The 72,089-nt window shown below is 40.0% G+C and overlaps 1 protein-coding gene across 1 annotated transcript; it reads right to left on the bottom strand.

Moving 5' to 3' along the window:
- Positions 1-32,771: 32,771 nt before the first annotated feature.
- Positions 32,772-67,075, bottom strand: LOC149205260 (bifunctional cytosolic FAD synthase/FAD diphosphatase-like). The gene is made up of 4 exons (XM_089397356.1): positions 67,003-67,075; positions 34,069-34,411; positions 33,431-34,018; positions 32,772-33,090 (listed from the first exon to the last, which is right to left on the bottom strand). Exons 1-4 carry the CDS (start codon positions 67,073-67,075, stop codon positions 32,772-32,774), a joined length of 1,323 nt encoding a protein of 440 aa, XP_089253482.1.
- Positions 67,076-72,089: the final 5,014 nt, after the last annotated feature.

Here is a 72,089-nt window from a genome sequence, read left to right as displayed (position 1 = left end):
CATAAAATACACATAATGATTAAATGATTAAGCGATCTGTGATCTTGCGATATTGCGATCAAGAAACCTTGCGATAGAAAAGCATGATGATATTGCGGTAATGCGATACAACGATATGCGATACTGCGATGCAAATCGCAGAAACATTCCATCGCAGATTTTCTTGGCTCAATATTCAAGAAAAAAATTTCCATAATACGTCACCTTACTTAGAACATTCTATTTTGTCCCAAGTCAAAAAAATTTCTCAAACTGATAGTTCAAAATGTATCAATTTTTTAGATAGTCCTGTAAATAAATCTTTGTTTTGGAAATTTTTTTTAGATAGTTCTAAATCTAACGAAGGAGCAGAAGCAGGATGCGTACTAATTAGTCCAGAAGGAGATAAAATTATGCTAACATGTAGACTCAAATTTGATTGCACCAACAATACAGTAGAATATGAGGCTTTGGTCCAAGGGTTGTACAAAGCAATCGGGTTAGACGTCAAGTACCTTCAAGTTTTCGGAGACTCTGAAATTGTATTCAGACAGGTAGGTAATACTATACATTGCTTATCAGGTCATTTAAAACATTATCAATCCTTAGTTCAAGATATGACTGAGAACTTTATAGCATTTAATATTTCTTCAATTCCCAGACTCCAGAATGCAAGTGCAGACCTTTTAACTAACGTAGCTTCTAAGCTTATTCCTTCAGAAGATTTTAGTCCAGACAGATTCTCAATAGAATTAATCTTTAGACCATCTATTCCTGATAACATCACAAATTGGAGAGTATTCAACGACGATCCTGATATCATAAATTTCCTCACATCTGAAGGATCCTACTCCAATCGAATAATTGACGAAGACCAACATGATCGACAATTGCAACAAGATAGCACTAACAATGCTATACCTAAATCGGTAGTCAAGTTAGAAGACCTGTACGATTTGAAAGATTGATTTAAAAGGTCTACCAATTCAAAACTCCAAACTTCAACTTTGAATTACGAATTAGTAAACCTAGGAACCGATGCCAAACCACAAAACATTAATCTAGGTCTCAGCCTAGCCCCTGAAGAAAAATTAGCGTATATTCATCTTTTGAGACAATATAAAAATGTTTTTGCTTGGAACTATGATGAAATCAAAACATACGACACTTCCATCATCCAACATACTATTCCAATGATCGATAATGAAAAACCTGTCCAACAAAAGTTGAGAAAGATCCATCCCAATTTAGAAAATCAGATAAAGACTGAACTCAATAAGTTATTGAAAGCCAGAATAATCTTTCCCATCAGACATTCTAAATGGGTCTCCAATATGGTACCTGTTAGAAAGAAAAACAGAGATATTAGGATTTGCATTGACTTTCGAAACCTTAACAAGGCCTGCCAAAAAGATAATTTTCCTTTACCACCTATGGAACAGATATTGCAGGCAGTGGCGGGCTCAGAATTAATGTCTTTCTTGGATGGATTTTCAGGATACAATCAAGTGTTGGTACATCCTTATGATCAATTAAAAACCACATTCAGAACTAAATGCGGCACATATGCATATCGAAAGATGCCATTTGGTTTGATTAATGCTGGTGCCACATTTCAGAGAGCCATGGACATCGCATTCAAAGGTTTAATCAATAAATCTGTAGTAATTTATTTGTATGATATAACAGTGTATTCCAAGAAACGAAGCGACCATCTTAGAGATTTAAAACAAATCTTCCAACGGTGTTTAAGGTATGGAATTTCACTTAACCTGAAAAAATCCTTTTTCGCATTAAGTGAAGGGAAACTTCTAGGATTCATAGTGTTAAAATCTGGAATTCACTTCGATTCCGACAGAATCAAAGAGATTTCTAAAATATCCTTACCTCACAACAAAAAAGCCATGCAATCTTTCCTTGGTCAGATCAACTTTGTAAAGAGATTTCTTCCAGATTTTTCACGAATCGTGTCTCCTTTGCAAGCCATGATAAAAAATAACTCAAATTTTAAATGGGGCCAAGATGAACAGGAAGCATTCAACCTGATCAAACAATCTATTATTAATGTTCCATCTTTAGCAACTCCGAATTTTTTAGAGCCTTTTATTTTATATACATTTGCCTCAGATAGGTCATATGCTGCGATACTCACTCAAGCAAATCAAGAAAAAGCGGAAGCCCCAATTGCCTTTTTCAGTGAAAATTTATAGGGCGCTGAATTAAATTATTTAGATGTGGAGAAACAGGCTTCTGTTGTTTTCAAAGTAGTCAAATACTTCAGACCTTTTTTACTCAAAACCCATACAAAAATTATAGTACCATTCCCAGCGGTAAGGAATCTTCTAGTACAGAAGGATGTGGGTGAGAAAAGGGCCAATTGGGTTACTGCCTTACAGGAATATGACATAGAAATTAAACTAGCAAACATCATAAAAGGTCAAGGCTTTTGCAAAATGTTGGCTAGAGTATCGCAAATTTCTGAAATTCCATCTGCAGAGGTACAAATGTGCAAGGTAAGCCTAAACGATGCAGAATCATTATACGTTGATATCATTTATTATCTTAAGAATGGGTATGCTACTTCACACCTCGATCATACTAAGAAAAGAGCTCTAAGGTTGAAAGCCAAACAATATCAGCTCATAAATGATATTCTTTTTAGAATAAATTATGATTCTATTCTCCTTAGATGTCTTGAGAAATCTGAAGCTGAAAAAGTTTTGCAGGAACTCCACGATGGGCCAGCAGGTGGACACTATGCTAGAGATGCTACTGCACATAAAATCTTGTGCGCGCAGGCTATTACTGGCCCACGTTATTTAAAGACTTACACAGTTACGTGAGGAAATGTCAACTCTGCCAAACTACTGCTGGGAGACAAAAGAAACCATCCTTGCCACTACAGCCAGTTAACATTGAGCAACCTTTCAGTCAGTGGGGATTGGACATAATAGGTGAGATCGTTCCTCACTCTTCTAAGCAGCATAGATATATCCTTACAGCAACAAATTATTTTACTAATTGGGTAGAAGCAGTTCCACTCAAGACGGCTAATGCTGAAAATATCATTGAGTTCATAGATCAATTTATAATCACTAGGTTTGGATTGCCTTCCGCTTTAATGTTTGATAATGCATCATACTTTTCTGGAAATGCAATGACTGAATTTGCACTTAAAAGAGGATTCAAACTTAAATATTCAGCCAATTATTACCCACAAGGTAATGGGTTAGCTGAGTCTTCAAATAAAAACCTAATCAGGATTATCAAAAGAACAGTTGACCAAAATCATAAAAATTGGCACAAGGATTTAATATATGCTTTATGGGCAGACCGAATAACGTAAAAAGCTTCTATCGGCACTTCTCCCTTTAATTTAGTTTATGGGAAAGAAGTGGTTCTTCTGACTCATTTAACAATTCCCTCTTTGTCTCTAGTTCAATACATTGATGAAGTACCAACTTCCTCCTTACAGCTAAGAGAAATGGAAATAATCAAATTTTAAGAACAACGAGAACAGGCTAAGAAAACCCATGCTCATCATCAAGCACTAGTAAAATCCTCTTTTGATTCAAACATAATGACCAGAAAAGATTTTCAAATGGGAGATTTAGTTTTAAAATGGGACAAGGCTCATGAAGAGAAAGGGAAACATACAAAATTTCAAAGAATGTGGCTTGGTCCTTTTCAAATTGTAGAAGTCATAGGTCCATCAACGTTTGTGTTACAGGATTTAGCAGGAAAGAGAGACTCTTTGCCTGTTAACGGACAAATTCTCAAGAAATATTTTCCATAGAAGATTATTCTTCTATTTTTGTAGAGTAATTATTTTTCTTTTCATAATAAAACCAGTTGTGAGTGGTTACATTAGGCATTTACGAATGAGATACCAATTCTCTTTCATATTTTGATTTTTCAATTGTAGAAATAGCAAATCTTTTGGAAAATTGATCTTTATTATTGAAAGATACAGTTAAAGTCTCTAGCCTAGGTATGATACTAGTTTCAACTTCATAAAGTTTGATGAAAACAACCTTTAGTGAAGAAATTGTTTTATGTCAGTACAATGAAAGGTATCAATAACAAAATAAAGATTCTCTATAGAACAGTTATTTCCAAAAACTCTACTATTTTCGTCCAGAGCTATCTTAAGGAAACAATGACTTCCTCCTTGCTAAGGAAATCACAACTTTCAAAGGAACAACCCAAGGATACAGTTCATCTTGAAGAATAAGAGGTCTCATCACGAGCCAGCTTATCATAATCACATATATTATAACTTGCTAACTTTGCCAAATATTGTACACCACAGCAGGGCAATGACTCAAGATTGTTGAAATCAAAAGACAAGGGGTCTCATCACGAACCAGCTTGTTTAGCAAAGTTATAAATCAAGTGAATGACTGTGTCATAAATTGGCTATCAAACCAAGACATTGTTCTTTAAGGGTAAAAAGAAAATCAAAGCAATAGGTGTGGATGTGGATTCTTCTTTGAGAGTTGTAGGTTGCTTTAAGTAGGATACAAGATCATTGTTGGGTAACGGGTAACCCTGTCGAGGCTATAAATGTCTGCTGGCAGCAGAGGCTCTACCTACGACAAATGAGCATATTTAAAACTGGGTTACAGAGAAACCTTTGTTTTATCCTTACAGACCAAGTAATGACTGGTGTAAATACAAGGACTAGCCTGAGGGAGAAAATAATCAAAGTTGAAAATAGTTGAAACAAAACGTCATTGACAGGTTAGAGCTTAATGTACTTTATCTTTCCATAATAAAGTTTAACTTTCTGAAAAAAATCTGTTTTGGAAGTTTAGAAAATTCAATAGAAAAACAGAGATAATTGGTTCTTCCAAATGAATCGCCAATTGTTGTGGCCACCAACAACCCCCCTCCTTATTTAGTATTAGCAATAACACTATATAAGAGGGGACCCTTAGTCAAAAAATTAAAAAAAAAATCAATTAGAGCTTATATTTCCTTTTGGATAAAACTTACCATGATGGAATTAGGAAAATACTTTTGAAAAATCTAAAAAGCTTAAGTTTCATGATGAAGAAAGTAAAGTCACTCCTTAAGGAATATCGCATCACATGCATTAATGATCACTCACATTGGAAAACCTTAAAATCGTCGATATGTGATATCGCATATCGCATATCGCAAAATCGCATAAAATTCACATAATGATTAAACGATTAAGCGATCTGCGATCTGTGATCTTGCGATATTGCGATATTGTGATCAAGCAACCTTGCAATAGAACAGCACGATGGTATTGCGGTAATGCGATACAGCGATATGCGATACTGCGATGCAAATCGCAGAAACATTCCATCGCATATTTTCCTGGCTCAATATTCAAGAAAAAGTTTTTCCATAAACCAAGAACCGGTTACGCGCTTTAATGATAATTAATGAGTTACATGCCAGTTAATAAAATGTGGTTTTGTGTTTTCCGAAGAGCCAGTTCATGTAAGGTGGCGTGTTTTTTCATATCCGTGGCATTTAAAGCTTTCCTGTCATTATTTATTATCATTACTCTCACCTCACTTGTGAACTGCAGGAACGAAGAACAAAAGTTACGCAAAGCAATGTGCAGGAAACTATGGGGAAAAGGGTAAGGCTCCAATGTCCAAAGACAGAGAAATGGCGCCCTTATAAACAGACACCACATGCAACAAAGCCGCAGATTCACAGAATTCTGCTAAGCCATCCATTACAGATCTCTCATATACATCCATGATTAAATGGGTACTGAGCGATGCTAATATTAGAAACAGATAGTTTAATGCTCAGGGTCAAGAGCTCACGAAATCATTATTTTTACAAATTTTGAGCTTTATACCCGATAAGAGAAAGAGGCGCAAAAGGAGAAAAACGCATCAGAGAAGCTCGGATCAAAGAACGGAGGCAGTTTCCGATGCAATTGCTCGAGAAGGAAAGCTTATAATTGCTCAGTCACCTGCAAGCCCGAAAATTGCAAGAAAGCATTGATAAAAAAAAACTGGAAACAGAAAGCTAAAGAAAAGGCAGAAGCAATCCAAAGGGTTAACCAAGTTGAACTAGGATTATTACTGGGCATACACGGTAAAGCCACATAGTCAGTGGATGACTCTCAAGTATATCATCGATTTTGCTGAGAAGATGGTGCCAGCTCTTGCCAATTCTGTTTGCTTAGCTCAACTAAAAGCGGAAGATAGTCAGCCGACTCTACTCAAGCAAATACTGAATGCTTGCAATGTTAAGGAGCAAATGCAGAAATAGTTAGATATTATATTTAATTTTAGAAATAGTTTTGCTTTATTTTTGCTTAGAAAAAGGACGGTCATTTAAACCGCATCCTGAATTTTTGTAAATATGTTATTTTTAGATTTAGTTAGTAGTATTTAAACCCTTCTCATGCATTTAGAGAAGGGTCCAGAAATTTGTCAAAAACTTGTCCTCAAAACATGCACTTTTGCACCCTCCGAGGAGGTTTTGATGAATGAATGGAACAGGATTTGTTGATGTTTGCATTTAATATCTGCTACTGATGTTGCACTTTTGTACTCTTAGTGGATGTTAGATCAAGGAGAGATAAATCATTGTCACTTGAAGCTCATGAGTAGGACTAGTTATAAATGGTACTTTTATCTCTTAACCATTTCTGCTTATGTGTTAAAGTGATATACAGTTTTTAGTTGTTTATGTATTATTGCATGAATGCCTGAGTTATCATTTAGCACTTTTGTACAGTGATAGCTATATATTTATTCTTAATGTATGAATAGCTCATTATGCGATATGTTTTTCACAACTATTTCGTCTAACTTTTTATACGAAGTGGTTCATCCTTATTGATTTCTTTTCTCATAATAGCTTAATGATCTTTATTACCAGTTGCTATTTGAAATCTTTTTAGATCGCATAATAGAAGAATTACATCCCGGGTTAGTATAGACTTAGATGTTGTTGCTTATTAGAATACAATAGCATAGCATTAGATTAAAGTTAAAATTAGAATATCTTAATTAGGAATTGTTAGATCAGGAACATCAAATTATACACACACACACTCGTAAATTGGGAAACTGGTCCCATATCCCCAGTCGGACCCGCTATACCAAACGGATAAGGACTTGCCAACCAAGGTCCAGACTGGGCGGGTATCCCCCTTGTTGTAGACCCGATTTACGGGGCTTCAACACCTTCTTCATCAACAAAGAAGGTACAAGTGCAGCAACTACACAAAGGGAAAGGAAAGGTCCAAGAGGAGGATCCTGATGATGAGATTGAGAGAGGGTTTGAGCTTGCCCAGCATGAGGAGCCAGAGCATCATCATACCCATCATGGAGTAGAGATCATTGATTTAGAAATCCAAGATGAAACTACAGCTCAAAACATGCTTATGATGGAAAAGGATGCACACATTCAAATGTTGATGGACACTATAGCAAGGGGTAGATATATCATCACATACTTAGAGTAGGAGAACAAACAGTTGAATGATAACTAGGTCCTCATGGAACTTGAAATTCTGAAGATGAAGAGGCAAATTGACAAAAAGGCTCATTTCACTTTGACTTCCATTGAGCAAGAGATTGAAAATTATAGGGAAACATGGCTTGAGAGGGTCAACATACATCTTGAAGGACTAATTGAGAAGGCCAACAGGGATAAGAAAATGCTTCGACACATGACCTACCATTACATGACTCGCAACAAAATCTGCAATATGAGGATTAGGAAGCTAAAAGCTAGTTTGAGGAGAGCCTTAGAGGGAAATAAAGAGAAAGATAGGTTGGAAATATTAGCTGAAGCCTCACTAGACCATCAAGGTAGCTGATGGTGGTGTCCCATGCCAAATTTGGGCAAGTTTTGGAGATTTTTTGCATTTTTCAAATTTTGAAATTTTCAACACAAAAAACTGGCCCAGAGGTGGCACTGCACTTTTTCCTGGAGCATCATATGGAGAAAAGGTTTGTATTTTTAGATTCATCATGATGAGAACATACACCCTAGAAAGTTTTAGAAGTTTTGGAGCAAATTTGGGTCACCAAAAGGTCCAAAAACTATCGAACAATGACCTCTCTGCCTCTTTTTGGACACACAAAAGCAGTCTTGGGAGATTCAAGTTTTGAGGGGGAAATGACCTCCAAATTCAAAAATTCCAGTTGTTCCAAAAACTAGACTTGAAGACCTATCCATTGAGCTTTTTGGGCTCAATTTGGTTAAGGGTAAGGCCTCCAAAAGTAGGTGGAAAGTGGCGCTATGCTTTTGACCAGTTTGCTCAGAAAATCAAAAGTTCGCCTGTTTTGACTGTGGATTTGTCTTCTCTCTCCTCATGGATGTTTTCACTCATGTAATTAATGAAATGGCATGTAATTGTGATGGTAACTGGTTTTAGAAGGTATATTCATTAGTTATATGTGGTTTTGAGGCTAATGAATCAGTTTCCCTACTTATAGAGGCAAGTTGTTTAACTGCCTATATTCCAGTTCTTAGTTGGGAAATGGTTGAAATTGCCCCTCTTCTCATGGATTCGACCCCTGAAGGTCTGGATGAGTAGTTTAGATGTCTATATTATGTGTTTTATTAGTAATTTTATGGGTTTGGATACACTTGTATGCTCTGAAAAATATTGTACATCATTGTAAGCAGTTTGGCAAGGAAATTAATAGGAGTTGCAGCTATTTTTATGGGATTCTTGTGGTATGGTTCTTTTGCATAGTTTCTTCTTCTGTTATCAGTTTTTCACATGTTTTATGTATGCCACAATCTAATTCATTGCTTCTAGCTGAATGATATCAAGATAGATAGGTAGAATTCATTGTTTACAGTGCTCTGCCTTGGGAAGCCATTCAGTATTCTATGTTTTCTATTGTTTGAGAAGGATACATGATCTTTACCTGCCCTCCTCAGCTCCTCACCAGTCTTAGATCTCTCAACTCACTCAATTTCAAGTGTAAAATCCTATACCTACCTTGCCCCATAGAACACCCTGTAATCTGACCTAATTTCCCAGACCCAAATTGCCTAGCTCCATCTGATCCAGCACAAAAACCAACAAATTCAATCAAAACCCTAGAGCTACTATACCTAGCATAAAATATTGTTCTTGATCCAATCATTTTGACTGAGATCTATAAGGAGAGATCCCTCTCCCAACCTGGTAGGGCTAGCTACCAGGTTAAGTGTGGTTTGTGGTTATCCAAGGATTGCCTTCCTTCAGCCTGAGGTCAATCTAGGCTCTAACATAGTGGCGACCATACTGGGGAATGTAGTTTTATGTTCCTCAGTAAAATGTATCAAGTTTAGATCTGATTGTTGATGGTGGACAACGATCAGACACCAGAAGGCTGAAATCATTCACCTGGCGACTCTAAATCAGTTTCAAGATCAGATCCAAGGACTCCACTGAAGGATGAACTTGACCAGCAAAAACATGAAAGGACAACATGGAAACATCAGGTATTCAAGTTGGAATTTCATCCAAGACATTATGTTCTTTGTTATAAATTATTTCTTCTCTTTTCCCGAGAATTTCAAGAAGGCTTTACAAAGTATATTGTATTTGAGAAAAGATCCTAGACCTGCATTTGATTCTTTCCCTTTAAAGATTGTGAATACCAAATATTCGCATGCCTTTGATCTTGATCAAGACCGTTATTTTGAATCTTATGACGGTTGTCTTCAAACTGATGAGCCTAAAGAGACCAAGACTGATTCTACACCTTCTGTACATATTCCTATACCTTGTAAAATTCCAAATAGATACAAGCCTCTGATTTTACCTCCTATATCCCATGCTTTCCCTAAAAATCATTACCTATATCTACCAAGATTTGATGGTGAATGTGACAACATCACTGCTGAGAGACATTTATTGAATTTTGAGTCTTTTCTTGACCTTTTTGAAGTTGATGAAGAGGATGTTGGTTCAAAACCATACTTGATGCGAGCATCTCAGATTTCCAGTAGTTCGTCAAAGTTTTCCTCGACAAGTGGGTGGTCAGACAGAACCCTTTCTTGATTCTAGAAGAGTATAACTAGTTAAAAATACTCTCAGGGGAGATAGTGCAATAGTTTTCTACCAGGTTTAACCAAGTCTATTTTTCGATGCTGGTTAATATAAGACCTCCTCCTGGATCCACTCTCTTGCACTACCCAGATGCCTTTGATCTAAAAATGGAGTTTCAGTTGAGAGAAAGGAACCTTTCAACACTTGAAGAGATGCAAAACAGTGCAGTAGATGTAGAGGCTAATTTGTTGATCAGAAGGGCAAAGTTTAAGGAAAAAGAGATGAAGAACATAGATCCATAGGAATCGACATATTTAGAGGTAAAGCTTGACATTTTGGTAAGTGCAGTGGAAGAGATGATGCAAAATATCACCACAAAGAATGAGTATGGTGTTCAAGACCATGGCTCGTTGATTGAAGAAGAACAATTGGTGATCCAAAACATTTTCTTTCTTATCCCAGTTGTCATAGATCTAATAATGATTGTTTTATAGATCATCTTGGAGAAGAGAGATTGGTTGATATGACATGTATGCTTGATGATTTGTTTTATACTGATGATTTCCCTAAGTTTGATCAGTATGATGATGATTATGTTCTTCAAATAGAAGCTAGTCTTGCAGACAAATCAGCAGCTAGTTTGTGGAAGGAGGAAGTTCACTTTCAGCAGCTTGAATACAGTGATCAATCAATGCATATCAGCCATGGAAGTGAGGAGGAAAGTGTAGCAAATGTTGAAGTAAGTGAAGGATCTTTGCCTTTTTATTTTTCTTCGTTCTAGTTCATCAGAGACAACTTTCATGCAATCAAAAATCAACCGCCGATAAGTTTTGATATGGAGCATCTTGAGGGCAAAGAAATCCTTGTTCAAGACTTATCATATCTAGATTTGTAGCCTCTGAATGCCATTGAATGTTAGGTTGCAGATGAATACTTGGAAGCTAGAACATATGATCAAATGATGCAAGTTGATTCTGTACCATTATGTTTTGAATCATTTCCGTTTTTGAAGGGAATTTCGTATAGTATATTTTCGGATGAGCAACCTATAGAAAATCATGCAATCTCATTAGAACCAATAGAAAATGGGTTGCAACAGCATTTTCAAGTTTTTCACGATCTAATAGCTGATGTGTTGGATGTTGTCTACAATCAAAGTCCTTCTCCATTAGCTACCTATGAGCTTGAAACAAGTATTGATACAAATTTGATTAGGCAGTTGGTTTCTTTGTCAATTTCAATAGGAGCCTCGTCACAATGCTTAGATGAAAGTTTGCATTCATGGTATGAGGAGAAGAAAAGTAATCCATTGGATGAGCTAAGCCCCAGTGCACATGAATTTCAAGATCCTTATGTAGTATTTTTGGAGACGGATAGGGAATCCATATTGTTCAAAGGATCTGTTTACAAGTTTTCATGGGAGTTGCCTTTCAGTAGTTTTCTCTTGTTCTTCATAAGAAAGCACTTATGGAGAATTCAAATAGCAGCCAGAATACTTACTTGGTTGCATTGGTTACTTCATTTCACTTGATCAGGTGATGAATGGAACAACTAGAGTAGGTTTTATTGAATAAGCTCCATTTTGAGCATCTTTTCCAGTTTGTTAGTTGTGTTTTATTATTGAGTCAGTTTCAAGTCAGTTGGTGTCTTTGAGTCATCATTATTCAGTCACACATGCCCAATGGATAAGGCTACTAGGTCTACGGTGTTCTTGGCACCTCCAAGGAGCTACCATGCCCATTGGAGCCAATGTTAGTGTCAGTGTCTTCACACTGCCATCAGTGATCAAAATCTACTTTTTTGAATTTCATAGTAGGATTACCATACTGATGAGTTTGCATTCCATTAGGTCATGGATTCACTGATGGTAGGGTTTTCTTCAAATTTTCCCTCAAAACTGTAATTGTTGGTCCTCTTTCATATATTTTATTCATGGCCCATGTTCACTTTGCAATTCATTTCATTAGGTCTTAGGGTTTGGTCTCATTAGGTTTTAGGGTCCCACCATGGTCAAATCCAATAATTACATGTCAATAATGATCAACAAGGACATGAGGAGGCCAATAATGAATGGTAAAGCCATAATTTATCATATTGAAGGCCAAAAACAGGGTATTTTGTTTTTATCTCCATTAATGATGTAATTTTATGTTTTCATATGTAATATTGTTTCCCATCTGCTCCTAAGCATCTAATGATGTTGCCAAGCACCTACCACTGCAAAAATCAAGTCATCATGAGCACTAATTCACCTATAAAAGCAAAAGAGAAACAAGCACTAAAACCCTAAATTCCTCTCCCACTGAGCTAGGGTTGGCTATGGGATCAGAGATATATTAGCAGAGGAGGAATAAGAGAGGCCATTTCATATCATCAAACATCAAGTATCCATCATTTTTCAAGAATTCATTCCAAGGAACAAGCCATCCACCACACATAAGGGACGATTTTTCTTCAAACTGTGTTTTTGAGCAAGAAAAGATGACTTCAACAAAAGTGAGAGAGGTTTTTGTCCAAAATAGGCCAAGGAAGAAAAACCTTGTTCACTTTTTACACAGGTGTTATGGTTTTAGAGGAATGTCAAAAACACAGTCGCTACAAGAGAGTTGATGCACCTCTGGAGTGACCTTGGTAAAATCAATTTTTCTCCTATATGGAATTACCAAATGACTTGCTTGATGAGTCAACTGATAAGTAGACACAAATATATTTCCAATGATATATCATGAGCTCAATTTGGAGTTGAGGAAGACCTGAAAAAGTTGACTACAACAACACTATGCATTTTGGCATCCTCATTCTACACATTTTGACCAGTCTTAGGAGATTGGACTTTTGACGAGGACAATGAACTCCAAATCAAACAATTCAAGATGTTCTGGAAAGTCGACTCGACAAGATTTCCAACGAGATATCACAGGCCCAATTTGGACATTGGGAAGACTATCAAAAGTGATTTTGAAGTGGCGTTGTGATTTTGAGGAAGGCGCTGTGTTTTTGAGTTGGCGTTGTGCACCTGGCAGCATTTCTTTGTGCAATTTTACACAAGTGCTGCGCTTTCACAGTGGCGTTGCGCACCTGTGTGAGAAGCTGCACTTCTACCCAAAAAGGCTCAAAATTTCTCCAAATCTCTAAAACCTACCAAATCACCTCCAAATTTCCTCTTGAGAGGTAAGTACTGTCATATTTATTGATGTTTAGGGTGCCCATATGAAAGTTTTCTTGGTCTTTCCTCTTTGAAATTAAAACCCTAATTTCTATGGTAAACCCTAGTTTTCCTATTTCTATCACTCACTATTGATATCAAACCCTCATTCCCTCTATTATATTACATTTCATCACTCCCCTATCACTCCCCAAAACCCCCCTCCTCCATCATTTACCTATCATTTCACCTATTGCTATTTTTGACATTTGCATTCATTTCCCCAAGTCATTGCCCATACCACCATCTATAAACCATCACATTGTGCAAATTAAGGGAAACAATGGATAGAGACAGTGACTATGAGTATGAGGAGGAGACATTAAGTGACAACACTATGGAGAGGCACTAGGAGACTTTTTGTAGCTTCCAAGCAAGTGTTTGCTCCACGGGAGGTAGAAGGGACCTTGCCTTCTTCATCAACAAAGCAGGTACAAGTGCAACAGCTAGAAAAAGGGAAAGGAAAGGTCCAAGAGGAGGATCATGATGATGAGATTGAGAGAGGGTTTGGGCTTGCCCCAGCATGAGGAGCCAGAGCATCATCATATCCATCATGGAGTAGAGATCAATGATTTAGAAAGCCAAGATGAAACTACAGCTCAAAACATGCTTATGATGGAAAAGGATGCACACATTCGAATGTTGATGGAAATTATAGCAAGGGGTAGATATATCATCACATATTTAGAGCAAGAGAACAAATAGTTGACTAATAAGTAGGTCCTCATGGAACTTGAAATTCTGAAGATGAAGAGGCAAATTGACAAAAAGGTTCATGTCACTTTGACTTCCATTGAGCAAGAGATTGAAAATGATAGGGAAACATGGCTTGAGAGGGTAAACATACATCTTGAAGGACTAATTGAGAAGGCCAACAAGGATAAGTAAATGCTTTGACACATGGCCTACCATTACATGACCCGCAATAAAATCTGCAATATGAGGATTAGGAAGCTAAAAGCTAGGTTGAGGAGAGCCTTAGAGGGAAAGCAAGAGCAAGATAGGTTGGAAATATTATTTGAAGCCTCGCTAGCCCATCAAAGCAGCTGATGGTGGTGTCCCATGCTAAATTTGGGCAAGTTTTGGAGATTTTTTGCATTTTTCAAGTTTTGAAATTTCTAACATAGAAAACTGGCCCAAAAGTGCAGCACCCCTGGCGCTGCGCTTTTTCCTGGAGCATCAGATGGAGAAAAAGTTTGTATTTTTGGATTCATCATGATGAGAGCATACACCCTGGAAAGTTTCAGAAGTTTTGGAGAAAATCTAGGTCACCAAAAGGTCTAAAAACTACCAAAAAATGACCTCTCTGCCCCTTTTTGGACACACAGAAGCAATCTTGGGAGATTCAAGTTTTGAGGGGGACACTGACCTCCAAATTCAAAAATTATAGTTCTTTCGTAAGCTATACTTGAATTCCTTTCCAATGAGATATCTTGGGCTTAATTGGGTTAAGGGGAAGGCCTCCAAAACGTAGGTTGAAAGTTGCGTTGCGCCTTTGACCAGTGGCGCTGCACTTTTGACTAGTTTGCTCAAAAAATCAAAATTTCGCCTGTTTTGACTATGGATTTGTCTTCTCTCTCCTCATGGATGTTTTCACTCATGTAATTAATGACATGGCATGTAAATTTGATGTTAAATGGTGTTATAAGGTAGAGTCATTAGTTAGAGGTGGTTTTGAGGCTAATGAATCAGTTTCCCTACTTATAAAGGCAAGTTGTTTGACTGCCTATATTCCAGTTCTTAGTTGGGAAATGGTTGAAACTACCCCTCTTCTCATGGATTCAACCCCTGAAGGTCAGGATGAGTAGTTTAGATGTCTATATTATGTGTTTTCTTGGTCATTTGGTGGGGTTGGATACACTTGGATGCTCTGAACAATATTGTACATCATTGTAAGCAGTTTGGAAAGGAAATTAATAAGAGTTGCAGCTATTTTTATGGGATTCTTGTGGTATGGTTCTTTTGCATAGTTTCTTCTTCTGTTATCAATTTTTCACATGTTTTATGTATGCCACATTCTAATTCATTGCTTCTAGTTGAATGATATCAAGATAGACAGGTAGAATTCATTGTTTACAGTGCTCTTCCTTGGGAAGCCATTCAGTATTCTATGTTTTCTACTGTTTGAGAAGGATACATGATATTTTCATGCCCTCCTCAGCTCCTCACCAGTCTTAGACCTCTCACCTCACTCAATTTCAATTGTAAAATCCTATACCTACCTTGCCCCATAAAACACCTTGTATTCTGACCTAATTTCCCAAACCCAAATTTCCTAGCTCCATCTGATCCAGCACAAAAACCAACAAATTCAATCAAAACCCTAGAGCTACTATACCTAGCATAAAATACTATTCTTTATCCAGTCATTTTGACTGAGATCCATAAGGAGAGAGCCATCTCCCGACCTGGTAGGGCTAGCTACTAGGTTAAGTGTGGTTTGTGGTTATCCTAGGATTTCCTTCCTTTAGCCTAAGGTCAATCTAGGCTCTAACAAATAGTTATCCTTTAAAGATGATTTGTTCAGATTTCAAAAGTCTACACATAGCCTAATCCCACCATTTTTATTTCTGACAGGAACTAGATTGGCTACCCAATCAGAATACCTTAAAGGTACTATGATATGAGCATCAAGTAGCTTTTAAGTTCTTTCTCAATGGTTGGAAGTAGTATGGGATTGATTCTTCTTAGTTTTTGCTGAAAGGGTTTTGCTTCTGGTTTCAAATAAATCTTATGCTCAATCAAAGATGTATCATAATTTTTTAACTCATTATAAGACCAGGCAAAAACATCTTTGTAAATTTTAAGAAGATTCAAGTATTTGATTTTTACATCCAAAGGCAAGGTTGATGAAAATTTAACATTTCTCACATCATTCAAAGTCCCAATATTGCATTCTTTGATTTCTTCTTCAGGTGAGTTAAACAAGGGGTTTTTAGAGACATTATTATTATCAAATATTTTTTCCAATGGAACAAATCCATTAGGAATAAAATTATCACATAATTGGATGATATCATTATCAAGAATTTTAGGACTAAATAAAGTTTCTAGATTTTGGTGATTTGATTCTTGAACATCTTTTTGATCTTCTTCAATTTGCATATTTGAGAATTCATCAATGACTTGAAGGAAAGATTTTATTTGTTCATCATCTTCAAAAATGTGCCATTGTTTAAGGTTATCGGGAATTGATGGTCTATACTTGACTTGAATTTGGTACTCTAACAATACTGTCTCAGGGATTTTGAAAGAGCTTTATGAGACAACTAGTGAGTCAGCATGCATATTTTCATCTCTGGGAATATCAGTTATGTTAAATCCTTGGAAGAAATTTTCAATTATGTACCAAGCTTCATTTCTGTAGGACCTAAGCCTTGGGTGTTTCCCTTGACATAGATTTCTAACCTGCTTCACTATAAGCTCAGAAACGAAAAAAGACACTCAAGTTTCATACCTTTAAACTCTTAGCTAGCTCAAGACCAAGAAGAAAACCCTCATACTTAGCCACATTATTGGTGACCTCAAATTCAAGTTTACATGACTGAGTTATGTTTTCTTTATTTGGTGAAATTAAAACAATTCCTGCTCCTGCTCCTTATTTTGAGCAAGAGCCATAAAAATAAAGTTTCCAGATATCTGATTCTACAATTTTAGGTTTGGAAACTATATTTTCAATGGCAAGTTGAGTGTTTGATGAATTTTGTGAAGATAACTAAAAGCAACCAAAATCCTGATCTACTACATAGATAGGGTGGTTTTTTTCTTGATCAAACCTACAAACAGTATGAAGGAATCTAACTTTCCTATATAACCTTAAATGTTCACCTCCATAGACTGGAATAGTAGCCAAAGACATGTCCATTTGAAGTGATCCTTGATGTTTAGCACATCATGGTCTAGATAGGAGCATGCCAAACTTGGTAGGAATATCAATGAAAAATATGTCTAAAACTATACTCTTTACAAGTATTTGAGCTAAGGTCACAACTAGGTCTTTGATTAATCCTAGGCATGGTACTTTCTTTGAATCAAAGGTGTAAAAATCATGATAAGAACGAGTAACTTGTAACTGAAGCTGGTCCATAATTACCTTTGGCATATGGTTATGATAAGCTCCAGAATCTAGCATGTAGTTATACAAAAGAAAGTCATGAGAATTTAAAGTTACATAAAATGGTGGAACAATTTCATCAATCATTTTAGAACTAGGTCCAAACACTACCGAGGGATTTTCATCTTGAAAACTAATAACATCTCCCTCGGCGTCTACGCTAGAGGACTGTATCCATTTAGACACTTGATTTTTATAACCAGGGTTTTTGGAAAGTTCAGCTAAAGGTATAGGAATCTTGACCCTTTCCAATTCCTTTTCAATATTAAAAGTTGTCAAAATGTTCTTATCAGATGAAAAGGCTTCAATTGATGACTCTGTAGTTTGAGGTGTTGGAGTTTGTGTTTGAATGGATTTTATTGTAGGTTCAAGTATAGCGGTAGATTTTAAAGGTTTACCTGGAACTTATCTTGTTCTTAGATCATACCTCTTATTTAATTTTTCAATTAGAAATTCAAAGAATGTTTGGTATTTTGAAAGTTTATCATCTCCTTGTTCTTGTTCAAAAGAGTGAGGTGAAGATGAAGGAACTATTGCCATTTGTATTGTTGAAGAATCAATATTATTGATATCTTTAGTGATTAAATGGCCTATATCCTATGTTGTTGATCATCAATCAACAAATGTGGTTGAACGTTTTGACTAGAACCTGGTCTCTGAAGAATCTACATTTGAGGAGTTCTTCGGAATTGAGTTTGAGCTTGAGGTCTCGCAGCAGTTTGCTGAGCAGTTCTAGGTTGTGTTTCAATTTTAGAAATCCTATTAGAAAGGTTTCTAAGTAAATATGTAATTTCATCAATTTTTTGATCTTCAAGTTTAGATTTGGAAGAAGATGAGTAATCCACCCTAGCTTTTAGTTTTCTTTCTTCTTTATCTAATTTAGCTTTATGTTTTCCGAAAGCTGACCTATTAGCTTCTACCTCTATAGCATTTGTCTGTGTGTCTTCTAATGTATTAGAAACCATTTCCCTTAGCATGACTGCAAATTCATCTTCAAATGCTTTGGAAAATCTGACCTTTTCAACTGCTACTGGTGGTTTACAATCAGTAGGCATTTTATGATAGAGTTTGTTAAATCTTTTGTTGAATTCAGCAACTAGTTCACTAGAGTTTCTCTTCAATTCTTCAAATTCAGTGAGAAAGTAAATAGGATCTTTCTTTACCCCCCATTGGTTTTTAAAGATATTTAAGAGCTCATTCCATGTTCTAATATATTCAGCTCTAAGTTTCCTAAACCAGATCCTAACATTTCCTTCTAAAGATTATACAAATAATCTCATATAAACGTCTTCCTGTTCTATGTTCATATTGTCAGAAAAATCTAGGAAAGTTGATACATGATCCTCTGTTGAGGGACCTGTTTCTCCATTAAATCTTGGTATATGTTTTAGATATCCATCAGGAAAATTTTCCAAGTTTGCAAGGAGAACTAGAGCAGCATACCTTGCTTTCACAATGGGTTGAAAATCCATAATAGCAAGAGGAGTCTGGGGTGACTGAGTAGATGATGAGGAGGAAGAGGAAGATGATGAAGATGAAGGGGACGAAGATGAATCGGTAGGGGTATTAATATATGAAGGAGAGAAAGAGGGAGGAGACCTATTTGAGGATTTCAAATGGGTTTTAATAACCAACTTCTGAACTCCTAGTGGAAAGTATTCCTTATTATCAAACAAAGGATTTGAATAGACAGAAAATGTCTCTTCAAGATTAGTAGAGGTAGATGGAATACAATAAGGAGTTGGAGAAATGAAGTCTATGGGCTTGAATATAGGTAATATAAACCCAATTCTTCCTTGGATGAAGGTGATTTGATAGGAATGGATGGGACTTAATATGACTCAAGTGATTGTATTAAAAAGGCTGATGGAAGATCTACTCCTCTAGAATGGAGTTCAAAAACCCTAGGAGGTAATTCAGTCCAATCAGGATGGGATGGCACAAATGAAAATGGATCTACAGATGAGATGTCTTTAGGGTGTAAGGCTAAAGAATAAGAAGGGGTTCTAAGTCTTCTCCTTAAAGAGGCTCCCCTAATAAGTCTTTCTGGATCTAGTAGAGGGTTAACAATCTCAGAATCAGAACGTGATCTAGTATGCTTAAAAGGAGCCAGCTTGGACCAGTGGAATTGCCAAGTGAAAGATTTTGACCTATATCCTTATCCTTTATTCACCTTAAAGGAAAGGGAGAATCGTTGCCCCAGGGAAAATTTAGCTTTCAATCCTTCACTCCCTGGCAACGACGCCAATCTAATGTTGTCCTTTGAGATAACCTAAGGTCAATTAGTTATGCCAAAGCATCTATAATGTTTTTTTGTTTTGAGTTATTGGATGACCAGTGAACTATTTATAAGCAGGTGCTTTAAACTTGGATATATTTTTTTATCAAATGAAAGGTTATTCTTTAACTGCACATGGTTAGTTTGATTTTAATGTGATGGAGAAGTAGAGTATGGAGAGGTATAATTGATTTTATATCCAAAATGAATATTTAACCATTTACAAGAAGAAATAAAGAACAAAATCCTTTCTTAATCAACAAAATATCATTAAACTATTACAGAGATCTAATGTGATTTTTGTTCAAAGAGGAATTTACAATAACAAATAGTTTTGTAAATTAATCTCTTATTTAAATTACAACCTCACAGAGGATTCAAAATGAAACTGATATTGATTTAAATTTTAAATCGGATGACTGCAAAAGAATTAATTTATATGAAGAAAACATAATGAATAGACAAGATGGAATACAATTCACTGAGTGATAGACCATATGAGGCAAATCAAGAATCTTTTATTATCTCCAAAATGCTCCAGCTTAGTACAAATTTTCTTGATAACTTGTTCAATGGTTCAACCCTCAATACTTCCACAAAATGAAGTATTTTAAAAAAATTTACAAAAACATTACAATTAATGCCTCAGTGACATAACATTCTATTATTGACTTTGAACTACCAGAAAAGAAATAATGTGATCAAAAGGAATGAATCTAGTGAAGTGATATGGACATCTGGCCCTACTTTGGAGGAGAACAATTGTTGAGTGGCCACTATTCGGGTGCTACGCTGGTGAAGCTGACCTGTCTTTTTAATCCAGGAATTCACACAACTTATCCCACCACTCTTCATCTGGAATAGCAATCTTTGTTACCTTGTGGTAGATCTCATCTACCTCAATAAGAGCAAAAGTGGGTTTTATTGCAAAAATTTGTTTTATCTCTTGTTGGATAAAACTTATGTTATTGATAGCTTCATGAAAATATATCCCTGTCATAGGACCTTTGATGCGATGTTGGACACCTAATCCTCTACGGGTTGGTGTGGAATCCGAATAGACTAAGGAAGTCCAAGAGACCTTGGAATATGAAACCAAAGGTCATATGAATGTACTATAAATGTATATCATTGTCAAATAATAGATGTACTCTCATGTTTATCTTTAATATTCTGTTCCTGCCATGTGTGCGCTTAACATGGTATTAGAGCGGGCGTTCTCCTGCCCTGCTCAAATTTGAGCCATTGTTTTGTGGACTTTGTAGATCTGAGCACTTCTCCTTATCGGTTTTGTGCCTTTCGAAACTTCTTCACTGTCACTTCGGTTCTTCTCTGCTCTGGATGCTCCTTTACCTGAAAATCTGGTTGTTCTCTCTCCAGAGCTACCCAACGGCATAACTGTGCAGCAGTTTTCATCTTCCATAACCACTCCTACATGAAATAATTTGCCATCCAAGTCGTTTCCTCAGGCTACGCCTACTTTAACTCTCTGAAATCTATGCCTACTCCCTGGCTCCAATGGATTCCAAAAACGTTCTCTGCCATTGCAAAAGTGTAGCTCTACTATTTTGGATGCTCTCTGACACATTGCTTTGTTGTTGGCATTAGTCGTGAGGAATCGAAGCATGAATTGAAATCTTCTTCCAGAGCATTCATGGCATGAGAGATTATTATATCCGGGTGAGTGCAACAATCATCATCTACAGAGGAGCAAACGGCATTGCAAAAACCTTGTGGACAGCACATTCCTTCACCTGTATCCGAAACCTACTAGAAGTGACAGGCGAATTGAGTATTGACCTCATAATCGCTCTCAGACGCCGAAAGGAAGTGCTCCTATAGGGCTAAGTTGTTCATTTGAGAACATGGGAACCTCTTCGCTCAACAAAGCCAGCCATTCTTCGTCTGGTCATCAGTAAATTAATTTGAAGGATCTAGTCACACTGCCATTGGTTCCTTTGTTTGTAAACACTGCACATTCCATGAAGAAGAGAAACAATTAAAATTATTTGGGTGTCCCTGTAAAGTCATTTGGGTCGTGCCACATTTATAATATACATCCTAATCTCTATCAATGGACTCGAGAGGTAAATACACGTGTTTTTGTTTTTTTTTTAGGTATCTGGGCGTGGTGTTTTTCATGGAGTTTGGATGTTTTGAATATGTTGGGTGTTAAAAGGCGCCCTCCATCTACATGCCCAGATTATCCTTAATCCAAATTGACCAAGGAAGATGCTCTCTCTACTTATGCTTGATTTTTTAGTTGAAGCTGTGAACAGTGTTGTGTGTTTAATAGAGAAATTTGTTGTTGGTATTTCTATTGTGACAGCTCTTTCTCTAGCAACCAATTATCCCACAATTGCAGCCATTCACATTCCGGTCCCTCTGTTGGTTGGAGAGTGTAAGTTATATTATTTGATCATTGATTGGAGAGCATGAGTTATATGGTTTGTTCGCTGGTATATAGTTGGTTTATATGCATAAAGTTCTGCCTTACTAAAGCTCCAGGGTTGATGCGTTGATTCATTATGTGTTGACTAATCTCCAACAACCTTTGCGCATTGAAACTCCTAGTTAACGTCGTTCACTGGACCCATGAAACGTGCAGTACTATAAACTTCTAGCGAAGCAATATATGGTGGCACATTTTCAAAGTACAACATACTGATCTTGGGATCAGCAGAAATAGTTATCCCATCAGCAGCTCCAAAAAATATGGTGTATCATCATACCAGGTTCTGCTGAGATCTGAATCTTCAACTGGTGAAAGAGATTGTCCTCCATTAATATATGTGATTGTTAGGATGAAGGTATTATCTACTAATCCTGTTGAATTCAGTGAAGCCTATCACTTAAACCTGTTAGGAATGCCACAGAAAAGTATAAAGAGCACAGAAATCACAAATGCCACTTTGCCCATTTCCATTGCATCGATGGAGTTTTAAATCCATAGTTCGAAGCATTGTTCCCTTTCTCTTTTTATCAAGCTTTATATATTAAGATATTTGTCTCTTAAAATCTTATGGCTGTTGCTCATTCTTCATCAACATAATTTTGAAAAATTGGGCTAGACTGGGAAAGGACTGGTGTAGCCAATATCTTGTGTGGTGAAATTCTTATTTATGGACATCATGTTTAGTTTAGCAAAAGAGTTATAGCATGTGGGGTTTTCAATATCTGAATTAATTTGGAGATTGGAGACTATTGAGAGCTTCTTTGTCTTAGCATTGTATTAGAGTTTGGAGTGTGCTGAGATCCTCATTGTTTCACTATTTTTTTGAGATTGACTTGCTAAAAAAAATGGCTCCATTTAGTACAATCTTAAAGTTATTGGACAATCTAATACTCTCTACTATGGATAATACAATCAAAATCAGCAAGTATTTTCTCACCGATATTCACAGTTGTTTACAAGATTTACATGACAAAATTGAATTTTTGCAGCTTGAATCTCAGCTACAGCAAGCATAATTACAACAATGGAGTCGTCATTCTGAACCTATTTATGTTCAGAACAATGACATAGACTCCCATAAACAGTAAGTCGATATTGTTGAAGTTCATTCAGATTTAGTACCCAATGAAGCAGCAGTTGTACATTTAGATGCAGAAGTTCAGTTTTCACTTCCCAAGCCCATCATCAGACCTTGGGAAGAGCTTGTCCACAACAAGCACAAAAATGGTCTTGGATATGACAAGGATGTGTCCTTTCATATTCCAGATTACTCAAAGCCCATCAAGTTTCAGAGTGCTAGATTACTTCATGACAATTCACCTTCAATTGTTCCAGATTCTGCCCCTCCTCCATAGCAACAGCAACAACAATAGATTGTTAAATGCCAACACTGTGACCAAGTTGGCCATATGAAAGATCATTGTTTTGATCTTCATCCATGTAAGCATTGTCATAAAACCAGTCATTCTTCAAACAGATGCTTCAAAAAAAACCTCCTGCAAGAAAAAAGATTCATCTTGAATGAATTTCTTCTTGGCAATGGACATCAACGGCCAAGAATATATTTTAGTCATATGTCAGAACTTGTTCTATAGTATTGAAAAATATTGCAGTTGACTTTTCCCCATCATCTCACCTTTTATCTAACAAGGGGGGGGGGGGGGGGGAATGATGGTCATCTACAAGCTTCAAAGCCACATCAAGCAAGCCTGAGCCACACCAGATTCATAGTTGTAGCCAGAGACAAATATGCCCCTGAGCATTCCTTCAGTCAGTGATACCTCTTCAAAGAATTGGGGACACTTCCTCTAGCAAAAGACTTCATCTTCCTGTGAGTTTTTCAAGAGTTCTAGAAATTGCATCAAGCATTCTAGATTTGTTTGTCATCCTTAAACCATCACAGGTTGAGACCTCCCTTTTTAGGTTGAGGTTCTCTGTTTTATGCAGGGTGAGACCTCCCTTTATTGGTTGAAAGTTTCCCTCTTCAAAACATCAGGAGCACTTCCTCTAGCAGAAGACCTGAGCTTCAAGCCAGACTTGGAATAGTTTTGGGAACTGCACTAAGCATTCCAGTGTTGGTGGTCATCCTTAAACCACTGCCCTTTATACTAACATTTTAGAGAGCACATTCAGCCTAGTGCTACCATGCATTTTTCACATTTTTTATTACAGCTCTCTTCTTGGACTCATACATAACACTTCGGATTAAGGGGGGAATGTTGGACACCTAATCCTCTAAGGGTTGGTGTGGAAGTCGAATAGACTAAGGAAGCCCAAGAGACCTTGGAATATGAAACCAAAGGTCATATGAATGTACTATAAATGTATATCATTGTCAAATAATAGATGTACTCTCTTATTGATCTTTAATATTTTGTTGCTACCATGTGTGTGTTTAACATGCGGGAAGACTTAGATGTATCCTTTGTAATGTATTGAAGCTTTTTCTTGTAATCTTCCCTGGTCATCAATTTTTCATTGATAAAAAATAGAGGAGGTGGACCTTTCTTGTTCAATGCATCTATTCTAGTGAAAAACTTGTTAACTGTTACCTCTAGAGTGTGACATTTCTCTGTTAGTTGTACAACCAATTTCTTCTTTATTAAAACTTTCTTTAATTCCAGGATGGTTTTTGTTTTGTCATCTACTCCTAGATCATCCATCTCATATCTATTTTTGGAATTGAGGAACTTTATGATGTTGTTGGTTGTAGCAGGCATTTCTCCCAATTCAACATTGATAGTGGAAATGGTTTGCTTGGCTTTCTCCATCAATTCCTCCTTCTCGAATATAATCTGGATACATGGCCAGATTTCATCTATTTCTTCAATGATATTGTTCCATATGATGTATTTAACATGGGCTAGTGTGTAGCCAATAGAGTACTCAGCTGCTGACTTCTTCCATACCTCTATCTGATTTTGAGCTCTCCGTAGCTTCACTGCATGAAAAGTCTTAGTCTTTGTTTGATGATCTTGTAGAAGATTGACTTGAGCCTGTAATATTTTGATCTCTTTAGTCTGGAGAGACATGTTCTATACTACATTTTCCAACTGATTTGTAGCATCCCCTATGCTTGTTGTAGAATATGTGGTTGTAGGAATGGTTGTCATAGGGAGTGATTCCAAATGGGAAACAGTCATTTTGGCAACTTGCTCCTTTTCTTTCATCATATTTTCCATCTTTGTCTCCATTTTCTTCAATTGTGCACTCTACTCCATGATGAGATTCATCATGTTTGCCTTTTGTGTCTTTTTTTCTTCAATATACTTGGTCAGAGGATCTTCTATAGATAGAAATTTCAACCGCTTCCTTAATGTTGTTATGTCTAAATTATTTTTCTTTACAAGCTCTTCTGCAACATTGATGTTTGTAGGGTCATAACCCACTTTGATCACCAAGTCCTCTAGAGCTTTTATCCTGGTGTCTTTGGCAAGTGCAGAGACCTTCTCCATCTTCAGTTGTGATTGAACATTGGCTAATGTAACCTGCAATTTAGAAAAACTCATAGCAGTGTTAGTGACAATGGAAAAAATCATTTCCCCAGTCTGCTTGTGCATCTCCATTTGGTCAATGGGATGTATGTCTTTTACATCAAACTCAAATGTTGTCTTCTTGTAGTCTGATGTTGCCTTGGGTTGGGGAACCTGTGCCTAGAGGAATGCCATTTGCATTTTACCTTTCTCTGAATCAAAGGTTGAAAACAACATGGTTTGAGAACCAGAAGTATACTTCCAAAACTGATTGTAGGTGTTAATCTTCAAGGCATCATTCCTTACTTTTATCTCCTTAAAAATGTCCATTATAATTTTCTTTGTCTCCCATGTAGTAGATATGTTGGTCTGCATTTGTTGTTGATATTGTGAATCCATGGAGGTAGTGGGAGACAGTGTGGTCTGACCACCCACTAATGAGGAAACAAGTGGCTCATTAGTGGTGATAATGTTCTCTTGATCTGAATCCTTGCTGAGGCTTACTTTGGAACTAAGCTTGGCCTTCTCCCTATACATAATTTTGAATCCTTCACTAAAAATTTCAATCCTTGAAGGGGACTCTTCTTCTCTACTTCTCTCAGTTGTTTTCTCCTGCATGGTTGGAGTCTATACTATGGAGGATGATACCAGTTGCTCTTGTGCCTCTATAGGGTGTTCTCAGCCCATTCTAGCTGGTTTTTGTACTTCTATATCTCTGGTCTGGTTGTGTGACAATAGGTAGTGGATTTGTTTTCCACTCTTAATTTATAAATGACCCCCAATGGATCATATGACCATGTGAAACTAAGGCTGAACTGCATTTCTTTTAGTAGCTTATCTGCTTCTTCCCCTGTTTCCCTGTTGTTGGAAATGAAAGGCCCTATTTTTATTTTTATTTTAATTTTGAATTGGGACTTCTTCTTGGCAGCTACAAAGTGGATCTCATCCATATTAAGCATATTTCTTATGTACTCTAGAGAAAAAAATCCTCGTTGGGAGGAATTTAGGCAGCTTGTAAGGGGAAATCTCACACCCAAATATTCTCAATTCTGTATAATTCTGATAAAGATACCAATCCCCTTACTGAACTTGGTCTGATAGCTGCAACATGTTTCTAATTTCCTCACTGATGCTCAGTTCCGTTTTGCTGCTTAAGAGATTTATTGTTGGATGCAAAAACATCTCTACGAATTGTTTGTATGTGTATTCCTTTTGTTCCTTCATCACCAAAGTAGTCCAAAAGATGACTGACTATTGGTTCCCTTCTGCATCCAGCTTTTGTAAAGAAATCTTGATGTTGTCTCCTTGAAAATATAAGAACATATAGAGTAACACAGAAGCATACTTGAACACCTCCTCAGCCTAGATTTTGATAAACTGCTCATGAATTGAATCTGCAAGAAATTGGCTGACGTTAAACATGATGGAGGACTTAGAATTAGCAAAGAAAATGGATAGAAATCCTATGATGGCCTCATCTACCCACTGATTTGAGTAGTAGCCAAGCAGGTAAGAGATGACTGTGATAATTTGCTTGGCTCTCTCAGGGAGAATAGAGGAGGGATAGGAAGGATTTTTCTTTGGCAATGGGGCATTTTTTGTCAAGAAAAGTTCAATGGTTTTGGCCCTCTTGGCAACATCCAATTTCTGGTACAATTCAGCAAGTGCTTCATAGGAAAATGGGGTGGCATTCTCTACTGTAGGGGCTTTCATCATCTGGTCTATGGCTTGAGTGATAGTAAACAACATTTCTCTAGTGGGGGCAATGATGGCTCTTTGGCTTGGCAAATAACATGCATGACACTTCCTAACAAATTCTGGGGTACTGTGGGTACAGGGGAAAATGTAGTGGGGTAAATTGGATTCCCACAACTGAATGTCACCAGATTTTTCTACGTATTTTTCCTTGAGCCAGCAATACATCTCAAAAAGGTCAAATTCGCATAGAGTTTCATGGATTTTATGGTCTCTTTCAGCCAAAGGGATGTGGTGAAAATCAATGGGAGGATAGATCAAAGGATTGATAGGTTCTTCTAGTCCCTTGTATTTTGGAGGCAACTTCGGATAAGGTTAAGGACAGTAGTAAAAACTGGATTAAAGGCTTCAATAAACAGAGGGGACTTAGGATTTGAGGACAAGAATAGAGGTAATAGGTTGAAAATGAGTGAGAGGACAATGTCGCTAGCGGGTGAAAATTTCGAAGTTTGGTCCAACAAACCTGTAACAGAGAAATAATAGTGGAAGTGTATGAATTCAGTAACTGGTTAATGAGTGAAGGGGATAATTATATAATAGTCTAGTTTTTCCATTGAGGGTGGTGCGGTTCCATTGGAGGGAGTGGATGTGATTAGCGGAATCAAAGGGAAAATGACGTGGTGGAAGGTGAATGGTGGGAGTGAAATGGGTAGAAGAGTGGTATCGGGAGGCATAGAAATTGCTTTTCAAAGGGTGGGGGAGGTGGTTAACGGTTTCTCCGAACGGGGGTCTGAAATGATGTAGTGTTTAAATGTAGGGGCGGGCGCCATTACGAATACCGCCCATTTCAAACCCCCCCCGTAAAGTTCAGATGATGAGGGCGACCAAAACGTTGTGTGGACCATCAAATCTTGGGAGATGGGTGCAGATGAGGTGAGAGGTGGTGGAGTGTTAATGTGAGGTGACGAGTTTCTTGGTGGCATCGAGAGAAAATAATTTAATGCATAGTGGGGAATATTTGGAGTATGTGGTGGGGTAATAAAACTTAGGAATAGGGAAGTGGACAAAAATATGAGCGGGGGGTGAGTTTGGGTATTAGAACTTAGGAATAAGGATTGATACACCAAAATTATTTGGTATATTAATATTTAGAGTACAACTTTAATCCTTTGTCTTCTTCACATGAAAATAATACTTGACATTTGACTTTAGGATAAAATCTTCATTTTTTTCCTCTAACCACCATAGTGCTTCTACCTACCCTTTTGCATTCCATTCTTTTTCTAAGATAACATTTTCTCTTCTTTATTTAAAGGGTTCACTTAAGCTAGCAAACCCAAATCATCTTTCTTTTATGTACATCTACCTTATCCTATCACTTATTTCAGATCAAACTATTGAGTCAATGTTATTTCTACCTAGCTACTGATTTACAAGGTTTAAATTGTTTGGTAAACCTTCATTCACTAATCTATTTAATAGAAATTTAAATGAGTTCAATCATGATTAAATGCTATGACATGAACAGGATTTCGATCATTGTTGCATTCACAAACAATTTGCACACAATCCTTATTTGAAAATGGAATAAAAGATCTAACTTATCAGTAGTGACAATTGAACTTGCAACACTTTCAGTCTTATTTTCTATTTTTCTTTTGTGGGATTCATATTTCCCTTTTTCTTTTCTTATTTATTTTTCTAACATACCCTCTTCTCATTTTCTTTTTTATATTTTCTGGAAATCATTTGAATATTGAAATTTATGTACAATATGAAACCACAAATATAGAATACTCAATCACCTTGAGAGATCCTATAATTTATAGGACCCTTTTCTTATTGATATGGATGCCTATAAAACATAAAATTGTCCTAACATTTTAACTCTTCTTTATTTTGCATCCATATCCTAACTTAACATTTTAAAATTATTTTTGACTAATATATTAACTTATCAAAACCAAATTATGTTACAACACGTACGATGGTCTGAAAAATTATGACATGCGGATAATCCAACACATCATTCCGATCAAAGAAGGGGTCAAGCCATATCAATAGAAGCTGAGGAAAGTACACCCGTCACTTGAACCCCTCATACAGAAAGAGCTTACCAAGTTTTTGGATGGACAGATCATATACAAAATTCATCATTCCATGTGGGTTTCAAACCTTGTTACTTCACGCAAGGAGTCAGTGGAAATCCACTTATGTAATATTTCCAGAACGTGAACCATGCCTCGAACAAAGAAAACAACCCCATGTCGTCTATGGACCACATTCTGCAAACAGTATCTGGGGCATAGATGTTTTCCCTACTTGACAGTTTTTTAGGATACAATCAGGTTCTGGTAGTAGAACCTGACAAACTTAAGACTACCTTCCGTACTAAGTGGCGTACGTTTGCTTACAGACGAATGTTGTTTGGGCTTGTGAATGCAAGCAAAACCTTTCAGAGTGCCATGGACGTCACTTTTCATGGACTCATCGGATAGAGTGTAGTGGTATACCTCGATGACGTGACTGTGTTCTCAAGAAGATGTGAGGACCACATACACCACCTGAAGAAATATTTTTAGTGATGGCGAAAATACAAGATTTCCTTGAATCCCAAAAAGAGTGTATTCGCAGTGTCTGAGGGGAACCTTCTTAGACACATTTTTGCAAAAATTGAGATCAAGCTGGATTCAGACAGGTCCAGACTATCACAAAAATCCCTCACCCAACGAACAAGAAATCCATGCAGTGCTTCTTGGGCAAGATAAACTTCCTCCTGAAGTTCATCTCGGATATGCATAAATATTCAAACCCATGCAGGACATGATGAAGAAAGATGCAGTCTGCAGCTGTGGTAAGAGGGCAAAGTATGCATTCACCTGTATCAAGAAGTCTATTGCAGAAGTGCCTACACTCTACAGCCCATACTTCTAGAATGATTTACTGCTATACACCTTTGCCTCCGATAATTCGTTCGCTGCAGTACTCACTCAGAAGGATGAGATGAATGATGAACGTCCCATATCCTTCATGAGCTCAAGCATGTAGGGAAAAGAAATCAACTACCCCATCGTTGACAAGAAAGCATACGCAGTTTACAAGGCGGTGAAACACTTCAGACCCTACTTGTTGAAGAACTACTGCATAATCTACGTCCCTCACCCAGCAGTCCGCACATTGCTTGTACAACAAGAACTGGACGAACGACTTGTGAACTCGATGACAGGCTTGCAAGAGTATGATCCTGAAATCAAGATAGCTCACATGATCAAAGGACATGGGCTCTGTAGACTTTCACTTGAAGCAATACACGCACAGGAGAGCGAATAAGAGCTCGTCGACTGGGAGCAAGAAGTTGAGATGTATGACATAAGGTGAGCAACACCCACTGAATATAGAACCTCTTGGTACAGAGATGTGTGCTAGTACCTTGAGCATCACACTGTACCCTCTCACTTTTCCATCAGACAGAAGAGGGAATTGCGCCTCAAAACTTTAGCATATTAGTTGGTGCACGAAGTGCTTTACAGGAAGCACAACAACAAAATTTTGCTTAGGTTCCTGGAGGAACATGAATCAGAGAAGGTACTACAAGATCTGCATGACGGACCCACTGGGGGTCACTTTGTGTTAAACAACATTGCACACAAAGTTATGCGAGATGGTTTCTACTAGCTTACATTATTCAAGGATGCACATGCTTATGCCCACAAGTTCCCGGTTTGTCAGCAATGTGCTGGCAGAACACGTAGGTCAGCAGCCCCACTGCACCCTGTTGCAGTGACTGAACCATTTCAACAATGGGGCCTAGATATCATTGGGGATATTTTCCCACATTCATCAAAACAACACCACTACATTCTAACAGCAATTGATTACTTCACGCAGTGGACAAAAGTAGTTCCTCTCAAACAAGTGAACGGCCAGGAGGTCATTAACACAGATTATTTGCTAGCGCTCGAATCTGCCCCAGGCTGAGGAAGGCAAAACTCAAGGCAACATCAAACCACGCTCAGCCTCGTAGCTAGCCCTACGAGGACAGGAGAGGGCTCTCTCCGGGTCTATCTCGGCAGACAAGTTTTCAAAGGGGGTGAGATGACCGATAAGAAATACTGATTTTAGGCTAGTAAATTAATAGAAAGGGGTTTTCAATAAATGATTGGGTTTTCTGGGCTGCATGGGCAACGAACAGCTTGAAACAGAGAAATATAATAAAAAACACAGATTATCTCCTGAGGCAAGATAGGCAAGAAGTTTAACATCAAATTTGAAATAATGTGGAGTGGGTGAACTGTTGAGAGGTTGAAAAGGGCATAGAAGATGAATCCTTGTCAAACAGAAGAAAACATTTAATATGAACACTTCTTCAAGACAGAGCAAATAATTTGAATTCTGCCTTTCTCACTTAAAAGTATTCATTTAGAAATGAAATGAAATGGAACACAACAGATTACATATGAAACAAAGGATGAGACAAATGTTAAATTTCATACCACAGGAATCTCAGGGGTCAAAGCTGCATTTTTTATTAAAATCTCTGTCAAACTGTACAATAGAAGCTCTGTTTTTCTCCTACACCAGATCTTAGAACTCTAACTCCGTCAAAATGATTTTTTTTACATTAAATAGACCAAAAACCTTTCTCCTACATGTCGATGAAAAAGAATGAGCTGTTTCAACTATAATTGCAAGAATAGAAAGAGTCATCCATTTTTTCTAAAAACAGAGCATCGTTTCCCTTGAATTCCTCTGATGGCCAATTAAGAGACAAATATTGGAGCGCAGATCCATTTGGATTATTAACTGAAGTCATTAGTAGGAGATCGGTTCCTATTTTTCTGTTGTGGTCGATGTCTTCGTGGCGTTCGGTCTTTTACTTTTCACCTTTCATTGCCAAGTTACATTTGCCATTCGAATAAAACCGATTTTAATAAAAATAGCCTTTAAACTAAAATTCTGCCAATTCCAGCTCATGATGACAACTGTACTCAGAGAGGTTTGCATGGTTGCACTCAATGTTCAATTTAAATTTATTTGCAAGTCCATATTTCTGCAGGAACAACCCAATAGCCAGAAAGTCCTCGGAAATGATCAATTCGAAATTCATCGAAAAGGTCAAATGTCCGTTTCACTGCTTGTAGTTAACACCCAGATCCTGTATGTGCAGCAACAATAGCGTAAGAATCGCTGTCTTTAACGTGCTCTGAAAGGATAACCACTCAATGTATTTTAGTTGTCCTGGCTGTTCCCGTAAAAACAATAGTGCTAATTTGAAATCCTTGAGAAACTCCTTTCCAAGCCATAACAAAAAGGGGTCTGTGTCGATATCCTTGTTGGCTTTGCATTTTCGAGGAAGAATATTTATACTCTGCGCGCTGACTTTCCTTTATTTTCTGACTTCAAAGGAATGTTGATCACAGAATCAAACCAAGTGACCGATCCTTGTATTGCAGGCCGAATTAAAGCATATGTATACAACCCAATAGACATCCCATCTGCTGCCATTAAAATAATCTTTCGAACAGTACACTTCTTGTACATCCCTTTCCTTAATTGGTTTTTCAGATTTTCAAACTTTTTCAACTGCTACAGGAATAAATTGAGATATTTCTCCCTTCTCCAATTCAAGCATATCAGCATAGAAAATGGCAACATTGAATTTTTCGCCTGGCCTATTCAAAGGGAGAAGCTCAATTGATATACTTAACTCTTGTGCATCTTTGGCTCGCTGAACTGTTGTCCTCCTCATGTCTGCTTTGGCACCACGATCAATATTTCCAAAAGGATCATCATTATTGGTAAATAATAGTATACGCTTATCAGCATTGTGAGTCGACCACTGGCTGAAGTCCTTTATCAATCGTGTTGTTAGACGGTCAAGTTCTTCTCTTTTAGGAACATTGAAAACATAAACACCCTCAGATTCTTATTTGCAAGCTTGGAGGCGATTAGACACGATTTGGTCGCATGAATACAAACAAAATTTGTGCAGGACTAAGTGTGTAGCGCGCTATCCCAGTGCGTAGCGCACAGCCTGATGCGTAGCACCTGTGTATTTTTACACTGGCCGCGCTAACCCAATGCGTAGCACACTGCCCGGTGCGTAGCGCACACCCCCAACGCGTAGCGCACCTTCCAATTTCCAATTTTGAAAATGAGCTTAATTAGCCCGTCCAATTTTCAATCATATTTCTTAGCGTCACGTTACAAATGAGAATTGCAGCTTACCTTGAAGTAATAAAATTTTCATGCACAAAGTTGAGGGAATATTTACAAGTCTTTTTGGAATTATATGGTTTACTGAACAGATCTCCCTCAGGTAGCCGAGCCATCTCATTCTGAAAACCAGAGCACTCTTCTCCTATGAACTGTCTCAGATATTCCTCAAATTCTTCATCAGGAGCCAAGCGCACACCAAAGACTTTTGCAACTCCAGCCAACGAAACATCTAAATGAATAGGTCCCACGCCGCCAAAGATAAACACGATGTCACTAACTTGAATCTGTTGTTCAACTATTTCAGAGATAGCATCAATATCATTAGGAATTACTGCCCGATGAGTGACTGCCCAGCCTATGGAATATCTGAAATTTTCTTTATCACCAGATAAATTGTTAATACACAGCAACGCATTTGGTATTGTATCATGAATGCTTCCAATTGAAGTATATCCTTGATCATAAAGCGTGCAATATGGAACTTTGCATGCAAGAATAAAAACCCATACATCTCTGTATGACCAATCCAAGATGAGATTCACTCTCATGAAAGGTGGCCATCCTTCTGAACTTGGGTAGAATTGTTCTAGACCAACCCAAGATATGTATTCTGAAAATTTTCATTCCCTCGCCTGTGCTAATATACCGCATTAGGGTCGCCTATACAGGTACTAAGGAAGATTGCTTTGACAGGCTTTTCCTTTAGCAGTGCCTCTAAACTAGACTTAAAATCAAGCCGAATAATCTCCATCTGCAAGTCATAGGTTTCTGTCGTCTCGTATGTGAACGCATTGATTTCTCGGAATGCCCCCGAATTTTCAAAATAGATTGTCCTTATTGGATGCTTCAATTTAGAGCATACATGTTCACTACCTCCATGTTCTCCCATTTCAACAGGAGCATATCCTGCCCGTAGAAGATGCAGCAAAACCGTAGAGTCCTTCCCACCATTGAAACTGAAAGCAACTTCATCAAGCAATGATGACAGCCCTTCTCATGCTCTTTCTCAAAGAAAGCTCTAAAGTTTCAGAACGGCATTCGAGCTCCTTGCCTCGTTTAAATGCCTGTAATGCTTCCTCACCTTTTCCTTCTTTCTTAAGAGTATGATATTTCTTTTTCTCCTCCTGGGCCTACTGCTGAAGTTCCTCAGGTGTAAAGGAATCATTCTCATCATTGGCATGGAGAGCACTGTCCTTAAATCTGCTCTGAAAAAACATCATGCTTTCTATCGAAAAATTTCAATAATTACATCTTTGAAAACACATTTAACGATTTCTTCTTCAAAACAGTCTTGCATTGATAACCATCTTGAAATATAAACTCACTGAACCTTCTTCTAGCCTGTAGGAATCATTTGACAAGTTTGAAGACCAACTATAAAACCTTGACTTCTGAAATGACTCTTTTCTGGACCACAGTAACATCAATGAATGACGAGAAATGAACCTTGGAGAATTTGTTTCTAACAAGGGACTGACAGGACCGAGTCTAACAGGACCCACTCGGGGTCACTTTGCGGTAAACAACATTGCACACAAAGTTATGCGAGATGGTTTCTACTAGCTTACATTATTCAAGGATGCACATGCTTATGCCCACAAGTTACCGATTTTTCAGTAATGTGCTGGCAGAACACGTAGGTCAGCAGCCCCACTGCACCCTGTTGTAGTGACTGAACCATTCCAACAATGGGGCCTAGATATCATTGGGTATATTTTCCCACATTCATCAAAACAACACCACTACATTCTAACAGCAATTGATTACTTCACGCGGTGGACAAAAGCAGTTCCTCTCAAACAAGTGAACGGCCAAGAGGTCATTAGCTTCCTCCAGCAGAACATCATCTCACGCTTTAGCATTCCGGTATCACTTTTTGTTCATAATGAAATGTACTTTTCATCTTTAAATCTTTATGATTTTGCTTTACAAAATGGTATTCAACTAAAACATTCAGCCAACTACTACCCGCAAGGAAATGGTCTAGCAGAATCCACGAATAAAAACCTCATCCACAAAATAAAAAAGAACGTTTTCTCTTAGTAGCATAACTAACATACCACTCTGAAGAATGCACTATGGGTTTACCACGTAACACCCAAACCCTCTCTGAATACCTAACCGTACTTCTTGGTCTATGGTAAAGAAGCCATCCTTCCACCAAATATCTACTTGCATGTACTTCATCTATCCCAAGAATCCCAAGGCAAGCCTCGCAAGCTAGTTTAGCGTATGATGGATACACTCCACAAGCTTCAGGGGGAAAGGATGAAAGCAAAAGAAAAATTTACACTCCACTAGAATTGTATCAAGTGATGGTTCGATAAGAAGTCTGCAGGGAAAGCTAACTTCGATGTTGGTGACTTGTTTTTAAAATGGGATAAGTCCCATGAAGACAAAGGCAAGAATATGAAGTTTCAGTCCCTGTGGATTGGTCCATACACAGTCCATGAGAAGCTTGGCCCACACACATACCATCTGCAATCACTTGATGGGAGGATTGACAACCTTCCCATCAATGGCCAAGATCTCAATCACTACTTCCAGTAGGTTGGGCCCCGCCCCATGCCATGTACGTAGTCTGCTTGCTGCTTGTTTTTTTCATTTTGTTTGCCTTGCTTACTATCTTTGTTTTCATTTGGTTTCTTCGCTTACTATTTTTGTTCTCGTTTGTTTGAGTTGCTTAATACCTTACTATTTTTCTTTCGAGAAATAAGGGTTTCCATCTACTGTTTTCTGGATTTTGAATGAGTATGTGGATGAGATAAGAATAGAATTATGACACTGCAGCACTTGGCCAATCTTGTGTCTGTCTTCTTCATGCTTGGTTATAACCTTCAACCAATGAAGTCTTGATAGAAAATATGAGTTGTATGCAAGGGGATTTTTGGTCGAACAATGAACCTGTGTCCACACTGGGAAGCCCCATGCCTGCACTCAGCCCTCTACTTTGTGTGTTCAAGCTCATACAACTAGTAGAAACGGAGAAGGGGAAAATCTAAACGAGCAAACCTATGCCAGAGGTCTTACATGCTTCTCTGAAGGAACAACCTCTTCTACTCTCAATAAGTGCTTATGCACAGTCCTCTTAAAAAAATACAAAGGCGAAAGAAGAGAAAGGCTTCCTGCTTAGAGAGGTGAAGCATGCACCTCCACCAGGGTACTGACCAAGCTCGCTAGAAGTGGAGCAATATGTGTGTTCCTACGTAACTCCGTCGGGGTACTATCTAGGCCTACTTGTAGTGGAGAAACACTAGAGATGAAAACGTATACTTTGAAAATATTCAACTCGCGAGCTAAACTACCCTTCCTGATCTTGAAATATTGTGATCAAGCTGAACTTTTGATTGTGTTTGACTGAGTTGGAAAAATATGAACCATGTATTTCCATGGGGTAAGTGGGGAAGCCGAAGTAACCCACACAATGATTCAATACCCCCCAAAAGGTCAAGGCCCTATGCTGACAATGAACCAAATAGAAGTTGGAGTTCTACCAGTGTGTCACCAAGTGTTGTAGTGGCTGCAACACCCTCCAAAATTTTGGCCTGCAACCAATTTCAGAGCCTTCTTTGAGAGTTTTACTTAACAACTGCATGCACTTGGGTTCACTCAGTGGGCTCATGTGAGTCTTTGCACCCACCTTACTTGATCATATCACCGAAAACTTTTCATGTTGATGTCAATGTCAGGCTTGCGACCATGTTCTGGTCATACACAAGGTCTTCACTTCGTGTGTACATGTTTTTTTCATTATGTAAACATCCATCGTGCTCACACACAGACATATACATTGTTGTGCAAGCATCATCACGGTCGACCAACCATCAGTCACAAGCTTCGCGCTTATCTCCCACACCGTCAGTTAGTCATGTTGAACATGTGTGTCTGGCTAGTTTGAGTTGTCTCGTCGTCAAGTCATATAAGTGTGTGTTTGCAAGATCATGTATGCACCTTTTCGCTCATTCACACACTTAGTCATTTTGTTGAAGTTCTAATGACCAATTCCCCTCTCACATATGCATCTTCACCTGCCATCAACTCGATCAACTATCACCTAGAACAATACAGAAGCACCAAGAAATCAATTTCAAGCTGCGCTACCTGCAAGCAGATAAATCAACCTTCATGCTAGTCAAATGGAGAGTTTGAGCCGACATTCACCCCGGGATTGACTCCCCTCAAAAATTGCACAGAGGTTGTAGGCCTTGCCCGCTTTACTAACTGAGAAAATTGCACAGGTGGGCTGGACAAACACCTAGTGCCCATCCATGTCTCCCTTAGAGAATTGAGTATTTTTTCGAGCCATCCCACCAGTCAGCTGACCGATTTCTCACCCGGAAATCTATGAAGTTTTCATGAGAAAGCCCTCTACTCCCCAGCAGTCCACTCAGCTCAGAAACTATGCAAAGGTGATCAACAGGCCATCCTGCCAGCATCAGCGTATTTTTCCTCGCCAACAATTCCCAACAGCTGACTACCAATTCCCTCCAAGAATTGCGTAATTTTTGCTACCAAGCCCTAGCAGCTGACTACCAATTCCCTCCAGGAATTTCATAGTTTTTGTTGCCAATGTCCTAGTAGATAACTGCCAGTTCCCTCAAGGAATTGTGCAGTTTTTCTACCAAGGTCCCAGGAGCCAGCTACTAGTCCCCTCCAGGAATTTTGCAGTTTTGGCTGCCAGGCTCCTGTTGCCCGCTTCTTCCAAAAATTGTGCATATTTTGTCTGCCAAACCTTCCCATAGCCCGAACTGCTCCTCTCAAAAATTTCACAGCTTTTTCCTTCAGCTGATTCAGACCCCACGGACAATCACTATCGATCTGGATTTCCCATCTCCATCACCCAGTGACTTCTGCGCAGTTTTCACCAGCAGTGTCTAGAGCCTCCATCCCAACTCGCAACCTTGTCTCCTCTCCTGGTCATCTAAATCTGAAACAATCATGCATCATGGTAGACTACGAGGTTTATGGATTTGATGTCATCTCATCATGAGTGACTACAGATACAGGTACACGAACAAACATGGCGCGAGGATGGATGGGATGAACAAAGGGAGTACATGCAAAAGGACATTTTCACCAATGGACGAACAAATGATGCATGCAAACAGATTTGATCGTGAATGGATGATCATGCAAATATGGGTTCGTAGACGTACAGACGAGTGAACATGCAAGGTGTGTTCATGGACATAAGAATGAACGAACATTCACTTTTCACGAACGGGTGAACCTGTTAAGCATGCCAACATGCAAGCAAGGAGCAACGTGCAAATGCAACATCAAGCAAACCCAACAACCATCAAAGACTCTGGGCACTTTTCCAAGTGGAGGTGAAGTTGTGACACACCATGAGTACATCCATCACCTAGCAACACTGCAGCTTTACATGCACACCAACAGCAGCACGAATGTACCAGCATTGTCGTGTCTAGTCTTGTCATGAGTCATGTCATCCACATCTCTATTGTGGGCAATACTGTTAATCAATGTAATGTAACGTGGAAGTCCAAGAGACCCACTTGTCATATGAAGAGTCATGTAAAGTCAAAAGCTCATGGAAGTCAAACAGTCATGAGGGAAATTGAACAGCCACAAGGGTTAGTTTCACCCTTGGCTATAAATACCCCCTCATTTTTACATGCAAGGGACTTTTCACCTCGGCTCCTCCCACATAGCCTTGAGAGTTTGAAATATTTTATTTGAGGAGTAAGTAGTGGCTCCAATGCCTCGCCCATGGGGCTAGTGATGTATGGTGTAATGATGTCTCTTGGAACTTTTGCTTAATTCAGAAGCCTGCTAACAGGCCAGCATTTCTTCACACATGTATTGTAACTGTTATAAGACTAATCTTGAACACTTGTAATGCATGTTCCTTTAACCTGTGTTTAACACTTTAACTCATTCACTTGTTGTAATGCCTATATATTAATGAAAATGTGTTGTATGAGTTGTTAACATTGTCCTACCCCTGTTGGTTACCTCCTCAGACATCAGACAGACCTTTCACGTAAATTTGCTATAACAACCGTCGCACTCGCATAGAATCCTCCATTATGTGTTGTACGTGTTATATTTCCTTGTGTTGTGACTGCCGCATTTGAGTGTACTGCTCCTCCTGAAGTTGTGCACATATTGTTTTGTTATTTGTTCATAACGGAGTTGGGGCTTCCTCCCATCTAACTTGGGACTCACTCCCACCCTCTCCCTCTACATTGAAATAACCATTGACACAGGTAACACTAGCAATCACCAGGCACGTGAACCTCACTACTTGAAGACAAAGAAGACCACTCTCATGTGCTAACAAGCAAGATCTAAGGAAAATTGACTTTAAGATAATGGTAACTGGGACATCATATTGAATAGGACTCCCACACCAAAAGGTGTGAGGTCTAGTTGGTACTTCATACCAGGGTGATCCCGTGAATGTTGGAGGTTCCAGCACCATCAACAGGACCAGAAGTTACCAAGGAAATTATTGTCCTTATCTAAAACAACGGTGTAAGGTAGTGCAAAATGAACCCAAGAATTCTCAAAGAAGAATTCAATATTGGCTTTGGTTGCGATACACTTCTTGCATGGTATTAAAATAGAAATCTTAAAGAATCAATCAACAACCACAAACAAAAAATAATTACCATGCTTGGTTGAGGGAAAACTCGACATGTAATCCATGGAAACCAAATATTAGGGCTTGTTTCAAGTAGGTGAAGGAGGGTAAAACCCCTGCTTCCTAATGGATGGTTTAGCGAATTCATAAACAATGCTCGATCTAATAGACTGACTAATGCCCTATTGAAGTTATGGCCAGTAGAAATGCTTCTAAAGTACTACATTTGTTTTCTCCACAATGAAGTATCCTAACACCCTACTATAATGTGTCTCCTAAATCAACTTGGAATGCTCCCTTAAAGGAACACAAAGATGGTCATGTATCATAAGAGCACATTTTGTAAATGGAAGTCTAAAACTTGTTTTCCTATGCTCAACATCTAGTACATAGCAATGAATAATAGTATAATTATGATAATAGTATCTTATCCATAGGAGTTAATAATTATGGTTAGTGTCATAATAAGGGGCTAACTATGGTAGTCTATAGCACAATTGGTGTTTTTCAAGTGGAATCGTTGTAGTTACATTGACCATTTGTAATGGAGCTCATTGTATAACTTCCATTATGTATACACGAATTGTAGAGGCTTGTAATCAATGTGTAAATTATCATCTCATTCATTAAAATATCATGCTTCCACTATTGGCATGCCTACATGATGTAATATATCTCTTTGTCATAAATTGGGGATATGTGAATAACAATACAGAGTGTTTCATTGTGATAGGCCAATAGATGTAATTGTTGAGTGAGGACTACATTGATAACATAATTGAAGGCACGTGTCCCAATCTCATATGGAGATTTATGGTCTAGCAGAGTGAGGACTAGTGCGGATTAGAGTTGGTCATTCAAATCCTTGGATGTTTTCTATTATGTCTCGTACCATGCAAAATCTGCTTTAGCTCCACCTTTGGTCCCTGGACATAAGGGCCAAGTGATATGTGAGAATCTCAACATGAAATTTTTATAGAAGTTAGAAAGTTCGAAGAAGTTGGAGAGATATCTTAGAGTTATCAAGGCTCTCCAATCCCAAATGACTTTCATCCTGGTTGCATCCACATGCACCCCGTGTTTTTCCACACTCTATTGTAAATATTGAATTCTCTGGTTGCTAAATGAGAATTTCTTCATATTTCCATATAGCATATGTTGATGCAGGATGCATAGGCCTTTGTAAATGTGCTACAAATGTTTCAACTAGGTTCTATTGAAGATGAGGATGCCATCCAAATATATAACCCTAAACGTGTTCATGAATGACCATAGGATATCATCCATCATCCTTATGATTGTAGCTAAAGAATTAGTCAAGCCAAAAGGCATGACCACCCACTCAAAAGGGCCTTCTTTAGATTTGAAAGTTGTCTTATATATATCATTTTTTTCAATTGCAATTTGGAGGTAGCCTAACTTCAAAAACAATCTTATGAAAGAACTCAACATCATTAAGCTAATCAAGGACATCATCTATCTAGGGGGATTAGGTATCTCTTCTTGAAAATGTTTTTTTGCAAGGCTTTGTAATCAATATAGAGTCTCAATGTCCCATCCTTCTTTTGCACCAACACAAATTTGGCTCCTTCAAGTCAAGGAGCTTATTCTAATGTGGCCCTTTTGGATGAGATCATGAATTTGACATTTATTTCCTCATTATCCAAAAGAATGCATCTATATATTGGTTCATTAGGTAAAGGAGCACCATGTATAAAGTCAATTGAATGATTTAACTTGTAGTGAGAGGTTTCCATATAGGTGAAGTGAAGATATCTCTATATACCTCTATAATCATGTCTACCTACTTTTGTTGTGTATAGAGGCAATGTTTCGAGCCTTGGTGGTCACAGTGACCTTCCTTTCACCTTTTGACCAAACTATGAAGGGGAAAAAAATTGCAAAATGAGATATTACCTTTCAACACTATTTTGTCGACATTAATGAAATTTTAGTAGTTAGAACTAGTTATGCTATCCCTTATATCTTACCTCCTAGGGTAATAATGATACTACGAGGATGGGATTTATAAAAAAAATGACATTTTTAGATATAATGTTTTCCCAAAAGAACATCACAAAATTTGAGTGGGACAACATCGTACAATACCTCATATTTGAATGGCTTGATGTTGTAGGATAGACTATATCACTAGATGACATGGATGTCTCATCCTTGGCTCAACCAACCAAAGGTGTATGGTTGGGGGTATGTGTTGGCTTAAGGGGGCTTGGACCCAGGTTTGGAGTTAGCTGCAATAACCAAAAAAACCCTACACTACCAGCCCTTTCAGTAACCCAAGGTAGTATTAGGCAATGCTAGAAACATGTTTCTACATCCAAAAGGCTATGTGATGTAGCAGCGAGGTGTCTCATTAAATTAGGGCCCTATCTAGCCTTCGCGAACCCTTATCTTCCGAATCACAAACTTAAATTGATTTCTACTTAATTAGATCTGTGATATTCGCTTAAGTGTTCTAACATGCATAAGTTACCAAACCAAAGTAGATATGAATCTTCTTGATGAAATTAAAGCAATATAACAAAGAACTGAATCATAACTAAGCATAAAGACAGAAAACATATAAATAAACACAAAACGCACAAACTGTCTTCAAAATTACTGTTATGAAACCAGCTCACAAAAAGATAGAAAAGATAGATCAACGCCTTAGAATTCAGCCTCTTCGAGGGGGCAACCTCCTTTACATTACACAAATGAACAATTCTTGGATGATACAAATGAAAATACCTCCTTTCTATATATAGGAATCTAAGGGGTCATAATATAATCAGAGCCGACATAACAATAATAATGTAAGGGCACAATAATAACAATAGTGGGCTTCTATGGGGCACAATAGTAACAATATGGGCACTACATGGTTACATCAATATAATAAGGGGGTTGTACTAATAACAATAAGGGGTTACACTAGTAGTATAGGGGCCTAACATGCCCCTCTCCTTAAAAAAGTGTTATCCTCAACGCTTGAGTAGTTCTTGATGCTTCTGTATAAAATTATTGTCCTCCCATTTGGAATCTTCAGTGGGTAAGTTCTTCCACTTGATGAGATACTCTGAAATTGATAGATTATGTAGCTGTCAGGTTCTTATTTCTGTGACTGCTCCAGGTTCCAATATGATTTTTCCTTCCTCTTCAATTTTTGGCAATATTGTTTGAATTGGGATCTTTTGCAACTTTTGAATAAGTGGTCATACTTCCTCGTCCTTCTTCCATTCATTCCTTGCTTCATTTATCCAATCTGGTTGGATAATAGAAATAGCACAAAACAATGCTTCCACATCCTCATCCTTTCTTGAGAGTGCATCTGCAACAAAAATTTTCTTCCATTTTCTATAGATGATGTCAAAGTCATAACCCAACATATTTGTGACACATTTTTTCTGTTCTTCTAAAGATAATAGTTGTTCTAAAAAGTATTTAAGACTATCATGATCCATGTTTACCTTGAAATGTCTTCCCATTCGGTAAGGTTTCCATTTTTTAAGTGCATGTATTATTGCCAATATTTCCTTCTCATAAATAGCTTGCTTGAGATGTAGCAGTAAAAATACACAATCACCTACATCAAAACGTTTTTCACTACGATGTTGATCTACCTGTTGTTTCATTTGATTTTGCACCAAAGTGGCGTTATCCTTTAAAAGTTGGAGAACTTGTTGTTGATGCTCGAACCTTTTTCTTCTTAATATGTCCTTCTATCTTTAGAGTTTGAGGAGTGGTAATTTCTTCCAATCCTTTACAAGATATGTTCGGATTCATTTCTTGATGTTGAATGTGATCTTTCACTACTTGAACATTTTTCTTCTTGATATGTCCTTCTATCTTGATAATTTGAGAAGTGGTAATTCCGACCAATGAATTACAAGATATCGTTGGATTCATTTCTTCTTTCTTGATGTGATCTTTCACTTCTTGATATGTCCTTCTATCTTGAGAGTTAGGGGAGTGGTAATTCTTGCCAATGCTTTACAAGATATGGTCTGATTCATTTCTTCTTTCTCTGGGGTTGGGTCCTGGCGTATATCCTCTTCTTTTGATGTTTCTTGATCCTTTTCTTCCTCCTCTTCATACTCTATGTAAAATAATTTCTTCTCAGCACACTTATGACCTTTAGTGCATTTTCTATCACAATTGTAACAAAGCCCTTTTTCTCTTTTTTCTTCCAATTTTTGTGGTGTAACCCTTGTAGGTTGTGGAAGGCTAGGAGAAACAACACTTCCATCTTTATAGTTGTGAGGGGTAGACTTCCTTGTTGCCATAATTTTACTTTCCATTATGTCACAAAGCCCTTTTACTCTTTCCAATTGTTGTTGTGTTGCTCTAAAGAAGGTGTTGCTCTTTGTATCCTCATAATGTGCTACCATTTCCTCCGTGAGAATTGACCACGTAACAAGTTGTTTACGAGAACAAAGCCCTTTATACCATAAAAATTTATCTAGTTCTAAATATGAAGATGCAATACATACATTTTGTAATAGTGGTACACCATGTAGATCAAAATATTGCTCCATCTGAAGTATCCAATTTACTAGATCCTTGCCATCAAACTTCCTCATCTTGCTTTTTCTTGATTTTAGGAGCTCGATCTTTAAATGACTATAACTTTGTACTTTCGGATCTTTAAGTTTTGAAATTGTGACCTGCAGTAGCCCTTTGCGTCCTCTTTCCACTGCCACTAGTCTGATCCAAATTGGATTCTCCAAGGAAGACTTATGCCAAATCTCCCACAGTGACCTGATTATAGACTAGTTCAATAGAGAAAACTTGTACGACATGCCACGTGTCACTGTTTTGACCTTTGGCTCTGAAAAATATATACAAGAAGCTACAGTCTATCGCCTTTTTTATCTTCTTACGAAATTTCAATCTGATGCTCAGAGAGAAAGTTATGACAATTTTCCCCAGGTTACCTGTTTGGAATGTAATTTAGGAGTCTGCAAAAAGACAAATTTCCTCAGATCATATCTCTGCAAATATAGCCTGAAAAGCTCTGAAATTCGGATCCGAGGTTTAGTGCGATTTCGCCTCAAATGGGTTTTTTTTTTCGCTTCTAAAACGTCGCTAAAAAAAAGTTATATTGAAAATTCCATGATGACCTATTTGGAGTAGCACAACCCTAGAATCCAAAGCTCTGATACCAAATGTTATGAAACCAGCTCACAAAAAGATAGAAAAGATAGATCAATGCCTTAGAATTAAACCTCTTGGAGGAGGCCTTTACATTACACAAATGAACAATTCTTGGATGATACAAATGAAAAGACCTCCTTTCTATATATAGGAGTCTAAGGGGTCATAATATAATCAGAGCCGACATAACAATAATAATGTAAGGGCATAATAATAACAATAGTGGGCTTCTATGGGGCACAATAGTAACAATATGGGCACTACATGGTTACATAAATATAATAAGGGGGTTGTAATAATAACAATAAGGGGTTACACTAGTATTATAGGGGCCTAACAATTACTTTATTAATTCAGCTTTTCAATACATGCACCTCTTCTGACCCTGCGCACACAGCTGCAGGACCTCGTGCACTCAGCTGCAATAGCCTTCCCCTTCGCCAGAATACAGACTTACAAACTCAAAATATTACTTATCAACTATCCATAAGCTTCAAACTGAATTTCCTAATGACTCCTATATGACTCCCTTTTATATCTTTTACATTACGTTACCATGGTCCGCGAACCATGGGTGGAGTACATTGTTTACTTAAAACATCCCATCCCTTTACAAAACAAGGGGCTTTGACCCACCTAAAATCCCCTTTGACTCTTAATTTTCTACGTGCTCCACTCCTCAAATTGTGGAGACTTGACAATATTACAAAATTTTACTCAAAACATAGACAAACTTGGACCTGGGGGTCCCCATCCCAATAGGCCCCCAACATAAAGATGTGACTTGTCCCGAGTCACTCTCCTGGTACGTCGTTGAAATTTGCTTTAAGGACGTTGAACTTCACCTTCAATGCTTGAAGCTCTGTTGTGCATTGTGCGGCGGCCTGCCGAACCTCTTCGACCAACTTCTCATTAGTTGGCCCCTCGACTTCCAATCCAATGGTTTGTTGTGTCTACTACATTCCTTTGAGTTTACTCTCGACAAACTGAGAGAGTTGGCTAGCTTCGTCAGCCCAAGGCTGCATTCTTTCTAAGAGGATTGGATCTTTTCATCGCATCTCATCTATATGAAGTTGAAGGGCCCTCCCTTCCTGGAGTCTTCTAAACTGTTGCACTGGTGCTAAGGTTTGTGTTGTTGCTCTGATCTCATCAAACTGCAATTTTTTTTCCCAGATGTCTTCTTCGATATTTTGTACATGTGGGTCTTCCTACAACGTGGCCCACATCTCCATGGTGTTTTAAAAAATTTGGTTGTAGTCCTTAACTGCAGCGTCTAGGACTTCCATATCTACCTTAATAGCAGCCTCCCCCTGCTCTCAAACTTCTGGAGGGGTGGTGGGTTGTAGCTTCATCTGCATCTCTGTGACCTCAATCTTCGTTTCAAAATTCACTTATTCAACCTCCGCTGTGGACTCCTTCACCACGGCTACCAGCTTTTGGAGCTTCTCTTTGGAAGCTTCTTTAGTCTATATGAGGAGTAATGGTAGTTCAATGCAAGTCTAACGAAGTATGTGAAGCATTGAACAAGGTATATGATGTGTAGCGAACTGATTGGGACCTGTGCGTACCAGCGGTTCTGTGGGCTTATAGGACAACATGCAAGAAACTGACGGAGCAGATGCCTCCGAGGCTGGAGTATGGAGTGAACATTGTAATCACCATAGAGTATAAAATGCCTAGTCCACGCATAGTAGCGCTGGTAGATATGACAGCTCGTAGAGCCTTGAAAGAAGGGATCGTGCAGTTGAACGAAGCAGAACGCTTGGGACCTGAGGAAGAAATCTGACAAGGTGATCTTAGGCTCCAAGAACTTATGAAATAAAGGGTTCGATTAAGGGAGAAAAGTGCTCTGGTGGAAGCGGAAGTCAAGAAGTTTGAGGACGAAATACAGAAGGATTTTCTCGATAAGAAAAACAGGGGGATAAAATAGGGTGTGAACGATCACGTTGACGAATTTAGGGACTACCACCAAGAGTTGATAAGCTTGATGCCTTGGATTGGGACACATATTACTAAATAGATCACCCATGGTAGCGCGATACAGATGATAAAGTGTGCGATGCAGCCAGTAACAATAAAAGGTGGATGTTTTCCAAGAAAAGTGATGGATGACTGGTTGAAACCCTATACAGGTGGCACGGCCACCTGACTAGCCGTGGGAAGTATAGTCTTAGCACTGCAGGTAGTCGAAAGGAGGTGCGGGACTATAAACCACTCTATCAGGGAGCTGTGCGCAAGAGCAAAGTGTCACAAGGTCCGCGACCGTGCAAGGTGGGCTGCGCCGCCACCCAGGTTAGCTGTAAAGTGATTGTTGTAGTCACTATTCACGATGTGATGCTTGACTTGATACCAAATGGAGCAGGCGGCAGGCATTTAAGACGTGCTTTATGGGAAATATTTGGGAAAATCTACTGCCAAGGGAGCATTAATGGACCAGATTTGGGGGGAATGGTCGAATTCAAATTCAAAAGATGCTATAAATTATAAAGGGCTACCCAGCAAACAACACTTAGTCATTTTTGAATTGAGTTGTTGTATGCCCCACATATTCTAAGTCGAGACCTATTTTCCTTATGTAGAGCATTGATTGAGCCCCTGATTGAGCGATTGAGAGATTTTTGGATGAGCAAGATGGCAATGCCTAAGGAAGCTATGGAGATTGCAGAGATGATTTCCGAAGAGACCGCGTAGGCCGTGACCATTTAATATGCCCCTTAAGGCATTGGAATTGTGGCGGAAATCCCTAAATCACTGCGCACGCTGACGCCGAATAAAGACAAACATCCATTGATTCCGATGGGTGTTTCCCCTCGAAACCCGTTGTGCACCAGATTAATGATGGAGGAAAAAGGGAAAGCAATTAACTTGGAAATCGGCGAGGAGGAAGAAGACCTGGAGGACCTCATAATTGAAGAAGACGAGGATGAGGGCATGGAGGAAGAAACCAAGCCTGTGCCCCCTCCAAAAAAGCTTCCCACGTATATCCCCCCGCGGAAGGGGAAGACAAAAGTACCCAAGGACCTCGACGAGAGAAAGAGCTCTCTCCAGACTCCACTCCTCCCGGACGACATCATATTTGAGTGCACACACCTGGGACAGGTGTTGAACTTGAAGTTTGAATATTGGGATCTTGCTGACCACGAGAAATTCCCTCACCTAGAGACCACGCAGCTCATGAAGCCCAAGCAGAACACCGTGGCGGGCGTTATAGAATTGGAGCTGCCAAAGTGGTTACACAGAGTTGAAAAGGTAGGGTATTAAACCTACTCTGGGTGTCGCATTACCACCTTGCCCTCGATCTTTGTCATCAGGCAGCGACTCTTCCTGGTGCATGGTGGGTTTTTGTGGTTGGAGGAGCCCATCCCCATCACGGACCACTTAATCCATCACATTACCCCGCTCTCGTGTAAAGTACAGGACCCCACAGACATCTCAGAGGGGAACAACAACGATTTGGCCATCGCGGAGACCATGAAGAAGAAATACAATTTGGAAAAGAAGAACAGGGGCTACGTGATCTCCAGTATCAAGAACAAATAAATTAGGGTGGCGAATCAGATACTGGCGAGTAAGGTCATGTGGAAGTGCTACATAGACAAGGTACCCGCCCCGGTGGTGGCACTTGCTAGACAATGCACAAAAGGGGTCCAGTTTAACTGGTATGAATTCTTATGCAAAGAGTTCCTAGAGAATTGCCGCGAGGCATAGGAACAAGGAAAAATGTTCCACTATGCATGGCTTCTATTGTCCATAGTGCTAGTGGCGGGGGAATTGGCAAAGGACAACGAGTTCACCACGATTACAAGGGATCTTCTTGAGGCCACAAAGTACGCTTCGATATGGGCCACTAAGGACATGAATCGGATCCATGACAGTAAGATATTCTAGGTATTCATGGAGATGAACATGAGAATGGGGATTAACCGCAAGCCGCGGTTATCACCACTGTCTACAACAGCCTGCAAAGTTTTTCAAAATTTAAAGCAGACTTCCACCACATATACCTCATGGGCACGCAATGACACTGCCAAGAATTGGAGTGAGTTACCCTTCATAGCCACCGATGATGTGATTTTCGACGTACTAGAGACGTGGTCTCTGAAATGGTGCGCCCCAGACATCGCCACGGTGGAAAATTCTACTGCGTAGAAGAAGAAAGAGGAGGACAAACTTCCTGTGGCATAGTTGGTAGAAAAGAGAAGGCAAGAAGCAGCGGCAGCAAAAGTGCAGGAGGCACGAGACATTACGTACGTAGCAACAGAATAGAAAAAGGTCGTAGTAGAAGTGGCACAGAAGGCAGCAAAGAAGGCACGCGAGGGCCAGAAGTCACCTCCGTCGAAGCAGGAGAAAGAGATGGAAAAAGAGGAAGAAGAGGGCGGCACGGAGCCACAAATAGCGTGAACACAATTGAAGCGCTAGCACCCGAGCGAGCGGACGGGGCTGCACAAGAAAGTCAAAGCATCTAAACTTTCTATCGACCCGATCACCCTTACTGAGGGGGATCTGAAAAACATAGGCGAGATGGTGTGTGACATCACCACCGAGGCCCTTTAGAACTTCGTGGAGGAGAATAAGATTGTGTTGGGGGCCCTCCGAGTGAAGATTCAGGAGTTACAGTTGTGCACTCCTCAGGATGGTACTCTTTCGACCAGCCTCGCAGTAGGGACAACTACAACTGAGAAAATTATTTGCACTCAGACAAACAACACAATAGTGATACTAGAAGGGGCACTGGTTACAACAAATGAGGTCGACAGGCCAATGGTTAGTGCACTAAATAGGATAGGGATACACTCTATGTTCTGCATGATGGGATTACTGCAGAACTGTGATCTAGGGAGAGCCGCGCGTTGCAGGTGCTAAGTGAGCAGAAGATTAACATGGAGCATTTGAGCTTGCAGCACGACGAGGGTGTATCGCAAAACAGGCAGATGGTATAGGTACTAGAAGAAGCCTGCCAGATGGTCCCTGAGCTAGCCATCCTAGTAGGGGCGCCCATCCAAATATTAGCAGCACGGGTACACAAGGCGCGAGAATAAATGGCCAAGGTTCAACTAGAGTTGAACCTTCAGATAGCAGAGCTGCGGCTGAAGTCACAACCATCCACTCCTCCAGAAGTAAGAGAATAATGTGCCAGCGCTATTACATCGGGGATGGAGGAGATCTGCAGTGCAGTAAGGGACTGCACTAGAATGTTGGAAGAGTCATTCGAGGTCTTCACCGATTTGCAGGAGGACCCTAACATCTAGTGCTTAGAGGCAGAGACGCATGAGCTCCAGTAGCAGTATGACAGCGTCAAAGGGACCACATAGATGGTGGCCCTCACTCGGAGGCTCACGAGAATGAAATAGGCCAAAGCGCTTAAATAACAAGTAGACGCGGCGTGGCATAGAGAAGCAGTTTTGAAGGCACGTTTTTAGCCTTGGATTGACGAGGCCTTCATAATCACTCCAACAAATGAAGGAAACTTCACGTAGATGCAGGGGATGTAGGAACAGATCTAGGGAAGCAATTCTGACATCGCGGTCTTAGAACAACGTATACATGAGATTCAGCAGGCAGCCGCTCAGTGCGCTACCAACCTTGCAGCTATTCGATCAAAGTTGGAGGGTCTCTGCACTAACAGAGTGACTCAAGGGTGAGTCACGATGTTTATGTTGAGGCCCTATTGGGCATGGAATCCCCCCAAGGCATGTTTTTGGGCTTAAGGCCCAAGTTTTGACTAAGTCCATTGTAAAGACTCCACAATTTGTGGGCATGGAGCACGAAGTCGTAGTAGAGTCATAGGGTTGTCCACCCTTGTTTTTGTAATGTAATGTCAGCTTGAAAGATCTACCCATGGTATGCGGACCAGGGGATTGTATAAATAGAGCAAGGCTCTAAGTGTAAAAAGGGATCGAATCTTTCCCTACCCCTATTGGTTACCTCCTCGGACATCAGAAAGACCTTTCACGTAAATTTGCTATAACAATCATCGCACTCACACGAAATCCTCCATTGTGTGTTGTACGTGTTATATTTCCTTATGTGTTGTGACTGCTTTATTTGTGTGGACTGATCTTCTGGAATTTGTGCACGTCCTATTTTTTTGTGTGTTCGTAACAGAGTTGGGGCTTCCTCCACTCTGACTTGGGCTCACTCTCACCCTCTCTCTACATTGAAAGAACCATTGAAACAAGTAACACTAGCAATCACCAAGCACGTGAACCTCACTACTCGAAGACAAAGAAGACCACTCTCATGTGCTGACAAGCAAGATCTGAGGAAAATCAACTTTAAGATAATGGCAACCAAGCCATCATATCGGATAGGACTCCCTCAACAAAAGGTGTGAGATCTAGTTGGTACTTCATACCGAGGTGATCCCGTGAATGTTGGAGGTTCCAGCATCGTCAACAGGACCGGAAATTACCAAGGAACTTATTGTCCTTATCTAAAATAACAGTCTAAGGTAGTGCAAAATGAACCTAAGCATTCTCAAAGAAGAGTTCAATATTGGCTTTGGTTGCGATACACTTCTTGCATGGTATCAAAATAGAAATCTTAAAGAATCAATCAACAACCACAAACAAAAAATAATTATCATGCTTGGTTGAGGGGAAACTCACCATGTAATCTATGGAAACCAAATATTAGGGCTTGTTTCGGGTAGGTGAATAAGGGTAAAACCCCTGCATCCTAATGGATGGTTTAGCGATTCATAGACAATGCTCGATCTAATAGACTGACTAACGCCCTATTGAAGTTATGCCCAGTAGAAATGCTTCTAAAGTACTACTATTGTTTTCTCCACAATGAAGTATCCTAACACCCTACTATAATGTGTCTCCTAAATCAACATGGAATGCTCCCTTAAAGGAACACAAAGATGGTCATGTATCATAAGAGCACATTTTGTAAATGGAAGTCTAAAACTTGTTTGCCTATGCTGAACATCTAGTACATAGCAATGAATAATAGTATAATTATGATAATAGTATTTTATCGATAGGAGTTAAGAATTATGGTTAGTGTCATAATAAAGGGATAACTATGGAAGTCTACAACACAATTAGTGTTTTTCAAGTGGAATCATTGTAGTTACATTGACCATTTTTAATGGAGGTCATTGTATAACTTCCATTATGTATACACGAATTGTAGAGGCTTGTAATCAATGTGTAAATTATCATCTCATTCATTAAATTATCATGCTTCCAATATTGGCATGCCTGCATGATGTAATATATCTCTTTGTCATAAATTAGGGATATGTGAATAACAATAGAGAGTGTTTCATTGTGATAGGCCACTAGATGTAATTGTTGAGTGAGGACTACATTGATAACATAATTGAAGGCATGTGTCCCAATCTCATATGGAGATTCATGGTCTAGCAGAGTGAGGACTAGTGTGGATTAGAGTTGGTCATTCAAATCCTTGAATGTTTTCTATTATGTCTCGTACCATGCAAAATTTGCTTTAGCTCCACCTTTGGTCCCTAGACATAAGGGCCAAGTGATATGAGAGAATCTCAACATGAAATTTTTATAGAAGTTAGAAAGTTCCAAGAATTTGGAGAGATATCTTAGAGTTATCAAGGCTCTCCAATCCGAAATGACTTGCATCCTGGTTACATCCACATGCACCCCATGTTCATCCACACTCTATTCTAAATATTGAATTCTCTGGTTGCTAAATGAGAATTTCTTCATATTTTCATATAGCATATGTTGATGTAGGATGCATAGGGCTTTCTAAATGTGCTACAAATGTTTCAACTAGTTTCTATTGAAGATGAGGATGTCATCCAAATATATAACCATAAACGTGTTCATGAATGACCATAGGATATCATCCATCATTCTTATGATTGTAGCTAAAGCATTAGTCAAGCCAAAAGGCATGACCAACCACTCAAAAGGGCCTTCTATAGACTTGAAAGTTTCCTTATATATATCATTTTTTTCAGCTGCAACTTGGACATAGCCTAACTTGAAAAACAATCTTACGAAATAACTTGACATCATTAATCTAATCAAGGACATCATCAATCTAGGGGGATTAGGTATCTCTTCTTGAAAATGTTTTTTTGCAAGGCTTTGTAATCAATATAGAGTCTCAATGTCCCATCCTTCTTTTGCACCAACGCAAATTTGGCTCCTTCAAGTCAAGGAGCTTATTCTAATGTGGCCCTTTTTGATGAGATCATGAATTTGACATTTATTTCCTCATTATCCAAAAGAATGCATCTATATATTGGTTCATTAGGTAAAGGAGCACCATGTATAAAGTCAATTGAATGGTTTAACTTGTAGTGAGAGGTTTCCATATAGGTGAAGTGAAGATATCTCTATATACCTCTATAATCATGTCTACGTACTTTTGTTGTGTAGAGAGGCAATGTTTCGAGCCTTGGTGGTCACAATGACCTTCCTTTCACCTTTTGACCAAACTATGTGTTATAGACAATTTTGTGCCTTGCAGCATCAGGCATGAATTGTCAATAATCCAAGGGATCCAAAGTCCCTAAACATGATGTTCCTACCCCTAGAGGAACAAGGTCAGCAAACCAACAGCTCTCAGATCAGTTCTCCACCTGAAAACACTCAAAAACAAGCAATCCTGAAATCAAAGCAGGTGCTCCACTAGGCTTCTGCACTGAAACTCAACTCCTCCATGGTGTACCTGCGTTGCAAAGCAGGTAGAACAAAGGCCACCTGCGCTGAGCGAGATGGGACAAGTGGCACACTGAGTCATTTCTCTGGAATCTTCCAAAAATGACACTTGGATCAGGGATTTCGCCTTGTGATGAGTCAGAGGCTCTGTTTCTCCAAGTGGAAGCAAGGTTCTCCAAGTGGACTCAAGAACTGAAGATCAACTGAAGAGAGAGAGGACACAGGGCAGCTACACATCAGTTGCAAGCTGACTCATCCTTTCTCAATTCATCTATATATTGAGCTCTCTCCTATGAGCTCAGGAGGCTGGAATTTTGTGCAAAGTAATGATATGCTGTTGGTTTCACTATAGAGCTATTGGGTGATTGCTTGAAGGAGGTGAAGAGGAGAAATTCTTTCTGCTGGGAGGTGTTGCTGGATTGGGGCCTTCAATGGTTGTAACTCTCTCAGAATTTTACTTCTTCATTAATAAAAGCTATTGAGGTTCTTCTATATGCATTTGTTTCAATGATGTGTTGTGATAATTGTATATTTGATTTATGCTAATCCTTGAATCAGTTATGATTGCATGCTTCTTGTAGTTTCCTTCTTTGTTATTTTGCAGGATCTCATTGTAGCTGGGCCAGTAAAAGAGCAAGGAGCTGGGAGCAAGCAGCGAAGAGAAGAGTTTGGATTCGACATTAAGCGCAAGGCAACGGTTAGTGCATTTCCTCATTCTCTCTTGCTTTCATAAAGAAGTAAACCTTAAGTAGTTTTCTTTACAGTTGTTGCTGAGGTACTATCACCCTTAGAGTGGGATAAGGTCATCCGAATCGGATACTTTTCCCTACAAAAAACTGGTGACTCCGCTGGGGATCGTATCTGTTTGATTGTTTGTAGTATTTTGCTATTCATTTCCTGAACAAAAGAGTACCAAATCGAAAAGCTTTTGACTATATCAAAAGCGAAGTAGAGGGCAGCTACTCTAGCTCATTTTTGAGCATGTTCATGATTTGAAGAGCTGATCTACAAGGATCCTTGTAAGCTCTTAGTGATAGCTTTTCATCCTCCTAATCATCCCTTTGTATGTGCTTGACTGATTGCTTCTTATTTGAGCAAAAACTATGCATTTTTGAGAAAATTGTGACCCGGAAACTGAGAAAACGCAGCTTTCGTTTTCCAAAGCAGGTAGTACACAGGCTACCTGCTTTGCAACGCAGGTCCCGAAGGGGCTACCTGCGCTGAGAGCCAGATTGGCTGTGCAGCACCTGCGTTGGCCCAATTTTGCCCAGTGCAGTTGGGGTTTCCTTCCTTTTTCTTGCCTGTTTTCACTATAGTTTTTGCAGCAAGTTATCTTTCTTGTACCTATTCTGAAACCAACCTTACTTGCCATCATTCCGCCTCTGTTATATAACGAAATTGTACTTGTTCTTTTGTATTTCTTACATCATTTACAATTTCCCATAACGAAAGTGAACTAGTCTTGCTTTGGCCTCTTAGATTTGAAACTGTGTTAGGCATTTTTGCTGGTCTAAAGAGTTAGCTTGTTTGCTGTCCATAGCTGATTAGTCTTTTTACTTTCGTCATTATGGTTTGATTTCATGTATTTCCAGTGATTAAACAAGTAAATCTTAAGGTGTCTTTTGATTTTGGACAAGCTTGTTTGTTTTCGCTTTAAATCGAAATCAAAGTTATATAACAACTTTCTTTTTTTAATACATCAACATTAAGAAAGGGAAAAGAAAATACATGCATTGTGCATTTTGCATTTGACTGTTTGCATGACGATTTAGGAAATTTTGCATTAGTGTGTGCTCTATGATCTGTGTGAAAATATTTGCCTTTCTTTTCCCTCAGTAGTTAAGATTTTCAAAGTTGAAAGATTGAAAAGTTTGCTTCTCATCTTAGACTGCATTCAGGAATTTGTTACATACATCTCGTGGTGATCCTTAAAGGCAAACTGCTAAGCAAGATCAACATTAAAATAAATTCAATTTACATAACAACGCTTTGTAACATAACGCAAACACATAGAGGTCTAGGTAGAGACGTGTTCCGGCGTCGTTAAACGTAGTGACTGTCGATCTCTACGAAGGTGGGTGATTCCTCCTGAGAGTCGGTGGCACTGATACGGACTTGTGCTCCCACGTACCGTCGCGTATATATTGGGAGACCCCTATAGGAACAAAGCCTTTATCCATAGGAAGCCGTGTCGGCCGCCCTACTGATCGCGATGCAGTGAACACAGCATTCACGAAGATCGACCACCCGTACCGTAAAACGTATTCTGTGGTTTCGCGAAAAGTTTGGCACACCCTCTGCCTAGAACTCCAGAGCAGTTTCTTTTGGCCTTTTTCAAACTCTATAACTGAAAAAGTCCATCCGAGCATTTGTCACTTCGGGCTCGTTAAAACATCGAAGGGGACTAGAGTCATATTTAGCTTTTTCTCGACTCTTAAAACATGAAAAAGCAAAGTTGTGTCTAAAGCGTCGTTAATAAAATTTATTTTAAACGGAACATAATCACCTCTTATTCCCGCGTTGATCTTTCAGTTGAAAAGTATGGAGCCCACCAACCAAGGAAGTCACCTTGGTGGAAGTCCCAGTCCCTTCTCCTCTTGGGGAGATGTTGGTGCGCCCCATATGGCCACATTGTCACTTTCGGGATTGACAATTGGCCTACCTGTACGGCTCTTTTCAACTAATGTAGTTCAGACCACCACAAATCCTGAGCAGTCGAATCAACAGTCAGACCAGTCTAGAGCTGCCCACCAGCCTTCCACTTCTTACAATTCTACATCTGATCCTTCATCTTCACAAGGTAGAGCCGGCAAAAGTCAGCCTCCCATGGAGAAGAAGGAAAAGAAGAAGAGAGAAAAGAAGCAGAAGGGGCCTATGGCGAAGGCGACTGGGGGCAAGCAAAAGACATCTGACAAAAATCCACACACTGCACCGACCGGGCCTAAATCGCCATGTGTCATTTGCAAAGGGACCCACTTCCATCGTGATTGTCCTCGTATTCCCCGGATACTAAGGGACTGGTCCCCCAGGTTGCACAATCCGGTAGCATCAACCTCTGGTAGTCATGTTGATTGCAGTCCGTCAACTAGCGAGAGTGAAGGACGAAAAGGGAGACCAAGATCACCCTGTATGTTGTGTGAAGGCGATCACGCCATCCACCGATGTCCATTCTTAGATGAGGCGAAGAGAGTTTTGGAAGATCGTCCGGTATCACCGTCACGACTTCCTCCTGGATACCAAAAACTCGTGCCTAATCCCTCGATAGTTGAAAATCCAACTGACCCGCTCAAGTGGTCAGCTGAAGTGTCAGTCATTGAGAATGAACCTGCTGAATCCAGACCAGACGAAAGTCTAAAGGTCGAAACGGCAGTTGACCCGGTTCTCCCTTCAGAGGTTTCATCCTCAAATGACACCGTCGTTGAAGATTCATCTTCAAATGACACCCTCACTGAAGAAGATAAGGATGACACCGTCCATATCCTTTTCATCAACACAGACTCTGATGAGCATCAGGGCAATGCAACCATTCCTTTATCGCAGGAAGGAACATCGTCAGGGTCGTATCCGGCCGTATATTCGGTCCCACCACCAAGCAACCTAGTTGTATCCTTTGATTGGAATCAACTAGGCAGACCCCGGTTACCAGCCAGTATCCCATTCAGAATCATCGTCCAAATCTACAGAATGGTGATGGCTGGAACTATCATTGATGAAGGGGCATCTGTGAGTATCCTTTCCTCTATTGCTTGGAAAGCACTGGGTTCCCCGGCGCTTTTACCTGAGATGAGAAATCTATCGGGTTTTGATAAAGGAACCAGTCGCCCATTAGGGATTCTCCCCAATGTTCCAGTTACATTGAAGGGGAAGACAGTTCATATGAACGTCATGGTCGTCCAGGGACCCTTGGTTTATAACTTACTCCTTGGACGAGACTATATATATTGCATGGAGGCGATAGTGTCCTCACTCTTTAGAGTTATGTGTTTTCCGCACGAAGGAAGAATGGTCAAGCTCGTAGACCAACTTTCATTTCCAGGATCACGCATCACAAATACTCAAATACCATCCCTTAACGGTTTATTCACTCAAGGAATGCCTCCACCCCCGGTTCCACTTCCCGATGAATGCGAGTGATTCGAAAGAAAGAACTGGGACCCAGGGGGCATGCACCCTGGCCTGCCTTGGGTAGAGAAAACCTTGGGTATAAAGTTAATTTCCGCAGAAGAATGGGACTAGTCCGTACCCCGTCCGAAGGAAGGAAGAGAGGGTTGTTCTAGGATAAAATTCTTTTGTCAAAGTTATGTGAGCGAAATAATCGGCTCCCTTTGTCTAGAAATTAGGCTCTCCTGAGGAAGGAGATCCATTTGTGGCGGCAAGTAGCCACCATCTTTAGAGTTCAAGCCTCACCCATTAAAACATATGTTTTAAAGGATAAGTAGGGGCAGCCTCCAAAGAAAGAGATGAAGTTGCTGCAACAAGTAGTCACCATCCTTAGCAACCTAGTAATAGACATCGCCGAAAAAGAGAGTTTAGTTTGCGGCAGCGAACAAAACCATTTTTCGGATAATAAGTAAGAGGACGAACCTAGAAATTATACTTTATACCTGGGGGCATGCGAACCTTTTGGAATGCAAGCACGGGACGACTATTTATTTTTTTAAATTTTTAGGTCCTCCCTTTAAACCTGTAGGTCTAACCCGTTAAACTCGTAGGATTAGCCATTTCCAGCTTGCATAAAGAAAGGATGTGGGGCAAAAGTTAAAACTTGCCAAATTGGAGTAACTAGTGAGGTATAGCTCCTTAAATATGACTACCTCACCTTAGGCGTTTCTTGTATTAAGACTGGTATAATCGAGCAGTTTTAGCAATGTTCATGCTCGTTAAAAAATAAACGCAAGATCTGAGCAGTTTTAGCACATAGTTCATGCTCGTTAAAAAATAAACATAAGTTGTGAGCAACCTTCCCCTAGAGTTCAAGCTCACCCAGAAAAAATGAACCGGTAAATAACCTTGAGAAATGTAACCTTTGACTGCCATATTAAAAGCCATTGGTCGTGTTTATATGCCATCACCTCCATCCGTTCATTTGGCCAATCGTTCATCTCCATATGTTTGTTTACCCATTTTGAGGAACAGCTGCGAAGAGTGATTCCACTTAGCCATCCTTGTGACACTGCCGTGATTGGAAAATTCCAACCTGTACCTGGAATCTGCTGCTATCCCTGTTTATCACTCGTTCCTCAAAAGACGAGTCTTCTTTGAGCTCTTTTCACTGACTCGTAAAATATGAAAAGTTTGCCGAGTTTTGGCCTTCCAGCTCGTTAAAGCGACCGGAAAGCTATCCCTCCTCTAGATTTTAATCTTTTTGGACCTGAGGGATTATTGCACAAAAAGATCGAGCGCTTGTTTTGTTCGGCTCGTTAAAACAATCGAAAATTCATCCCTTCTGTATTGTTTTATACTTTTTCGGACTTAAGGGATTAGATGACGAAAAAAGAATTTTGGAGTTGACTTTATGTACCTTTTCAGACTCTCTAAAAATGAAAAGGACCGAGTTATCCTTGTCGTTAGACTCGTTAAATTCATTAAATAGCGACAAACTTGTCTTTAGACGAGAACGAGTTTCCCTATTGCTAGGCTCGTTAAAACATAGCGATGGGCTTGCCCGAAGGGCAGGTTATAGAACAAGCATATGTTATCCTCCTCAAGCTTGATAAAAATAAAGAGGTACTGGTCAGCAATGACTGGGGAAAAATTGGGAGAACCTCACAGCTTTAATGGTAGCAAGTCGCTCTTGAACATGACACTTTGTCCTCCGTATCACATCGGGTTGGGTTGTTTCATTCACCGGTCTCATCACCATGGTCCTCGCCACACCATCCACATTTGGGGTAATGCTACCAATCCATCACATCAGTGTCGTTATATGTTCAAGAGATGTTGTTCTGCAAAGAGTCAACCGTGTCCCATCCACTGCCATACATTGTCCTTCATCCATTTCATGACCGCCACCCTGAATCATACATCACAGTTTGTTTTCACCTCATCACAATCACTAGCTCCGTTCCGTGTCACTGATGTGGGATTCATTAAGGCCCTCCTTTGACGGATCGCTCCTTGTCGACATCAGCTCATTATCCAAGGAGTTGATCTAGGAACAACCCCTTCAGTACTTTGAAGCTTGCATGCCTCAATGGCAAGTTTCTCACTTCCGGCGACAGGTATACATCAATGACCTTCGACCAGAAGATTTTGCATGGTGGTCGACGCCAAGTCCTTTATTCCCACCATGTGAATTGTACTGCCGTACCTTGAGGGTCATCATCCTTATCGGTGATTCCTCTCGCGCTTGTTAACGGTTTACATCATTGACCGGTAATCAAGCGATGTCTTTCCATGTTCGACTTCAAGAAATTCTCACATGGATTGACTTGTACATCTAGTGAAGATCGGAAGAGATTGAAGACCCCGGATCTAGTTTCATCCATCCGGGCTGCGATATATATTCAGGATATAAAGACATTTGATATGTACATCATTGCAGTAGATGATCATCCTTCTCAAAGGATGATAATTTCAGCAGAGAATTATCAGTCTATCATCAGACGATCGGCTGTTCTATGTACCAAAATGTATTTATAAAGCTGAGCATGGGAATGCCCGCCTCAGCTAGATCATGAAAAAGTATGAAAAATAATGTATTGTATTGTATCTTATTACAGGACACTTCTCAGCGGATTGAATGAACTTCGGATCCTCCTAATAAAGCATTTCACCTGATAAACGACCTCATACTTTAGGGGGCATCTGTTATAGACAATTTTGTGCCTTGCAGCATCAGGCATGAATTGCCAATAATCCAAGGGATCCAAAGTCCCTAAACATGATGTTCCTACCCCTAGAGGAACAAGGTCAGCAAACCAACAGCTCTCAGATCAGTTCTCCACCTGAAAACACTCAAAAACAAGCAATCCTGAAATCAAAGCAGGTGCTCCACTAGGCTTCTACGCTGAAACTCAACTCCTCCATGGTGTACCTGCATTGCAAAGCAGGTAGAACAAAGGCCACCTGCACTGAGCGAGATGGGACAAGTGGCACACTGAGTCATTGCTCTGGAATCTTCCAAAAATGACACTTGGATCAGGGATTTCGCCTTGTGATGAGTCAGAGGCTCTGTTTCTCCAAGTGGAAGCAAGGTTCTCCAAGTGGACTCAAGAACTGAAGATCAACTGAAGAGAGAGAGGACACAGGGCAGCTACACATCAGTTGCAAGCTGACTCATCCTTTCTCAATTCATCTATATATTGAGCTCTCTCCTATGAGCTCAGGAGGCTGGAATTTTGTGCAAAGTAATGATATGTTGTTGGTTTCACTATAGAGCTATTGGGTGATTGCTTGAAGGAGGTGAAGAGGAGAAATTCTTTCTGTTGGGAAGTGTTGCTGGATTGGGGCCTTCAATGGTTGTAACTCTCTCAGAATTTTACTTCTTCATTAATAAAAGCTATTGAGGTTCTTCTATATGCATTTGTTTCAATGATGTGTTGTGATAATTATATATTTGATTTATGCTAATCCTTGAATCAGTTATGATTGCATGCTTCTTGTAGTTTCCTTCTTTGTTATTTTGCAGGATCTCATTGTAGCTGGGCCAGCAAAAGAGCAAGGCGCTGGGAGCAAGCAGCGAAGAGAAGAGTTTGGATTCGACATTAAGCGCAAGGCAACGGTTAGTGCATTTCCTCATTCTCTCTTGCTTTCATAAAGAAGTAAACCTTAAGTAGTTTTCTTTACAGTTGTTGCTAAGGTACTATCACCCTTAGAGTGGGATAGGGTCATCCGAATCGGATACTTTTCCCTACAACACTATGAAGGGGAAAACAATTGCAGAATGAGATATTACCTTTCAACACTATTTTGTCGGCATTAATGAAATTTTAGTAGTTAGAACTAGTTATGCTATCCCTTATATCTTACCTCCTAGGGTAATAATGATACTACGAGGATGGGATTTATAAAAAAAATGGCATGTTTTGACATAAGGTTTTCCCAAAAGAACATCCCAAAATTTGACTGGGGCAACATGGTAGAATACTCATGTTTGAATGGCTTGATGTTGTAGGATAGACTATATTACTAGCTGACATGGATGTCTTATCCTTGGCTCAACCAACCAATGGTGTATGGTTGGGGGTATGTGTTGGCTTAAGGGGGCTTGGACCCAGGTTTGGAGTTAGCTGCGATAACCAAGGAAACCCTACACTACCAGCCCTTTCAGCAACTCGAGGTAGTATTAGGCGATGCTAGAACCACGTTGCTACATCCAGAAGGCTATGTGATGTAGCAGGGAGGCGTATCATTAAATTAGGGCTCTATCTAGCCTTCGCAAACCCTTATCTTCCGAATCACATACTTAAATTGATTTCTACTTAATTAGATTTGTGATCTTCGCTTAAGTGTTCTAACATGCATAAGTTACTAAACCAAAGTACATATGAATCTTCTTGATGAAATTAAAGCAATATAACAAAGAACTTAATCGTAACTGAGCATAAAGACAGAAAACATATAATAAACACAGAACTCACAAATTGTCTTCAAAATTACTTTATTAATTCAGCTTTTCGATACATACACCTCTTTTGACCCTGCATACATAGCTGCAAGAGCTCGCGCACTCAGATGCAAGAGCCTTCCCCTTCACCAGAATACGGACTTGCATACTCAAAATCTTACTTATCAACTATCCATAAGCTTCAAACTGAATTTCCTAATGACTCATATATGACTCCCTTTTATATCTTTTACATTACGTTACCATGGTCCACAAACCATGGGTGGAGTTCATTGTTTACTTAAAACAACCCATCCCTTTACAAAACAAGGGGCTTTGACCCTCCTAAATCCCCTTTGACTCTTAATGTTCTGTTTTGCTCCACTACTCAAATTGTGGAGACTTTACAATATTACAAAATTTTACTCAAAACTTAGACAAACTTGGACCTGGGGGTCCCCATCCCAACAGGCCCCCAACATAAATATGTGACTCATCCCGAGTCACTCTCCTGGTACATCTTCGACATCTACTTTAAGGATGTTGAACTTCACCTTCAATGCTTGAAGCTCTGTTGTGCATTCTCCGGCAGCATTCTGAACCTCTTCGACCAACTTCTCATTAGTTGGCCCCTCGACTTCCAATCCAATGGTCTTTTTTGTCTACTACATTCCTTTGAGTTTACTCTCGACAGACTGAGAGAGTTGGCTAGCTTCATTGGCCCAAGGCTGCATTCTTGTTGAGAGGATTGGAGCTTTTCATCGCATCTCGTCTATATGAATTTGAAGGGCCCCCCTTTCCTGGAGTCTTCTAAACAGTTGCACCGATGCTAAGGTTCGTGTTGTTGCTCTGATCTCATCAAACTGCAATTGTTTTTCCGAGATGTCTGCTTCGATATTTTGTACATGTGGGTCTTCCTGTAGCATGGCCCACATCTCCATGGTGTTCTAAAAAATTTGGTTGTAGTCCTTAACTGTAGCGTCTAGGACTTCCATATCTGCCTTAATAGCAGCCTCCCCCTACTCTCAAAATTCTGAAGGGGTGATGGGTTGTAGCTTCATCTGCAGCTTTGTGACCTGCATCTTCATTTCAAAATTCACTCATTCAACCTCCGCTTTGGACTCCTTCACCATGGCTGCCAGCCTTTGGAGCTTCTCTTTGGAAGCTTCTTCAATCTATGTGAGGAGCAATGGAAGCTCAATGCAAGTCTAAGTGATGGCGTCCTCCAACTCCTGCCTATGCGCAGCAGCTGCATCTCTATCCCGCATCACTCTGGTAGCTTCCCAAACTAACTTCTTGTTATGGCTCTTAATGTCCTTAATCACGAAGAGTGCCTGCTCTTCTCATATTTTCAATTCAGTAGCTACTCTCTGGTGGAGTTTATGTAAAGCCTGAATGGGCAGCACCACTAACTTTAGCTTTGAGATCCTTCCATATGGCATTGTTTCCTGATCCGCCACGGTAGGAAAGCGCAACGACCCTTCAAGAAGAGTCATTGTGCGGATCTCTGTGGTGACCACCAACATTGGAGGCAATGTTGGTGTTGCACTTGTCATTGCCATGCTTGCTTGATTCTCTCTCCCCTAAACCCTGCTCGGTTGAATTACGGTCACTTCGACTTGTAGTTCTTTCAGGCCATGTTGTACCTGCGATAGTATTGACTTGTATTGATCCTCGACGTGTCCCCACATATCTATGGTGACATCGCGCAGAGCGTCCCCAATCTCATTAGTGTCCCCCTTAGTGAGGACCATTGATTCAATATTGGAGGTCTTGTCAGAATTTTTCTTCTTGCATGCACCTCCCGTAGTGGATTTCTTCTTCTTCTTAATTATGAAGGGAGGCCAATGTCTTCTATCTCCTTTGAAGGATCTGCTCCACCCTCCTCTAGTTCCTCCATGTCCAGCTCTTCTTCGTCCACCCACTCTGGATCTTGCGAGAAATTCTTCCTAAGGTCCACAATGACCTTTGAGGTACCTTCTTAGGGTCTTCCTCCGGTGTTCCAGCAATTTTGTTTGTCCCTACCTGGTATTCTTAGAAGCCTTTAACGAAGTATGCAAAGCGTTGAACAAGGTATATGATGTGCAACGGACTGATTGGGACCTTCGCGTACCAGCAGTTCTATGGGCTTATAGGGCAACGTGCAAGAAACTGACGGATTAGATGCCTCCGAGATTGGAGTATGGAGTGAACGTTGTAATCCCCATAGAGTATAAAATGCCTACTCCACGCATAGCAGCGCCGGTAGATATGACAGCTCGCAGAGCCTTAGAAGAAGGGATCGTGCAGTTGAACGAAGCAGAACACTTGGTACCTGAGGAAGAAATCTGACAGGGTGATCTTAGGCTCCAAGAACTTATGAAATAAAGGGTGTGATTAAGGGAGAAAAGCACTCTAGTGCGGAAGTCAAGAAGCTTGAGGACGAAATAAAGAAGGATTTTCTCGATAAGAAAACCAGGGTGATAAAACAGGGTGTGCACGATCACATTGACGATTTTCGGGACTACCGCTGAGAGTTGATAAGCCTAATGCCTTGGATTGGACCGCATATTACTAAACAGATCACCCACGGTGGCGCGTTGCAGACAATAAAGTGTGCGATGCAGCCAGTAAAAATAAAAGGTGGATGTTTTCCAGGAAAAGTGATGGATGACTAGTTGAAACCCTATACAGGTGGCGCGGCCACCTCACTAGCCATGCGAAGTATAGTCTTAGCACTCCAGGCAATTGAAAGGAGGCGCGGGACTATAAACTAATCTACCAGGGAGCTGCACGATGTTGGAGCTACGCGCAGGTGCAAAGTGTCACAAGGTCCGCAACCGCGCAAGGTTGGTTGCGCTGCCACACGGGTTGGCTGGAAATTGACCATTGTAGTCACTATTCATGATGTGATGCTTGACTTGAGACCAAATGGAGCAGGCGGCAGGAATTTAAGACGTGCTTTATGGGAAAGATTTTGGAAAATCTGCTTCCAAGGGAGCATTAATGGACCGGATTTGGGGTGAATGGTCGAATTCAAATTCAAAAGATGCTATAAATTACAAAGGGTTTCCTAGCAAACAACACTTGGTCATTTGTGAATTGAGCTATTGTATGCCCCGCGTATTCTAAGCCAAGACTTGTTTGCCTTGTGTAGACCATTGAATGAGCCCTTGCTTGAGCGATTGAGAGATTTTTGGACAAGCAAGATGGCAGCGTCTGAGGAAGCTAGGGAAATTACAGAGATGATTGCCGAAGAGGCCGCGTAGGCCCTGACCGTAGAAGATGCCCCTTAAGGCACCGGAATTGTGGCAGAAATCCCTAAATCACCCTGCACGCCGAGGCTAAAGAAAGATAAACAGCCATTGATTCCGATGTGTGTTTCCCCTCGAAACCCGTTGCGCACCAGATTAACGATGGAGGAGAAAGTGAAAGCAGTTAACCTAGAAACCGATGAGGAGGAAGAAGACCTGGCGGACCTCATAATTGAAGAAGATGAGGATGAGGGCATGAAGGAAGAAACTGAGCCTGTGCACCCTCCAAAAAAGCTACCTACGTATATCCCCCATGAAAGGGGAAGACAAAAGTACCTAAGGACCTCGATGAGAGAAAGAGCTCTCTCCAGACTCCGCTCCTCCCGGACAACATCATATTTAAGGGCACATACCTGGGATGAGTGTTGAACTTGAAGTTTCAAGATTGGGATCTCACTGACCACGAGAAATTCCCTCACCTAGAGACCGCGCAGCTCATGAAGCCGAAGTAGAACACCGCGGCAGGGGTTATAGAATTGGAGCCGCCAAAGTGGTTACACGGAGTTGAAAAGGAAAGGTTATTAAACCTGCTCTGGGTGCCGCATTACCACCATGCCCTAGTGATCATCTTCGTCATCAGACAGCTGCTCTTCCTGGTGAATGGTGGGTGTTTGTGGTTGGAGGAGCCCATCCCCATCATGGACCACTTAATCCATCACATTACCCCGCTCTCGTATAAAGTAGAGGACCCTGCAAACATCTCGGAGGGGAACATCAGCGATTTGGCCATCGCAGAGGCCATGAAGAAGAAATACAAGCTGGAAAAGAAGAAGAGGGGTTACGTGATCTCTAGTATCAACAACAAAGAAATCAGTGTGGCGAATCAAATACTGGTGGGTAAGGTCATGTGAAAGTGCTACACAGACAAGGTACCCGTGTCGATGGTGGCACTTGCTGAACAATGCCCAAAAGGGTCCATTTTAACCGGTATGAATTCTTGTGCAAAGAGTTCCTAGAGAATTTCCACGAGGCATAGGAACAAGGAAAAACATTCCACTATGCATGGCTTCTGCATTCCATAGTGCTGGTGGCGGGGGAATTGTCGAAGGACAACCAGTTCCCCGCGATTGCAAGGGATCTCCTGAAGGCCGCGAAGTATGCTTCGATATGGGCCACTAAGGATGCGAATTGGATCCATGACAGTAAGGTATTCTGGGTATTCATGAAGATGAACATCAGAATGGGGATTAACCACAAGCCACGATTATCACCCACTGTCTACAACAACCTACAAATTTTTGCATAATTTAAAGCAGACTTCCACCACATATACCTCAGGGCACGCAATGAACCTACCAAGAAGTGGAGCGAGTTACCCTCCATAGCCACCGATGATGTGATTTGCGATGTACTAGAGACGTGGCCTCTAGAATAGCGTGCCCCAGACATCACCGCGGTGGAAAAGTCAGTTGTGTAGAAGAAGAAAGAGGAGGCAAAACTTCCCATGGCATAGTTGGCAGAAAAGATAAAGCAAGAAGTAGTGATAGAAAAAGCGTATGAGGCATGAGACATTGCGTAGGCAGCAGCAGAATAGAAAAAGGTCGCAGTAGCAGTAGCACAGAAGGCAGCAGAGAAGGCATGTGAGGGCCAGAAGTCACCTCCGCCAGAGCAAGAGAAAGAGATGGAAATAGAGGAAGGAGAGGGCAACGCGGAGCCACAAATAGTGTCAACACAATTGAAGCGCCAACCCCCAAGCAAGCGGACGAGGTTGCGCAAGAAGGTTTAAGCATCTAAACTTTCTATCAACCCGATCACCCTTACTGAGGGGGATCTGCACAACATAGGTGAGACGGTGTGCGACATCACTACCGAGGCCCTCCAAAACTTCGTGGAGGAGAATCAGATTGTGTTGGGGGCCCTCCGAGCACAGATCCAAGAGTTGCAGGTGTGGACACCTCAAGATGGTACTCTTTCGACCAGCCTCGCAATAGGGATGACTACAGCTGAGAAAATGCTTTGTGCTCGGACAAACAACACAATAGTGATACCAGAAGGGGCACTAGTCACAACAAATGAGGCTGAAAGGCCAATGGTTAGTGCACTAAAAAGGATAGGGATCAACATGGCCGCACTCCCGTGGGAGACACTCTATGTTCTGCATGATGGGATTACTGTAGAACTGTGAGCTAGGGAGAGTCGCGCGTTGCAGGTGCTAGGCGAGCAGAAGATTAACTTGGAGCAGGTCAGCTTGCAGCACGATGAGGTCGTGTCACAGAACAGGCAAATAGTACAGGTACTGGAAGAAGCCTGCTAGATGGTCCCTGAGTTAGCCATCCCAACAGAAGCACCAGCAAAGGCGCCCATCCAAAGATTAGCAGCATGGGTGCACGAGGCGCGAGAAGAAATGGCTAAGGTTCAACTGGAGCTGAACCTTCACATAGCAGAGCTGTGGCTGAAGTCGCAACTGTCCACTCCTCCAAAAGTAAGAGAATAGCGCGCCAACGCTATTACATCAGGGATGGAGGAGATCAGCAGTGCAGTAAGGGACTACACTAAAATGTTGTAAGAGTCATTCGAGGTCCTCACCAATCTGCAGGAGGACCCTAACATCTAGTGCTTAGAGATAGAGGCACGTGAGCTCAAGCAATAGTATGACAGTGTCAAAGGGACCACATAGACAGTGGCCCTCACATAGAGGCTCGCGTGAATGAAACAGGCCAAAGTGCTTAAATAACAAGTAAACACAGCGCGGCACAGAGAAGCAGTTTTGAAGGCGCATGTTCAGCCTTGGATCGACGAGGCTTTCGTAATCACTGCAACAATTGAAGGCAACTTTGTGCAGATGCAGGGGATGCAGGAACAGATCCAGGGAAGCAGTTCTAAAACCACGGTCTCAGAACAATGTGTACAGGAGATTCAGCAGGGAGTCGCTCAGTGCGTTGCTAACCTTGCAGCTGTTCGAGCAGAGTTGGAGGGTCTCCGCATCGACAAAGTGACTCGAGGGTGACTCACGATGTTTATGTTGGGGACCTGTTGGGCATGGAAGCCCCCCAAGGCATGTTTTTGGGCTTAAGGCCCAAGTTTTGACTAAGTCCATTGTAAAGACTCCACGATTTGTGGGCGCGGAGCGCAAAGTCGTAACAGAGTCATAGGGTTGTCCACCCTTGTTTTTGTAATGTAATGTCGGCTTGAAATATTTGCCCATGGTTCGCGGACCATGGGATTGTATAAATAGAGCAAGGCTCTAAGTGTAAAAAGGGATCAAATCGAAGAAATTGATGGATTGATGACGAAGGAATAGACGCATTGAGTCGAAGTGTAAGTCGTGTCTTTGGGTTGTAGAGTAGGAGAAAGCTCTGCAGCTAAGTGCGTAGAGGTCTAGTAGTCCGCAGTTGAGTGCACAGACCCATGCAGCTGAGTGCTCAGGGCAGGTCAAGTCTGTAACCATGGGATAATAAAAGAGAAGTTTTACCATATTTCTATGTATCGTTTCCTATTTTATGTATTATTGGGTATGAATTGCAAGTTTATTATCTATTTATTGCGCGAACTCATATGAATGGGCTGAATAAGTAAATATAATATACGGCATATGTTTACGTGAAGATAACTAACTGTTATAAGAAGATAAGTAAAATCTCGGGTGTGACTTAGGGAAATAGTACAGATCGCTACTCCAGCAGCGCGAAATCCCCACAACCCCTGGTTAAGGCTGCTCGAAGGTGAATATATCAAGGCGCAAAGGCTAGGGAAGTGTGCGAAGTAACCTACGCGAAGAGACTCTCAATTGGACCAAATAAACCCCCCATACATCTCAAGGGTGCGGAGACCTGGTTCCAGCACCCCCCCATACTACTTCAGGTGAGACCTCAATCCGTGCTCCGTGGACTGTTGCCGAAAGGGCCAGTAGTACAGGGATTTGTTTGGCTAATTAACTCTGAACCTTGGTTAGGCCCCAACAAGCCAACAATGGTCTTTGCTTCCTTTTATAATAACTCTAGTCAAAATTTCATGTAATAAAAATTAATAAAGGCAAAATAATAACCATGGTCATGGGACACTTATTCCACATTGAATGTTGGATGAAACATCCTATTATGGGTGTTAATTTGGTTTATTACGACTAAGGAAATTGGAAAAGGCAATTGCAAAGGCTTTGGAAAGGAAAAATGGAATTTTTGGCAATTTATTTATGAAAATAATGGAAATTAGGAGAAAAGGAAGGTGAAAGGTCACAGGTTGCATGTGAGGAGGAAAATGAAAGAAAATAATGGAAAATTGAAGAAAATAGAGGTCTCATCAATAAAAGGGCTTCTGAGGATCAGTTGGTACCTTATGTCAGTTTAGTTTCAAAGCTCTCTCTTTATTCTCTCTCTCTCCCACTCTTGGACACTTCGATTTTTCTTGGAGCACTTCAACATTGGATCAAGAAAAGAAAAGAAGGCAAAGGAAAGTAAGGCTCAAGCAAGGAAGAGCAGGATCAAGCAACTATAATAGGATTATTTGCAAGTATTGATTTGCATGCGTGATTTCCTTGTTATTTTTGGCATACATGGTTACGCACATGTGTTCTTGGTTTTCTTGTTGTCATGGGCATGGGTTTTTCCACGTGTAACAGTGTTCTTCAGCCTTGCCTTACCATTTTAGGATAGTCATGGTGTGATGGGTTTTCATGTTTTCATTGCGTTGGATTGTTGAATGGATTCAAAAATAAGTGAAGTGGATCTTTGAAAGAAAGAACACATGGCCTATTAACCCCTGAACAGAATTTTGGGTTTCGGTAAATTCGGATTTTGTGTTGCCTTGGAGCACCTAGGAATCCACAATCTTTGAATGGTGAGATATACGGTAAAGCCTAGAGGTGGGTGTTACACAAAAATATCATCACCATGATTACTTGCAGTCAGTATGGGTCTATCATCAATTGTACTGTCCTCCTAAGCAATTCTAAGACCTCAGCTCTTCAAATCAAGCTTTAGAAGTGGGAGAAAGACATTAAATATCAATGTAACTCTGGTTCCGCACTTTCTCTCATGGTCACCTGCGGTCCCGCACCTTCTATGTACAAAAGCTACGTACCTACCCGCTCTGTTCCTAATGGTGTAGGTGTGGACCCCTGTGAAAGTCAAAAGGCGCAAGTTTTATCTTAAAAAACTCACTTTGGGTTAATTCTAGAGTTTTCTAGAAGGAATTTTGACGTGGATTGTTCGCTCTGAGGTGGTTCATGCATCCCAAAAGAGAAGGAGCTAATCCCTTGACTAAAGGAGATATCCCTTTGAAGGAGGGCTTTATCCCTTTGAAGGAGGACCTAGTAACTTCCCTCCATTGCACTATAAATATAGGCATTGGGGTGAGGTCTAGAGAGGTTAGAAGCTGAACATTTTGAGGGTAAATGCTGGTGAAATTGAGACTCTTTGGTTGAGCTTGAGAGGAGAGATCACATACCTCTTGGTTTCATTGGAGAGTGAGGGAAACTTGTCAAAGTAGAGGAGACATCTTGTTGGACCCTGGGAGGAGCTTGTACAGCGTCAAGGCAAAGGTTGTAAGGTTCTTCTTCTTTTGAATTAATACAATAAAACTCATTTTTCTCAACAAGTATCTTATGTTATTTGTTTCATGGACTCCTTGACTTTCATGTTAAATATGTTTTATGCAATTGGATTTTCAGGTGCTATTTAATTTGTTTGTCTTGTTTGTGTTTGCAGATTCGCGAAAAGGAGCTCATTTAGATCAAAGGAGCGAGGGCATCCACAAGCTTGAGTTGGACCAAAGGTAGGCCCTAAAAACACTTGTTTGCTAATTGTTTATTGAAACATATTTAGGGAAAGATAGTGTCTGGTTGGTTTGCTTGTCATTAGGTCTTCTTTAGATTCTAGGAAGGTCTATCTTGACCGCAAGATCGACCCATTCCGTGCGACAAAATGGCGACTCCGCTGGGGACTTGATTGTTTTCTTTGTCTATACTTTGACCTGAGAAACTGTATTTTATGTTTCTGTTTTTGACTTGATGATTGTGGGATTGGGTGAATTTAGTTAATTTTGAGTTAGTTTTCATTTTTCATAGTTTTGGGAGAGGTACGCACCCTCTGAGTTAAGCACAGTGCATACCTGTACGCACTTTTGCTTTGTGCACAGAGCGTGGACGCACCTGTGTAAACAGGTTGCCTGCGTACCCTATCAAAAATTTGAAAAAATTTAAATTTTTCTCTTTTTTATCAGTTTAGAATTTGTTTATAGGTTTTAGTCATTGCCCAGACCTGCTTGTTCCCTGTCAAAAACTTTCCTTGGTTTAATTTCATTAGCATTAGGGTTTTAGGTGGAATTCCTAGGAATTTTGCTTGTTGGGTTTGTTTTTCGTTTTTGGTTGTGTAGTGGCTCTGAGCTTAGAAGCCATAGGGACCTCAGATTACCTTGGTGTCTACCAGTCTTCTTATGAGTCTGACCATTTATGAAATCTCCCCTT

Source organism: Pinus tabuliformis, chromosome 1_2 (assembly GCF_031772625.1).
Source record: "Pinus tabuliformis cultivar Carrire ecotype Pingquan chromosome 1_2, CPIR1, whole genome shotgun sequence".
Taxonomy (NCBI): Eukaryota; Viridiplantae; Streptophyta; class Pinopsida; order Pinales; family Pinaceae; genus Pinus; species Pinus tabuliformis.
Note: the sequence above shows the minus strand (reverse complement) of the source record. Positions and strands in the feature narration are given on the sequence as shown.

Bases quoted from the DNA above. Each gene is read 5' to 3' on its own strand.
- LOC149205260 (XM_089397356.1), bottom strand. From the start codon at position 67,075: ATGTCTGGGGCACGCTATTCTAGAGGCCACGTCTCTAGTACATCGCAA. The intron at 34,412-67,002 runs GTAACTCGCTCC...GAGCATGAGAAG, and splicing joins ATCATCGGTGGCTATGGAGG to GGCTGTCATCATTGCTTGAT. The intron at 33,091-33,430 runs GTAAGCTGCAAT...TGTTCCTAAAAG, and splicing joins GAAAATTTTATTACTTCAAG to AGAAGAACTTGACCGTCTAA.